Genomic DNA, 72089 nt, shown 5'->3' on the forward strand with positions numbered 1-72089 from the left:
TGGATCCAAGCCCCTAATCCCATTTCAGTAAATGCGCAAAACTTTCTAAAACACACACAACCTGGTTCCCAGTTGAACTCCATACTTTATCTCGTGGAGATCCTTGGATGTAAAATCAGACAAAGTGCAAATAGGGTTAAAAAGAAGAGATGGGCATCAAACAGGGAGTGAGAAGGGAAGAGTGGTGCAAGTGGGGGTTGGTCGGATGGGGGAAAACATCAGGAAAGGATGAAAAGACATGGAACAGCTATGGGAGGGGAGAGGAAAGGATTCAAATGGAGGAAGGTACCTTTCTATTCTGCACATACAGCTTTAAGCTTTTTGTAGTAGGGTCATAAAAATGTATATGGAGAAACGGAAATAGATGGAATTGAAAGAAATGGGCTTGTGTGGGCATTGACAGCAAGTGATAGGAATAAAACATCAACAGAAGGTTAAGGAAAGGCAGTCAGTAAAAATGAGAATCAGAAAAGGTGCTGGCAACCAGACATAAATCAAACACTGGGAAAAATGAAGAGAAAGGACCTGCCATACTGGTGTTAAGGAAAATGGGAAAAAAATTGGAAAAGGTGAAGTGTAAAAGATAGGTAAGAAGAATAACAGAAACAGGATTAAATGAAGTAGCCATAGAATATGATAACAAAAGATGACGAAAACAAAAGAGGATTGACTGATATAAAAGATATAAGAAAAATAAGCATGCTTTTTTTAAAAGGACAAAAATTCAGCCAATAGAAGTGAAGATAAAGTGATAAAAGTCACAGTGGCTTAAATTGATTGATTTTCAAGAGAAGTAATTTGCCATTCCTTACTCAAAATTCTCTGTTTACAATGACCTGCAATGATTTGGTGTTGGGGACATGGCATTCATGGGCTCTGAAGAACTGGAAGGAGTAATAACCTCTCTTGATGAACTTTTGTTCAAAATGCTCAAATGTTATTAGGCTGCCACTCTTTACAAACTCTACCTTCAAGGTTAGCACTATGTAATTTGTTGTTCAATTATCTACTTCCATTAGCTTTAACCCAGAAAATTATTAGCATCTCCAGGCTCTATCTCCCATAGAATGTTCCCTATAAGGTGCTGCTTCGAGAATGTTGTCAAGGAGGGAGCTCTGGCAGCTGCTGCCCACACCTAGAATAAGGTAAGGTTTCCATTTAAAACCAAGAGTGGGTTTTATACTATTATCTAAAAACAAATTCGATATTATCTTTGCACTGGTGTTGGGATTCTCTCTGATTCTCAGTCACGGCACATTAGAATTGCCTTAGGAGAATTTATTTCTTTTTTGTTGGTTTTTGTTTGTTTGTCCCAGACTAACTAAATCAGAAACCTTGGAGATGGACCCAGGCATCTGTATTTTTTATAAGCCCCAAGTGATTCTTATATGTAACTAGGGCTGTTGAACTCTGCTCTTCAGTATCCATTTAAAGACAGCCAATGGGCACCATCTCTCAGAGCAAGATATTTATGTTGTGGCTATACAAAGCAGATGACCCTCCCCATTTTGGTATTAAGACATCTTTACAGTGGACTTTACTTTCTACCCACTGAGCCAACGAATTTGTTTTAGGATGAAAATGTATGTGTTCTTATAGTACAAGACCACAAATAGTCATGGTTTAATTTGCTGTTTCCTGAAGAGAAAGGAAAATGAAGAAAGAAAACAAGAAAGGCTGTTTGCTGTCTACAGCTGTAAGTTATTCGTTTGATTGGTCTTTACTCAGATTTGTTACATGGAAGAGTCTTGAGTAATGGCATATTTTCTGATATTTAAAAAATAAATAAATTATAGATCTGCACAGTGGGGTATGGAATTCAAAACAATTTGGTCTTAGTATCTGGAAATAATAAAATGCCAAAAGGTCTTAGTTCAGAACTTGCCAAGTTAATGTCAGAGTTACCTTTACAAGAATGTTATCATGCAACAAATATACAAAGTGAAAACATGACTATTCCTCCACATGGTAACCTTACAGCTTAAGTAATCAAATCAATTATCATTAAAATATCTAAGCAGCTACCTGAACCATCATCTCTGTTTTATTTTTCTCTTAATGTTAACACATGTAAATAAAATGCTTCTTTGCCCTTGTTCAAATTATTTTGAGTATAAAGAGTATTCTTTGCATCAGCAACTGTATCTCATGGGGCCAATATTGTAATTAATGAGATTTGAAACACATATTCAGAGCCAAATTTGAGATCCCAGACACAGAATTGAAGATCCATGTTTTGTTTGTTTTCATTTTTAAAAAGGGGGAAGAAATAGGAGCTTTAAAGCTTCCTAGTGTAAAGAATCACAATATAATTTTTTTATAAGTTTTGGGGCTTTTTAAACCTCAAATAGGCTGATTAATTTGGGGGGGCTAGATTTGGGGTAGGGGAATACTGACCACCTGAGAATATTTGCATTTGAGGTCGATTTTTTCTAAACTTTATTCTGTCAGATATAGAACACCACAATTACTCGACCATTAGGTCTTTTTTCCCTCCCATTTTGTTTGGGCACATATGCACAATTTTCTCTTTCTGGAACCTGCATCTTATTCTTGGAAGTCCTTATCATTTTAAAACAGGCAGTTTATTATACCACCCTGCTCAAGCTCTAGATTGACTATACATTCCTTTGATTCTAATTTTTTCTCTAAAACATTAAGGTTAATAATGTCTGTATTCTTACAGTGCATGGAACATTAGAAAAGATTTCCCTTTGCTATGTAGAACAAAGAGACTACCTCTTTATGTTTAAATGGAAGCTAATCATGAATTTAATTATTTGCATCACATAAAATACTTAGCATGTTAACTTAGAAAAGAAAAACATTTAGAGTAGAAAATATTTATTTAGAAAAATTAAAATAAACTATTTACACATAAAAATGAATTTTCTTGTTTGGGGTAATTTTTCCAAAGGACAAAATTATACTATTATTTATTTGTTTTATAGAACTATTTAGTTTAAGAAAATAACGTCTCCCTACTTACATTCATATCACTTTTCATTTGAAGTCATTTAGCAGAATATACCCCAGTTAATTAGATTTTCCTGACCAGCTTTTTAAATTGGGTAAACTGAGTCCTAGAAAAATTCATTAGCATGATCTGATCCATAAAGAAAATAGAACTAGTTCCAAGATGAGAACTCTGTGTTCCTGGCTGATGGTCCTGTTCCCAGACCACGAAGCCGCACCTCTTTCTCTTAGAAGTGACTATTCCACAGAGGAATGTGAGCAAGCTCTGAGATGTTTGTCACTCAAACTACCGTATGAAACTTCACTCCCAGGACTTCCCTGGTGGAGCAGTGGTTGAGAATCCACCTGCCAACGCAGGGGACACGGGTTCGAGCCCTGGTCGGGAAGATCCTACATGCCATGGAGAAATGAAGCCCGTGTACCACAACTACTGAGCCTGCGCTCTAGAGCCCACGAGCCACAACTACTGAGCCCGCATGCCACAACTAGTGAAGCCTGCGTGCCTGGAGCCCGAGCTCCGCAACAAGAGAAGCCACTGCAATGAGAAGCCTGCGCACTGCAACAAAGAGTAGCCCCTGCTCGCTGCAACTAGAGAAAGCCCACATGCAGCAACGAACACCCAAGTCAGTCATAAATAAATAATAAAAATAAAAAATTTAGAAAAAGAAACTTCACTCCCAAGCAGAACAGACCAACGTGCTCATATTCGCAAATATGTTCACACGCCACGTTCCAAAGTAATGAAATGAACAGAGTCATCAGAATTATAATACGATGCAACATGGTCTCTCATACCAGAATAATAAATGAAACGGGGCCTCAAATTAACATTATTTGACACACTGCTATTGGTTTAACATCAGTTAATCTGAGGCAATGACTGTTTTCTTAACCTATTGCCCTGGATTTTTAAAATCCCAATTTAGATATTCATAAACACTTACCAGTGGGTTAGGAGAGACAGTGTGCAAATCTACTGGTTCTAAATAGTTCCATCTCTAGAGTGCCTAGTTTTTTTAACACTATCAAGAATTGGAAATTTAGGAACTTGGAATAATTCTGATCCAAAGAATTGTGCATAAGCTGAAGACGAATAAAAATTTAAGAAAAAAAAAAAACTGGGCTACCATGTATGGCAATTTCTCACACTTTAGCACATTTTGCAAAACAAATTCCAAGTGTTGCAGTGTTCACTGGCTGGATTTTTATCATTAAATGTTGAAAGTTATGTAATAGGTAGCATGCCAAAGAGTGTTCTTTATTCAAAAGTATTACTATATATTTTTAGTGCATTCCGAAATCTTCACAATGGTTTTTCACCTGCTAAGGTATGGCAATATGATGTCTTTGCACTCTTGGAGTTGACAAAAGCCCCAGTCTCAAGAGGCAGGCTGTGCAACATTCCAGGTGGTATCATTTCCTTCTGTTGGGAGTGGAAATGCAGGGAAAAAAATAGCACTACATTTGCTTTTCATAATTTTCCAACATAACTGGGTCTTCTAACCAAGTGTGGCAGAAAAGGAAGATAAAATATATCACAATTGTATTTTATTTACCTTTAAATAGTTTCAGAACAGTATTGAAAATCTGTTTAAGACAAGTGCTGAATATTGTCATTGCCAATAGTCAGCCATAAGGAATTAAACAATCCTATCAGGGTCATGTATACTTCCCAAAGATATAGAGGGCACTTTAAATATTTTATTTTGGGGTGTTCAAAAAGTCTTTGAAACCAGTTGGATTCCATCCTATATATTGCAGTAAGTTCCCGAAGATTTTTAAGTACTCTGCGGACTTCTCTGGTGGTCCAGTGGTAAAGAATCTGCCTTACCATGCAGGGGACGTGGATTCGATCCCTGGTTAGGGAACTAAGATCCCACATGCCACGGAGCAACTAAGCCCGTGTACCACAACTACTGAGCTCGTGTGCCTCAGCTAGAGCCCGCGTGCCGCAAACTACAGAGCCCACGTGTTCTGGAACCCATGTGCCACAACTACAGTGCCCATATGCGCCCTGGAGCCTGTGCGCCACAAGTAGAGAACAGAAAACCCGCACGCCACAACTAGAGAGAAGCCCGCGCACCACGACGAAGAACCTGCGCACCGCAACTAAGACCCGACGCAGCCAAAAATAAAAGTAGATAAATATAAGTACTCTGTGGTGGTAATTACTACCTGCTACCATCATCATCATTAGATTATACATGTACAAACCACATTTCTCATCAGATGAATAATGTTATAATCCAATTATCATCAGCTTTCTAAACTCCTCAGGTCTTTTTCCTTGGAACTAAATTTTTGAGGCAGAGGAGAGAAGGATCTCCCTGCCACATGTTGCTGAGCTATTGACTACTACAAGGCAAATCCCCATTAGCCTCACTCAGCTTCTAAGACAAGTTGTCTGTAGTATTGGGGGCCAGTGCTAAGAAAGTTAAGGAAGAATACATTTTTGACTTATGGTCTGCTACTCTGAGCTTACCTCCTACCCTGTAACACTCATGGGATTTTAATTCTTTGAGGAGAAACTTAATGTGTCCAACCCTGTGGACACTACTTAGGGCTAAAGTTGTTGCTATGGTAAGGAGGGGTGTTTTTTATTTTTTTTAAGTTTTAAATTTTATTTATTTTTTTATACAGCAGGTTCTTATTAGTTATCCATTTTATACATATTAGTGTATGTATGTCAATCCCAATCTCCCAGTTCATCCCACCACCACCCCCCGACCTTGGTGTCCATACGTTTGTTCTCTACATCTGTCTCTATTTCTGCCCTGCAAACCAGTTCATCTGTACCATTTTTCTAGGTTCCACATATATGCGTTAATATACAATATTTGTTTTTCTCTTTCTGACTTACTTCACTCTGTATGACAGTCTCTAGATCCATCCATGTCTCTACAAATGACCCAATTTCGTTCCTTTTTATGGCTGAGTAATATTCCATTGTATACATGTACCACATCTTCTTTATCCATTTGTCTGTCGATGGGCATTTAGGTTGCTTCCATGACCTGGCTATTGTAAATAGTGCTGCAGTGAACATTGGGGTGCATGTGTCTTTCTGAATTATGGTTTTCTCTGGGTGTATGCCCAGTAGTGGGATTGCTGGGTCACATGGTAATTCTATTTTTAGTTTTTTAAGGAACCTCCATACTGTTCTTTAAGGAGAGTTTTGACCAAGGATACTGACCTCTGGAAAAATCTAATTAGATTCTGTGTTTGATGCAGAGGTGCCCAGAAATTAGAGGCTTCAGGAGCACTATATCCATTTGCCCTAGCTTTTCAGCCTGGTCCAGTTTCTAGGAGGGTGGCAGACAAAGAGCTCACTCTTGTGATGGATATGGGTCGTCTGTGGAGAAGGGTAGTCATGGAAGAACCCAGCTCTGGGCACTTTCTCCCACCCCTCTGGAAGAGTTACCCCTGTACCCCAACGTTCCTGTACTGCTTCCTTTGTTTTTGCCTCGGCACTGTGTCCTTTTAGGAGCTGTCAGTTCTATTCTATGGTTTGGGCATTTTCTTTATTTTAAAGGAGCATTTATCATGTGTGGCACAAGGAGACCCATCCATGTCTCAGGAATTTTCTAAAGACCTGGAGAGTTCACTAAAGGGTTGTGAGAGTGGTTGAGGGGAACAGGACTGCATCTCATCACCTCGGCTTCCAGCCTGTGAAGGTTCTTCAAAGGACTTTACCATGCAAACTCCTACCTTCCCATATTCCTTCTTTTCCCTGTTGTTCCTCTCTCTCTTCCCTCTTTCTTTTATTTTCCCTTAACCCCTGACAAAAGGACAAAAGGTGAGAGAAATAGGGAAGTTTTGTGGGGACATATTAGATTGAAATACACGAAACTGCTATTTTTGCAAGTCAAATATGGTTGACTGTTGGCAATATTATATGGTTCAACCATCCAAGAATTTCAGTGCTTGCAAAGCATGCCACAGTCTTCTTATGTATTAACAACACTAATATTTATCAAGCCCTTGCAGTGTGCCAGGTACTATCTAAGTGCTTTACATAGAGTATCTCACGCAATGCTCTTCACAAGCATTTGAGGTAGGTGTTACTATTCGCAAAATTTTCTAGTTTATACCACTACTGAATAAGAAGAGTGTATTTCTCATCCAGACAGCCTATGTCTTCAGGCCCTCTTAGGAATCTGATACATGCATCCTTCCAACCACCCCTTCCCCTTAACACTTCCTCTTTCATGTACCGTGATTCTGGAAGGGCAACTTCTCTATGAATTCAGGTTGGATTAAATATAGGTGGGACCATTTGAGCAGGGCTTATGGGATCTTGCTTCAGCATGGTAAGCAGCAATGAATTCTGTTCTTAAAGCCAACCCTCTGATTAGATAAAATCAGAAACACCAAGCCACATCCTGCTTTATTACAGCCTTGTCCATTATCAAGTACATCATTTCTCCCCATTTTGACTACTGCAAAGTGAATCCCTTGGCTCACTATAGGTTATTAAAAAGAGAAATGATGTAGCATGAATCTATTTCTTTTCTGATTTTTAAAAGAGGTGAGGATTCTCCTTACTCCGACTAAATTGGTCAGTTCGTGTCTTCTCTCCATTCTTGGCCTTGTTCATTCCTCTGGGAAATGTCAATCACATTTCCCAGATCTAGGTGGCTGTGTGATCTATGGAAGATAAAACCCCAAAACCAAGGTCTTTGTTTTTTTAATTCACATTCTGCTTAGGAAGAGGGAGACCTGGATCACTGGATCCCATCACCATCCATTCATTGATCACTGTAAATAAGTGCCCTACCTCTGCAAATGGTCAAAAATTCATCCGCGGCATCTAAATCAGCAGACTGCAATTCCCTTTGTGTTTTTTTTTTTTTCCTGTGTGGTTTTCCTTTCCTGGTGAATTGTTGTAGTTCACTGCTACTTTTCCTTCTTCTCTTGTTTTTTTGGCTTCACTTCCTCCTTCTATTGTTGTAGCTGTCTTTTCCTCTCATCACTTTTCCTGTTGCCTTTCCAACTGGGTGGGGCCCCCATCCAGCTCACTCACTGTCTGGCTCTAGACTCTCTTGGTCCCAGGGGAGAACAGTCTTGTGCCAAATAGTCCCAATCTCTGGGGCATCAGAAGAAAGATCCTAGAGACTTAAGTACCTCTAAAATTTTCTTTTATTGATTTATATTAAAATGAAATCCAAAGATGCCTAATTAGGTAAGAAAAAATACTCATCCTCTTGGCCTCCCAGCCCCAGACCATTCTGAACTCTGACAGCACCAACATCCTTCAAATCAAACAATGAAATCAACTTTGGTTACTTAGCATAATAGAAATAAACTTGTAATATTCTATTAGTGAAGGATCAATGTCTCCTGTCTTGAAAATAAACATCAGAGCTTGGCCTCAACATTTATGTAGCAGCAGGAGACCGTTATTTTGTGGCAACATTCGATTACATTGACATCAAGACAGATTTATTAAATTAATAAATACTACATGATTTTCAGCCTTTCATTTCCAACCCTCACCACCACCCTTCTCAAGGTGATTCTCTGAAACCCTTCATCCTAGTTTGGATTCCTCATTATCTATCATCTTTATTTCTTTTTTGTCATTTGTCAGTTTATACTCAAATTAATTTTTTTAAATATCTACTTTTTTCAGATGGAACATTTTAAATGGTTATTAAGAACAAAGTTAATAATGAGAATCATTGAATTGTTAATTGTTAAAATATTTCACTGACACAGTATTTGAAGAAGTATTTCACATATGCTTTTCAAAGCTCTGAATGTGGCTAATAGCAAAAGGCCCCGGTTCTTGCTGCCTCTTCTTCTAACTTCCAACCTCAGGGCCTTTGTCCTGGCTGTTTCCTCTGCCTGGAATTCTCTTTCCTCTGCTCTTTGTATGGCTGGCTTTTCCTTATTACTCAAGTCTGTTGGAACATCAGAGAGGTTTTCTCTGAGAGTCCTCTTTAAAGTGCTTACTCTTCTATCCTGTCATTCTTCATCCTGTTGCTCTGTTTTATTTTCTTCAGAGTCATATGTTTATGGTCTGAATAACCCTATTGGCTTGCATACTCCATGAGGGCAGCTGTCTTATACTTCTTCTCATACTAGACCCCTATGTCCCAAGACCTAGAACAGTACCAAGTACCCAGTGGCACTCAATAAACAAATACAGTTGACCCTTGAACAACAAGGGGGTTAGGGGTACTGGCTCCGCAGGCAGTCAAAGATTTGCATATAACCTCCATATACATGGTTCCTCCATATCTGCAGTTCTACAACCAACCTTGGACTGTGTAGTACTGTAATATTTACTCTTGAAAGATATCTGTGTATAAGTGGACCTACACAGTTCAAATCCATGTTGTTCAAGGGTCAACTATAGTCGTTGAATGACAGACCCACTGAATGAATGGATAACTCTAAAAGGATCATACATGAATGAACTTATGTCCTAATTCTCTCAGACGTTTGCAACAAACAATCTTTCCAGGCCTCTACCCAACCCCTACACCCTGGGGGTTCCTTATATTCTTAAGAACAATAGTGACTGAACAGAAAGCATCAGCATGTCTTCAGATTTTAGGCTTCAGCTCTTACTCCAATTTGTTATTCCAGCATCTAGGCCAATTTAGCAGAACTTTGGTGAGCAGGACGAGAGAGACAGAAATATTTCCTCCTCTTTTCTATACCACAGATCTAACTTACTTGGAGTTCCAAGTGGCTTAATGTTGCTGACAATAAGGAAACAAGTAGCACAAGTCAGCAGATTAAGTTTTCAGTAATAAGCTTTCATCATGTCACTCCTACTCAAAAACCTCAATTCCTCCACACTGCTTATAGGATAACTTTCTCTCCCCTCAGATTTTATTCAATCTGATCCTTCAGTACCTATAGCCTTCAGTACATTGTAGTTATTTATATGTGTCTGTCTTCCCTACCAGAGTATATACTCCTTGAAAATAGCTTTTTCATTCACAGACATTTACAGTATACCTACATGTTGAGCTTGATATGGGGGAATATACTTTTGAAGACATTTTCCTACTCTCAAACCCTACAATTCCTACCTCAGTTTGTGCTTTGTCTCTGGGAAGTGATACCAATGTTTCTGGAATTAAGGTTTAGCCCCAGTAGCTGAAGTCTGACAACCTGAGTTTGAATTCCCTGCTCCATCAATTGCTAGCTGTGTGATCTTAGGCAAGTCATTTAACCACTCTGTGCCTCCATTTTATCAACTGCAAACAGAGATAATGTTTCTAACTGTACGTTAGAGTTATCGTGAGGACTGAATGAGAAAACGCGGGTACTGGGCTTAGCATAGAGCTTGGTGCTTAGTGAATGTTTACGGGTGTTTCTTCTTCAGTAGAGCTGGTCTATGCCCAACATGGTCTGAAACCATACACAAACCTACCTGACACATCTGTCAATAACACTGTTTCGCGTTGTGCATGCTGTTCCCCTTGCCTTGAATGACCTTCCTTACTCTGGCCCCTAACTCCTCTGAAATCCACTCTCTGCTCTTGTAATCTGTAACACACATAAGAAAAAGCTGCCTTTGACTAGAACTTAACTTTTCCTGTGTCTTGCCTCCCCAGTGAGATATAAGCACAAGGAGAATGCTGTGATTCTTCAGCAGAGCCTAAGACAGTCCTACATTCATAGCATGTACCCTCTAACTCTTATCTGAAGGCAGTGACTGAAGAATGTAATGCCGAATTCAACAGCCTCTTTTTTTTTGCAGGCTCAGCGGCCATGGCTCACGGGCCCAGCCACTCTGCAGCATGTGGGATCTTCCCGGACCGGGGCACGAACCCGTGTCCCCTGCATCGGCAGGCGGACTCTCAACCACTGCGCCACCAGGGAAGCCCCAACAGCCTCTTTATTGGTGGCAGTTGGTCACTGCGATGACATCATTTCAAATTTCACAGATTCAAGGGTGAAAATGAGGATTTTGATGTCATCTAGTCACGTCTGCAAAGTAGGAGTTACCACAGTATCCCTTAATTCCAGTGAAGAAATTCTTTCTTTACTGATACAATGTAAGTACTTTTCCTCACTGAATCAGCAACAACAATGGGGAAAAAATTAGTCATCCTCCTCCTCATGATAAGCCTACATATACTTCAAGACAGTCATCAAATGATCCTCTTCTCCCAAAGGAACATTCAAAACATTTATTTGCACAGCTAATATCACAAATGGTCTAGCAAACAGACAAAATCACTCTCCTGTTAAGAAGTCAGGCCCAATGTAGGCCTGATTATGCCTCAGCCAATCTGGCAGAGATCTCTGGAGCAAATATTATCCATCAGAATGTCCTGTGTCCTGTGAAAGGGCCTGATTGTTATACTCCAGTCTCACTCATCAGATGCACGCTGCCTCAGAGAGGGCATAATCTGTGGAGACGTTGTTCTTAGCAGCTGCAGCAGCCCCTGAGATGCTGACACTCCCCACGGCTGGGTAGCGTGTCCTCTGAAAGGGTGTCTCTGTGTCTCCCATACCTGTACACCAACATTTGAATGGAGCTCAAAGGCAGAGCCAGGTTATCTTCCTGGCCTTAGCAGAACTAAATCTACACCACTCCAGCCACACAACTATATCTTCTACCCTTAGAAGTGCTATCTATATTCAGAATTATAGAAATACCAAAATGGTGTTGAGAAAAGAAGAATTCAAAACTGAGTTTAAAATCATTTTTAAATAATAAAATACCACTGGGAATTAAAAGAAGAAAAGCAGGGAAAAAAATATTGATTGTTCTTTTCCTTTTCGTGTGTATGGTGGAAACCACAGAAATAATACAACATACAAGGCAATCATGTAGCCTTCATAGACCTAGTGGAATATTAGAAAGCAACATAGAGCACTCTGGAACATAGGAGAAAACTGTGGTTTCCTTCCTCCATCCTGTCAGCTATAGCCTCATCTGAGGGACCTCTACCAAAACATTTAAACTCTCTTGGCCTGAATCACTGATAATTGAATAGTACTTGTAACAGGAATACTATCATGTAGAAATCATGGCACAAGGTACAGGATGGAAGGGGAGACAATTTTAAAAACCAACAGAATGACTAAAGAAAGAATGGCTCATCAAAGTTCAGAATATCAGTCTTTTTCAACATCATGGCAAGAACAAGGCATAGAAAATAGTGAAGATCTTTAATTGTCATTCCTGTAACTTAGTACTATGTACTGAGTTCATAAATTCCTCATCCCTTGGAATTTGTCTCTGTGGCTAAAACTCATTGATTAAAATTCCATAAATTTGTAATGTTACAGTAATACAGTTGTAGTGTGTCCTTATGGCTAAGAAAACATGGTTTATTTCTCTGAAAATAAGGGGCCTACTAATATTCTCCAGGCATGTCTTCAAATTCTGGGTCCAGCTATTATTTGCATAAAGTCAAGGGTGGTAATGATCCACTACCATGGGCCAATAATGATTTGTAATTTTTAAACAAGTTCACCTATTCTTAACAAATAGTATTTTTCTTATATTATGCAAATTACTTGTAAAATAATAAATAGCATTTACTTCAAAAAAATTATTTTTCACTGATTTGGATGAGGTGTTCTGCTCCACTTTTACCCTAGGTTTATTGTAGTCCCATTGTAACCCCTCTCTCCAAGCCAACTAATGCGGTGCTGTGTTCCCACCTAGATGCCATGTGTGTATCAGAGAACCTTTTTCTACCCCCCAAAAATCGGATTAGTGCAATAATACAGATGTGAGGAGAGAGTGGAGGAAGAGGGAGAAGTTAGCTTACAAATGGGTAAATGATAATATCCAAAGTAAATATAAACTCACATGTACCCCCAAAATATCTGAATATCTGAAGGGCAACCTTGCCACACCAGTTTCCCACAAACACTTTGGTCTTTGAGTTTATTTATCACAAGTGTATTATTGCCTATGGAAAATAATGCACTTTAAAGTTATCTTATGAATGGATAAAGAAGATGTGATATATACATATGTATATTATGAATGGATAAAGAAGATGTGATATATATATATATATATATGTATAACTGAATCACTTTGCTGTACAGCAGAAATTAACACAACATTGTAAATCAACTATACTTCAACAAAATTTTTTAAAAAGTAATCATCTTAACTTTTTAAAAATTTCAACAAATCAAGTTAAACATTTTGATGCTTTGATTTTCAGAGTGTATGCATCTTATGAACAATTACATCAGATGCCTGTAATTTTTTCTTTTATTATTGCAGAGAGGATCTTGGTCTTAGGCACTGCATCCATCACAACTGCTACAGGAAGACCCCTGTGGCCCCAACCCCTTCATCTCAGTGAATACTGTTAGGACTGGACACCACATGCTGGAACTTCCACACTGTCCCCCTCCAAAGCCAGAAGGCTCCACTGCCACCATTGCCAGAAAACGGATTCTGTGAAGCACCTACTTCCTCTCTCATTGCTCTCTTCCAAAACAATCTCTCGTACAAGCAAGGAGGACCGCCGGCTGAGCCTAGGTCCCAAATTTATGCTCTTGCTATAAGAGAAGATGGGAAAGTACATTTGGGGCTTATACAATGGGAGGCTAAGACTCAGGCTGTGGGGAATTCCTCAGAGGTAGAAAGGGTGTTCAAAAAGTGGTAAGTGGCCACAAAAACCTCAGCGTGAAAGGCAACAAAATACAGAGCTCAGAACATCTCCATCAAGTGACTGAGAGTGCCTATGAAGTTTCCCCAGTCACAGACCTGGGGGAAATACTGGTCTTCCCCGGGGGAGCTGGAGAGGAGACGTGAGTGCTTCTTGCTGACATCTTTCCTTGTGCTCCAGACTGTTCCAGATGGCAGGAAGTCCCTGCTCAGGCCTCTGGCTGGGCCTTTCTCCAAGAGCTGACCCTCAACTACTGCACAGAGGCAAGCTGCCAGAGCAGCAGGGAGACTCACCTACACAGGCACAGCCCGTTCTCCATAACAATTTGGAAATTTAACTGACACACAGTGGGGAAAAGAACAGGTTTTAAAGTCTTGTTACTATGCATATGCTAATTATTAGACAGAGGGGAACATTATAATTGAGTTATGAAACAACTAAATAAAAACAGAATACCTGACAGAGAGCTGCTTTACGTGACGTTTTTACACAAGAATAAACAATGTGTTCTTTGTTGCGCTTAAAAAAAAAAAGATACAGGGTTAGTTTTATTCTGTAAACTACAGTCTCTTGTTGTAACTAGACTAGTGCTTGTGTTTGTTGACATCTTGATTTATAAAAACCTGAACAAGTTCAATTTCAATAATTCTTTTTGTTCAAGCAACACCAGAGGAGGGGGGAAAAGATGGATGTTCCCCCCTCCCTCCTAAAAATGGCATATGCAAAAGATTTAGAATTCTCTTTGTTCAACTCTGGGTTAGATTTCATGAAAAAGTCATTGAAATTCTTTTTGCTCCCCATTCTTCCATGAATGTATGGAAGCTTTTGTTCTTAATGAGCACCGAGAAGCTTCCTTCCACAGAACTTGTTTTTGAAAGATGAAATCACCTGTACCCTCAACTCTTCTCAATGTTGTTTCTCTGTTTTATTAACACCCCCTTCCTCAACCACAACAAAGAACATGTGCTAATTAATCCACTGTTGAAAATGTCAATCTAATGCCTAGAATTGGTGCCATGTGCTAATGGTCAAAGTAGAACCAAAAGCAGAGAAATAAAGGGTACTAGGTTCTGTTATTTTTAAACACCGAATCACTTTGGGTAAAACCAAGAGTAATTGTACCTATGAAATGGCAAACAAGTGGTTCACCATGTATACAATTAATGAATTTGTTTGTGTAACATGTTTTGAGATCTTTTGTTAAAAAAGAAAGATAACAAATAAAGATAATAATATATAAATAAAACAATTTGGAAAAAGTCCTGTGTAAGCCATATTTATTCATAAGATGTTACTCTCTTCACATAATATGATAAAAGCAACAAAAGAAAGGAATATTCAAAGTACAGTTGCTGGTAAGAGAAAGCAACCAGATGATTTAAAGAAAATGTCTCTAAATTAGATGATAATATGTGATATCCACAGAGAAATTCCCCTTCTCCAAGAGCCACTAAACCCAAATACATATATGACTATAAGGTAGTGCCCCTCCTTATTCATCCTTATCTGTATAATTCACCTTCCTAGAATCATCCCTGACTTCTACCATTAAAAAAATAAACAATGGAGATTGCTTTAAAAATATACTTGTCAGTATGACACATCTACTTTTGCTACAGGTTCCATTTTCAAACAAATAGAGCAAGGAATTAAATTGAATTGCTGATCCAGGCTCAACATACCAGGATCTACCAGACAAATGATACTTTATAACAGGTTATCTAGAGTCTCCCTCTTCTAAGTCAGTTCCTGAACCAAAGAGGTTGAATATTGCACAAGAATACCCAGAATGCTGTGATGTAACTTAATAGATAGCTACAATCCTGGAGCTGAAAGGGCCAAGGTACAGACCCTGTTGCTGCTGCCCATGACCCACTGGCATGTTCTCATGTGTCCATCACATAAGATGGACAATGGAGAAGTGTGATAACTGATACTTTCTGCTCTTTTGTGAAATGAAACTTATTCCTGGTGTCACAGATGACATTTTAGGCTTTTTCTTTTTTTTTTTCTGCGATACGCGGGCCTCTCACTGTTGTGGCCTCTCCCGTTGTGGAGCACAGGCTCCGGACACGCAGGCTCAGCGGCCATGGCTCACAGGCCCAGCCGCTCCGTGGCATGTGGGATCTTCCCGGACCGGGGCACGAACCCGTGTCCCCTGCATCAGCAGGCGGACTCTCAACCACTGCGCCACCAGGGAAGCCCGACATTTTAGGCTTTGTCAATCAGAGTCAGACTCTCAGGTTTTGCCAACGGGAATATTAACTGTCAGCTAATAACTGGATCCAAAGTTACCTGAAAATCTGAGGATGGAATTTGCCCCCAGTAGCATTGTTTCCAAATCAATCAGACCCCACTTGAAGCTCAAATGTGACAATGACCTGCCTTATCCGGTTTATCCAGTTTACTAAATGTCCAGCTTCTATTCCTTTCCCTTGACTGCATCTTTGTCTTGGCCACTGCACTATTCCTCCACCAGCCAGAGGAGCTAGAAAGAGAAAAGAAGTAAAATTGTAATTTGTGAATTATTCTTTATTACCCGTTTGGCGAAAATAATTTGAATTGAAATGTTTTACAATCAATCAATCAATCAATAAGGTTTAGAGGTTATCTATGGGCTTGAATCATTGATCCTAGTACAAAACCAAGTTAATTAAGAAATAATATAGTATTTTTCCATACACTTACTAAGAAAAGCCTTACTCTTTTTTAAAATTTAATTTATTTATTTTTTATGCAGCAGGTTCTTATTAGTTATCTATTTTATACATGTCAATCCCAATCTCCCAGTTCATCCCACCACCACCCACCCCTCGCTTTCCCCCCTTGGTGTCGCTTGTTCTCTACGTCTGTGTCTCTATTTCTGCCTTGCAAACCGGTTCATCTGTACCATTAAAAAAGCCTTACTCTTTTTAAAGTGCTTTCATGTCATCATCTCATTAGAAACTCCTGAAATTCCTGTGAAATATTTTAAGCAGTTATTATTTATTTTTATTTTAATATTACCATTAAGCCCTCCATTTTATAGATGAAGAAACTGAGGCAAAATATTGAAGGTTGCTCAGGAGTACCCACCTAATAGTGGTAAAATTGAGATTAGATACCAGCTCTTCTAACCTATGATCCCAGATGCTTTCTACTTGGTCATCTGCCTCTGCTTTCTGGGCAATCACCCAGTCCTTAGCTGGAAGGGTCTTGCATGCAGTTTTCCACTCCACAAACTACTGGGTTCCAAAAAATGCAGTTGAAGAAGTTAGAAAGCATTGTCCCACCAGGACAATAATGACTATATCCCTGTGTCAATTCACAAGAACCTATGCCTGACCCACAAGAGGGTTACTTTAAGACAAAAGTTATGCTACTTTAAGACAAAATACGTTTCACAGAAGAATATTCTCTCAAGAAAGCTTCAAGGAAAAAAGGAAAAAATTTTTTCAAGGAAAAAATTCCAAGGTCAAATAAGTTTGGGAAACACTGCATGTCATATATCCCACTCAGAGATTCATAATATACATTTGCATATTAAAAGCTTTAAGAAGTTCCGCAGGAAAGAAAACTGCTTAAAATTGTTCCATTGAGAATTCATCAACCTTCTTTGCCTTTGAAACCCTTTTATTGAGTAACAGATATTAACACCCAAAACTAGAGCTCCCCAAAACACGTTCTGAAAATTGCTGCTGTAGGAAAATATGTTGAGTTGCCATCTGAGATGTTAGGAGCATCTCTGCTGCTCTGAGATTGGGGGTAACCCAGAATGTAAGACAGATACTGGTGATCACTCCTGTGAAATCAGTCTGGGCCTAAAATCAGTGATGGATGTTGGGACACAAAGCAGGGTCAGACATTGAAGGATAAGGAACAGAACAATAAAGGATGGGAATGATGCCTGGGAACACTGAGACGAGAACAGGATGACAGGGCTGGGGGCACATGAATGGTGAGCGTGATAAGAGAGCAGCTAACTTGGGGATTTCTTCTGTCTTCCTCAAATTCTGCTACTGCAGATGCTCCCCTAAAACAAACCAACGATAGGAAGCAGTGAGGCTGAGAGAAGGAGGGGTAGACCCAAGCCTTAGTGGCTGCCATGGAAGGAAGAGACAGAGAGGAGAGGCATGCCAAACAGTGAGCTAACATCAGAGTGCCCTCTCCCACATTCCTCCCTAGACTCTTGAGGGCAGAGTCCGTCTCCTTGTCTTTTCCAGCTTCCAGAGGCCACCCACTCACATTCCTTGGCTCATGGCCCCTTTCCTCTATCATCAAAGGTATTAGTGGTAGATGGAGTCCTTCTCATATTGCATCTCTCTGACCCCCTCTTCTGCCTCTTTCTTCCATTTTTAAGGACACTTGTGATTATATTGGGCCCACCTGAATAATCCAGGTGACTCTCCTTATCTATTGATTAGTAACCTTAATTCTCTTTGCCATGTTGATTAACACATTCACAGGTTCCTGGGATTAGGATACGGACATCTTTGGGGGGCTATTATTCTGCTTACCACAGCAACCTAGCAGTCAGGTACTTCCACGATTTTGTTCCTCTCCCCACTCCCCTTTGTCCCAGGTACCTCTCTGACCCTCATTGTTATGTATAGTGAACTTTTACTGAGGATTTGTGAATCGTGATGGGTGATCACAGTACAGTATAGAAAAGCACTTAAAATCAAATATAAGACGTCTTTGTTTCTAAAGTTTTGGGCCACCCGGAGTTTCTTTTTAGCCATTTTCCCCTCTGGTCTGCCCACTCTGTCCATCTACAGGGATCTTTTTTCCCCATTATTCTCTCTTTTCCAAGTTCTTAGCCTGTAAAAACACCTTCCTCTCAATTCTCACTGGAAATGGAAAATTCTTCTTACTTTATTATTTAAAGCAAATTAGTTTGTTTTGTCTCAGCCTTTTCCATCCAGGATATGTCCTGGGCCTTCCCTTTCATTACCAAAAATATCCATCAGCATTTTCAGAGACAAATTCTGGGTCTGCAGTTCATTTTACTTCTTTATAATAGTAATAATTTTCTTCTCCCTACATGCTATCAAAGAAGGCTTTAATACCAATTTTAGAAAGAACATTCCCTTTCCATTACATGTGGATGACCTTCTGCAGTTCAGGGACTAAGTGGACAGTGGTTTACAAAGTAATGAAACCAACTGGCATGCTGTCACCTGGGATGTTGAAATCAGCCTGGCTCTAGGGATCAGGAGACCTGGCTACTAATTCTGGTTGTGCTTCAAATGGCCTGGTGACTTTGGGCAAAGCCACAGCCTCTCTGAGTCACCATTTTGTCATGCGTAAAACAGAAAAGTTGAATTAGATGTTCCCTGGGTTCCAAAATTCTAGTTCTCTAGAATTCATACTTTGCACTTTTTTGGTGTAGACAGAGTGTGGCTCTTGGAGAAATTAGCTCTAAATGATCTGGGTGATGTGCAGCCAGTGGGTCACTCCTCAAAATTTAGAAGACTTTGATGACATGATGAAGCTGGAATTGTATATTAAAGACATCCTTTCTAGTGCCTCGGGGATCTCTGATCATAGTGTAAATACCTCATTGAATAAGTAGAGTTTATGTCTGTAGCCTAGGGATTTTATATGACATAATAAGCAGAAGCAAACCAGTGTCACAGGAGCTCTGGGGACTCCCAGAAACTCTACTACTGTGCTATCTGGCTTCATCTTCTGGGATTACATTCAGTCTGGGGACCCTGAGCTTTTCCTTTTCTTTTTGAAAGGGCTGTTGGGATGGTAGCCAACCTGCAAAAGCCACAGTGATGGACTGAAAAGAAAAATATGACAAGACCAGTGTCTTTTGAGAAAGATTAATCTAGCTGTTAGGTATGGGATGAAATGAAATAGTGGGCCATAGGCAGCAGGAAAACCAATTACGAGACCGTTGTAAAAGTTCAGGCATAATAAAAATGTAACAGGATGCTGGATGGGACTTTTCCTGTTGTCTCAGAGTTTCCGCCAAAGCGCCCCAGCTGAGGACAATAGGCAGTAGAAGTCCACACATTGTAAAGACAGTTGCTAAACACATCCAGCTAGCACTTGCTAATTGGTTCTTTGACTGTCCATTCAATTATGCTCCTATCCTACATAACGGAAGTTAGTGAATCATTATGGGAAGAATCTGGGGTGCAAGTGGAAAGCGCTACAGTCTGTGTCTCTTCTCAAATCACATATTCCCTGGAGTTTGGGAAACAGAGAATCTGATGCCTGCCTCTCACCTGGAGGTGGACAGGGACAGAGAGAACAGCAGTGGGAGAGCCTGGCTTCCAGAAGGTGATAGAAAAAGTGGGTAAATTTCCCATAAGCCAAATAGCATGGGAGGTAGCTGGGTTCCAGGGCTGCTTGCTGGGCGCAAGTGTCACTTTCTTGGGAGAATAGAGCAGTGTTTGACATTCTTGACAGCAGGGAAGTGGAGGGATGAGAGTCCCAAAGAACTGGCAAAAATGCTCCTTCAAGGAAAGGGCCAGCTTTGGACATTTGCTGGGACTGAGGCCATTTGAGAGAATCTGTCAAGAGAGAATCAAGAAAGAAGTACAGGGAGCAGCAGCTACCACCTCCTCTGGTCCCCTCCACCCCTTTCACCCTACCCCCCACCCCCACCCTCCAGCCTGAAGGAGCCAGAAGCAGGTGACAGAAGAAAAGAGGGCCAAGCAACAGACTCTGTGTTGCTGCCTCCACCGATCTGTGGGCCCCATGGCTGGGCCTGAGCTGGGGGGAGGGGAGAAGATTTAAACTAGTTGGGAAATGGATGTTTTACTTTAGATTGGACTAGACTTTTTAAATTTTGAAAACAGGACTGTTGTCCAATATCTTAAAGTAACAGGAAAGTACACAGAATCTGGCAGAGGTATCATACAGGGGCAGGAAAGGGAGATAAGACAGAACATGTTTAAAGGCAATGAAATTTAAAAATAAAGCTATTTCCTGTTTGTACCTCATAGAGCCCAGCTCCTATAATATATTGGTATGACAACAATAATAAACAACAATGATCGCAGCAGCAACAATAACAACCATTTGTTAAATGTTGGCCACAATGTGCCTGACTCTGTGTTAGATGCTAAAGGTGCATTATCTCATTGCATCTTTACAACCTACCTCAAGAGGTAGATACTGTCAAATTTAACCCCACTTAACAGATGTTAAAAGAGAAACTTTGAGAGGTTAAGTAATTTGCTGCAAAATACAGTTAATAAGTAGCTGATTTTAGACTCCACAACAAAATTAGGGCTAGAGGGCTTCCCTGGTGGCGCAGTGGTTGAGAGTCCCCCTGCCGATGCAGGGGACGCGGGTTCGTGCCCCGGTCCGGGAGGATCCCGCATGCCGCGGAGCGGCTGCGCCCGTGAGCCGTGGCCGCTGAGCCTGCATGTCCAGAGCCTGTGCTCCGCAACGGGAGAGGCCGCAACAGTGAGAGGCCCGTGTACTGCAAAAAAAAAAACAAAACAAACAAACAAAAAAAAAAACAAACAAAAAAAACAAAATTAGGGCTAGAATAGCGTGGCAATTATAAAAGATGATAGAAGCAAGGAATGAATGAATGAAATAATCTGTGTTTATCATTCTAACCCAAAAATCAATGACATAATTGATAAAAAGCAATGACACAATTTATGTACATTGATAGTATGTCAGTTATCATACAACCCACAAATAGCATTTGTTGTTAAGCATAAAACTAGTAAAGGTATACCTTAAATAACTTGCTTTTGGTGGGTTGTTTCGGTTTTTTTTTTTTTTTTTTTTAAGAAATGTTGCCTGGTCATTTTGAAGTTAGTTCTCTGGAATACAACCAATGCAGTAATCAGTCATTTATGCCATGGAGATGTTTTACTAATCTTAAGATATTTTATGGATATAACCGAGTGCATCTTCATTGTTTCAGTGATGATGTAGCTGCTTAAAACAGTCACCTACGGCTTCCCTGGTGGTGCAGTGGTTAAGAATCCGTCTGCCAATGCAGGGGACACGGGTTCGAGCGCTGGTCTGAGAAGATCCCACGTGCTGCAGAGCAACTAAGCCCGTGTGCCACAACTACTGAGCCTGCACTCAGGAGCCCGGGAGCCACAACTGCTGAGCCCACGTGCCGCAACTACCGAAGCCCACGCACCTAGAGCCCGTGCTCCGCAATGGGAGAAGCCACTGCAATGAGAAGCCCGCGCACTGCAACGAAGAGTAGCTCTGGCTTGCTGCAACCAGAGAAAAGCCCGTGCGCATCAACGAAGACCCAGCGCAGCCAAAAATAAAATAAATAAATAAATTTATTTTTTAAAAAAACCCCAAAACAGTCACTTAAATTCAAGCATATCTTCTACACTGTGTAGTCCTTGAAGCAGGGGTCTTATCTTACTAATTTTTGTGCTCTAAAACCCACAATCACAAGATAAGTATGTGGGCAATTGTAGATACTCCTTAATCGAGAACATTTTTATTAAGCACCTACTAGGTTCCAGGCACTAAGGTGAGTGTTACAATGTGTAAGACAGAGCAAAACTTTTCATAGTGTGTGTCCACAGCCCTAGCTACACCTCTGCTGCCCTCTGAAGAGAATGCTGACTTTTGCTCCACAGCGTGTATTCTCTGCCCTCTGAGGGGAATTAGACTTTTGCCAGATTCCAGGACATTTGTGACACAGAACTGAGAGACTGGGAGCCAGAGAAACAGAACTAATGAGGAGGAAGGGGGAGAGAAAGAAAGGATAGCTCTATGAAAATAGGACTTTGAGAAGAAGACTAGGGGAGAGGTTATTCTAGGGAGCGCTATTGTAGATTACAAACAGGACCTCCTTCATCGTGCTCTGAGAAATCCAGGTAAAGGATATCATTTGCTTCTAACTGCTCCTAGCTGCTGTTTCTTCTCCAAGGTAGGAACATGGGGACCCAGAAAACATATATATTATTTCTAGTCCTTAAAACACCCTGCCAATGGAGACGTTAGTGTCTTTAATTTCCAGGTGAAGAAAGAGCCTTGAGGCAGCTAAGTCATTCTCTCAGGGCTGTACAACTAAGGCCAGGACTTGAATCCACCTCCGGTGGGCCTGAAGCCTGCTCTCTTTCTATATTGCCACACTACGTCCCCATAACCGTCTGTTGAGCTAAGCCGAATCCAAAAGCTTCCCCTGTGTGGGACCTCTGTTTATTTTGGTATCACAGATAAATGGGAAAGGCTTATATCTGATATTTGAATCAGAGGAGAAAAGTTTAACTCTTAGCCTGGAAAGCAGGCCTGCTTGCTGTACTAAGCTTGCCTGTGGGCCTGATGGCTCATTTTGAAGTCCAATCACTCGGCACCCAGGAAATTGCCTTGTTTACCGCAAAGGTTCAACTAAAACTGTTACTAAAATTGCTCTGTGGCCATTCATGCTTCTGGAAATCAATTTTCTGACCAGGTAGCTGCCTGATGCAAAGAATGAGGAGTAAAAAGTTTCTTCAAGCTGCCAACCAAGTTACCCTAGACCTTTCAATGACCAGGTAGTAAACAAAATTGTATACACTTGTTTTGGCGAATCATCATTTTAAATGGCTTGAAGTAATGTTCTCATTCTCTATCACCATAGAAACTGTTATACAATTTCTTATAAATACCTCAGAAACTGGACTACCTACCCTCATGGAAATGGATAGTGAATACAATGGACCTCCAAGGAAATAAGTGACTGCTTGGCAGAAAATAATACAGCCCATTAAAAGAAATCTCTTTATGATTCAAGTTCCAATGGACAAGCTGGAGAGGGTCTGAAAGTAGTATGAGATGGTTTTGGAATAGTTTGCCGATACCACTTTCCAAAGTTGAATAAACTTTCTCACTTGTTGAGGGAACATCCCACTGAGCTGTTAACAGTGGAGTGATTTCATCTGTATTCAGAGAATACATGCCACAGAGCCATTATGGACCAGATAGGAGTTGTCTAAAAATGACTTGACAAGAAGACATAGCCAGTCTGCTATGCCAAAATCCAGAGTGCTCTTCTTCAAGGTGAATCATATTCCCTTCCAAAATGTCAAGTAGATTTAGTCATTTTAATCTTTCTATTGGATTAAAACTTGATACCTTTACAACAGCTAAAGGAAATGACTGGAATATAGGCTCCACCTCTGATAAATTGTGTGATCTTGGGCAAGTTGCTTGGCCTCTCTAAGCCTCAGTTTCCCCATCTCTAAATTGAAGGTGGTGCTTAGTTTATGGCAGGATTAAATAAAATAACCCATGAAAAGCACTCAACACTGTCTTTAGCACTTTAGTGAGCAGCCAATGATAAATGCTAGAAATTATTATTTATCAAAAGGAATAATAAAAGTAATGACTGATAATAAGTTTGCTGAAGTCATCAACATATATTGTTAATTTTTACATTTTCTCCTTCCCTTGGACCCATAGACAATATGTAATCTTAAATAATTGAAAAGAGTGTGCCAAGGGGTAAATAAAGAAAACAGATCTTAAAGGCAGAGTCGATGCAATCTTGGCATAGTTCTGACCATTCCAGTACCGATGGATCAGGAAGTTTCCAAGTGCCACGGGTGTCCTTCACGAAGTATTTCCTCCTGATGCTTGAAAAGAAAGCCTGTTTTCATAAGACCTTGGGCGTGATTTCCAGTGGGAAAAGGGCTGAAGAAATTTGGCTTCATTTCCAAGTATCTTTGCACTTTTCCCAATTGCACAGAACCTCCAAGCTTCCCCAGATTACCTCGTTTCGATGACATCCAATCTTTCAAAGGGAATGTAATAATTCCACAGAGAACTTAGCATTTCTGACAGCCTACCTCCCACTGTCCTCAGTGCTTCATAAATTATGCTGCTTCTGAATGTGAGCTGGGCATCAACGTTTTCCCGGTCCCTCATGATTCATGGCTTCTCTTAACTATGTCAGTGCCTCATCAGCAGAGCTGTTCCTTTTGGACAGAAGGTGATGTGCTCTGCTTCTTAGAGGGCAGCTTGCTAATTACGCACTGATTTTATATACTGATGATTTTTTTTTTTTTTTTTTTTACAATTTCAAGGTAGCTAATAACTATTAACTTTAGGAATTACTTCCAAACTCAGAAAACGTTACCATTTAATTAAAAATCTGCTCTCTGCAATACACTGTGACCTGAGAAGTCACTCTGATGGTAATATGGTGTTATCATTAAAATGAACTAACAAGCCAGAAGAATGGTGCTGTTCAGGTCAGGTATGGAGAGACCATAATTAAAAGAAAGTGAAACTAAAAACAAGTATCAGACCAAAAGATCAACACAGCATGGACAGCCACCCTGCCAGCTTCCCTGTTTTGCACTGCCCAGGAATACCCTCCTGACCTGCGGCTCCCCAGGAATCCCAAACCTGGGTCCCCCTCAAGCACAAGACTGAGCCAATTTCTTGGGCAGTTTAATAATGGAGGCGCAAAGGAAATAGGAAGAAAAGTTCCTGAAAATGACTTGCTTCTAGAGCACCTTCTCATGTATCTACTATCTTTACATGTAAGAATCAAAATCCATTCTTTTGGCTGTCTCATCTTTCCCTAGCCTCCAGGAACTCCCAGAAGTCTTTCCAGTTAAACAGGTTCTTCCTAACTTAGGAAACAGATGCTCAGGGAGAAATGATGGAAGTTGGTATGTGGAGCCCTTCCCAGCATTTCCCTTACCCCACCCGCCTAGCCCCTCAAACCCCCATCTACTCAGAAAGGGTTCTGCCATTGCCAGGGTGCTTCTCTGGGCTTAGGGAATGCAGAATTAGGAGAAAGGGGGTGGGAGAAGAAGAAAAAAAAAGTGCATGGGATGTGGCTAGGGAGAAAGCTTTACAGGTTTAGAGAAGGATATTCTAGAAAAGCTATAGGTTGAAGCCAACAAGAGAGCAAAAGGAGATTTAAACCAAATAATTTTGTGGACTATGTATTGACAGCACTGTGTTTGAGAGAGGCAAGTATTTAAATTATTTTGAGATCATCTTTTAGTTGCTGGGCCATGTTTCTTGGATAGCGTGGTGACCCTGAGATTGGATCTCTTGAATTTCAGCTTCAGCAGAATTTCTTTGAGAATGTAATGCAGACGTTAATGAATGTTAATACAGGTAAACTGCTGCTACTACTCTGTCCTCCTATGGCCAGAGCCCACCTGACTTCTGAAGCTCACATACAAGAACCCCAGAGTCAACACTGGTACAGACTCCCTTCAGGACTCCAGCCTCCTGCTTTTTCTAAGCCTTTTCCATCCTCATGTACCAGCTCCATCCTGTGTCTCTCTCCTTACAGGGTTTTAAGAGATCCAAAGCTTATGTAGGGAATGAATGTGTGGGGATTGTGTTCCCTTAAAGGAGTTGCAGGTCAGAGGGCTAAAAGCCATAATGGGCTAAGTAGGTTTTGTTTTGTGGGCCTGAATTGATAACCTGTCATTTGAACATTGTCTCTATGGGGAAACTGTGTTCTGATTTCCAAACAATGAGTGTTTATAGGGATTTTAGAAAGACAATTCAATGTAAGGCTCCCTTTTAATGCTTCTTGGGTTATACTGGTGTTAGTTAGATTGAATTTTTAAAGAACAGACTCCCCATTTATATTTTAAAAATATGTGTATGTAGGTAAGCATATAAATAAGACTATTGGGTATTCACCAAGGTGCTAATAATAATTATCTTTAGATGGTAGTATTATAATTGATACTTTCTTCTCTATATATTTTCCAAAGTGAGAAAACTGAGGACTTTTCATTTCTTAATAAAGCAAATAGGATTAAAAAGTGAAATTTATAATAACATTCAAAAACTTTGTTAATATTTAGGGATAATTTCTGTGCTGAAAAAATATACAGTACTACTGAGAAATTTGAAAAGAAAAAAAACAAAACACCTAAACAGAGCTAAACATTATCATGGATTGATATGCTCAATATTGTCAAAATGTCAATTCTCTCCAAAGTGATTTATAAATTCAATGCTATCCAAATCAAAATCCCAAGAAGTGTTTTTGTAGAAACTAATTCAAAAAATACATATGAAAAAACAAGGAACTTGGAATAGCAAAAGTAATTTTAGAAAAAAAAAAAGAACAAAGTTGGAAGACTTAATCTACCTGATTTCAAAACATATTATAAATGTTTATAAATTTATAAATATTATAAATTATAATAAGCAAAATGAAGTAGTATTGACAAAAGGATAGGCAGATAAATCAATGGAACACAATAGAGAAGTCTGGAAGCAGACCCTCATTTATAGGATGAAAAGACTTTCAACAAAGGTGACAAAGAAATTCAGTGGGGTTGAAAGGACGGTTTTATTCAGTAAATGGTTCTGGGTCAGCTGGACAACAATATGTGCAAAAAAAGTGAAACTTTTTTTTTTGTCATCATACACAAAAAATTAGTTTGAGATATACCATATACTTAAACACAAAAGCTAAAACTATAAGAGCATTTAGAGGAACTATAAGGGAAAATCTTCATGAAGAAGGATAGGCAAAGATTTCTTAGACTGGACAGAGAAAGTCCTAATCATAAAAGGGAAATATTGGTAAATTGGACTTTATCAAAGTCAAAACATCTCTGCTAATCAAGAGACCTATTAAGAAAATAAGTAGGCAGTCCCAGCAGAGTGGGAGAAAATATTCATAACACATAGATTTGGCAAAACATTTATATCCAAAATACATAAAGTACAACTATAACTTAATGATAAAAAGACACACACTTTAAAAGTGGGCAAAAGACTTGGAAATGTCACAAAGAATGACTTATAGATAGCCAATAAGTACATTAAAATATGCTCAGCATCACTGATCATCAGGGAAATGCCAGTTAAAATCACTGATATGCCACCATGCATCCACTAATTTGATTTAAAGTCTAAAAGATTGACAACATCCAGTACTGGCAAGGGTGTGGAATAGCAGAAATTCTCATAATTGTTGGTGAGTATATAGAATGGTTCAACCACTTAAAAAAAAACTTGTGTTATTTCTTATAAAGTTAAATATATATCTACTCTACGATCCAGCAATTCCACTCCTAAGTGTCTATCCAAGAAAAAAATTTTTTTAAATTGTGTTCACAGGGGCTTTCCTGGCGGCGCAGTGGTTGAGAGTCCACCTGCCGATGCAGGGGACACGGGTTCGTGCCCCGGCCCGGGAAGATCGCACATTCCGAGGAGCAGCTGGGCCCGTGAGCCATGGCCGCTGAGCTTGCGCGTCCGGAGCCTGTGCTCCGCAACGGGAGAGGCCCACGTACCGAAAAAAAAAAAATGTGTTCACAAAAGACTTGTACTATGTTCATAGCAGCTTTATTCATTATAGCCAAAAAGCTAGAGACAATGCAGTTAGGAGGCTCTTCCTTGTCAGACCCCTAGCTACCTGTCTATTGTCGTCTTACATAAATCACCTTGTCCTTCCCACCCTTTCACTTACACTCTCAAAACACAACACTCTCTCTCTCACGTTCATGCCTCTAAAAAGTACAGTTCCATCTTCCCAGAATTCCCCCTCCCTCTACTGTTCTCCAAGTCCATCCTCCCAGGACCAGCCTGCATTCTCTGAGTTGCCTTCCCTCATTCTTTTCAATCTTGCTTGCTTTCCCTTAGGAACCTTGAATGATCATGCTGCATTACAATCTTTTATGTGCATGTTCATCTTCCCCACTAGCTCATAAACTTCTATCTTCATATATCTCTTGCACCTAGCATTACGTCTATCACACAGTACATATTAAAAGAAAACTTAAGGGCTTCCCTGGTGGCGCAGTGGTTGAGGGTCCGCCGGCCGATGCGGGGGACGCGGGTTCGTGCCCCGGTCTGGGAAGATCCCACATGCCGCGGAGCGACTGGGCCCGTGAGCCGTGGCCGCTGAGCCTGCGCGTCCGGAGCCTGTGCTCCGCAACGGGAGAGGCCACAACAGTGAGAGGCCCGCGTACCGCAAAAAAAAAAGAAAAGATTTAAGTACGTGCCAGAATCTAACTTATGTTGCATTTAATACTGAAATATATAATTCTCATTTACCTTTATTTCCAAATGCAGGTAAGTTTCATAATAATGCTGCCAATTCAATATTTTCCCTGGCACGAGCCTCTACACCCTAAGCAGTGCCTGTAGGAAAGTTGAATAAACACTACTGCGATGCTATTAGTACTGTGCCAATTACTACAAGTTCTCATTGAATTTTACCTGTTGCTCTTAGCCATTTCAATTCTTTAACGATTTACATGCTAGTGGAAGATTCTTAAGTAGATGATCCTCTGAAAAGTGTGTTTTTGCTTTTTACAGTGGCCTTGGCATGTAGGTTCTTAGTCAGTTAGAACCTACACGTGTCCAAAGGAAATATCACCTTTTAATAGCAGATACTGTTCAAAAGACGGTTTCTTTGTTATAGAGGGCTGTGCTGTGTACTGTATGAAATTCAGTAGCATCCCTCGCTTCTACTCATTAGAAGCTAGAAGCACCCCCAAATTATGGCTACCAAAAATGTCTCCAGGCATTGCCAAATATCACTTGAGACACACCATCACCCCCAGTTGAGAACTACTGCCCTTTAGTTTAAGAGAAGTGTCCCTGGAATTAAACAGACCTTGGTTCCCATTTAAGCTCTATCACCAAGGGATCCAGGTTAGGCTATTACCTCTCTAAATTGAGATTCTTCATCTGTAAAATGTGAACTGCAGGTAAAATTCTGAAAGAATTTTAATGGACCAAAAGGTTGCTGGGTGTCTTCATTTGAAAACAAGGCATGTGGTCTTACACATCCTTCTGGGTTATCTGATTCTATGGGATCTCTTACTTTTCATTGCCTTTGAGCTACTGTAAACTGTAACTTGTAGGAAATTGATAAAAATGTAATTCTTGACGGTAAAAGCCCAAACTGTATCTGGCAGAATGCAATCAATTATTTACCTGTGGCTATTAGCCCATTTTTCCTGTTTTTGCATCTCTTTTAAAATTCATTTCAACATACATTATTAGACCACAGATGTGTGGTACTGTGAATTCTCCTTTGAATCTATTGTAACATCTTAGTGGTTCCTTTATTAATGAATTAAATGAAATCTTTGACATGTGTTAAAAAAAAAAAGAGATGGCTGCTTCTACAGTGATCCACTTGTTCTTTAGGAGATGAAAACATGAGACACTTGCCTAAAGACCTTCAGGAGGAGAGGTTTTCAATGTGCAAACTACTCCAGCCAAATCACTCCTCTCCTGATTCCTTACAATGCCTATAATTTTTGTATGCATTAATCAAATAAATGAGGGGAATAAAGTGAGTGCTTTGGAAGCAATGGCACTGTCTACAATGCTACCTAAAGTCTCTAAATTCCTTTTTTTTGCTGTAGAGATCTACTAGTTCAGATGTCAATCTATGCTATATAACACCTAACCCAGCTGGTGACAATATCTGGAAAATTATCCCAGACATCCAATAAGGGCACAACTGCCTCATTATTTGCAAAACCAAAATATTTCATAGGTTGATAGAAGTCATATTTCCTATAGAAGTTATTATTTATAAAAACCGGTTTTATTATTAACCATACCATAGTGTTTCATTTTAGTCTACTTATTGAAGTGAAGTGTTCCAACACGAGCCCACAACTAACAGGGCTTCAGAAGTGTAGAAAATTTACTAGAACACCAAAGGCACTGTCTTGAGACCCAGGAGAAATTGACTTTGGTTCTTTCTAGCTCTCTGCCCCTAGTTTGTATGTGACCTTGGGGAAGCTCTTGGATCTTCCTGAATCTCACATTCCTTGTCTCTGGTTGGACTAGAAAGGCTTAGGTTATTTTTAGCTTCAAGATTCTATGACATCATGGTTCCTTCTCTTTGAGTGTTCTCTTGAGAACCAAGCAGAATCAATATTTTTCAGGGGAACACAAGTACAGTAAAAGTATGTTGTATTGTCAAGTCCTCCCCCTCCCAGGTTATGACTCCTTCTGTTATTTTTGGCTGGGCTCTACCTTCCTTCTTTGGTCCAGTACCAGGGCTACCATTTGGGAACTGATACTCAGGCTCCAGTTCCTCTCCAGGAACAGCCTCAGCAAGTCATTTTACCCTTTGCTGCTCACTCTACATGGGTGAGTCTCTTTGAGAACATCTTAATGAAATATTTCCTCATCACTGTGGACAAAGGGGTTTTTATTGTTGGTGTGTCCCATTATTTTCAAGCTCAGGGATTCCTCCTTTATTGTTTCCCTTTCCTCTAATTCCTTGTCCACCATCTGCTTCTCTTTCATGGCTGCATGTTTCTTCTATTGGTGTTGCAGGCTAGGTCAGCAGCTGCAGGAGAACTTGATTAGTGCCTTGCCTCTGTGCAGACGCATTTCCCTGACAGCATCGATCCTGGGTGCTTTCGCTTGGCAGGCAGCTCCACAGAGGAGGAGCTTGGACTGCAAAGGAGGTGGACTGTTGTCTGTTCAAGGTGAGTTTGGGGCAGGCTACTAATTCATTCCTCTTTGCTCAGCTGTAACTTTGCTTAAATAGGAACTGCTTGCAAATTTTTATTTAAAATCCACTGCCTGACCGAGACCTTGTGATGTCAAGATTCAGACAATTTTTATTGCTAAGTTATTAGTCCTTTGAAAGAAGGAAAATTTGATGTTTAATATTTAAGCAGTTTCTATTTTGCTGAATTCTTTGATATCTGAATGTTAACTGTGTAACTGTTTAAGGTCCATTTCTAGAGACCCTTCCAGACATTTAAAGCACTACAGGAATTTACGTGTAATGCTCTTGCATGAAAAATTTCCATTCATTTCTTGCCATGGTGGTCATTGCCAGAAGATATGTTCATTAGGGATGAAATAAAGAAGTATTTTATATTTTGATGCATTTCAATTTGTCCACTATACTAGACTTCTCTTGAGGACAGGAATAAATTCCTTTCATCTTTAAAATGTTATCACTTCTTTAGATTTTGGAAAAATTAACAGCATTTAGCACAGGGAAATTGCATTATCTCTGGGCAAAGAGGATAACTCCAAGCATTTTTATTCAATTTTTTTTCTTGATTTTTGGTTTGAGGTTCAGGAGTCATTAAAAAAAACTGGCTCAAATGTGCCTGGGTATAGACGTGACTAAGGGTTCATTTCTCCATGCATTTTAAGGACATCCCCACCTTTAGGGAGTCTATGACTCCCTTAACCAAAATTCTAGCTCCACAAAACTGTCACGTGACATTTCAAAGGCATATTCTATTACTTGTGCAAAATTGAACTACAATTACTCAATAACCCAAAACAATCTATTCAACTTATTCTTTTCATGGTATCCATAATTCCTATAAGTATGTACCATACCAGTATAAGAAAATGTATTCACAAGCTTCCAGCGGAGTGCAGTACTAACCATGAGGTACAACACAAAAATGTGGTATTGTGAAAGGAAGCTAAAACCCGCTGTGGTTTTAGCAAATTTATTCATGGGTGCTAATTGTGAATTAAACTGTAGATGTAAAACTGCCACAACGGCAACTTTCTTCCACAAGCTGTGTCCATTTCCATGGACAAAGAGGCAGCCTAATATGGTGGAAAGAACTGGGGCTTTGGTATCTAGTCTTGGGTCCTCCATTTACTTTGCCAGATGACCTTCCCAAATCATTCAGCCAGTTGGCCATAGTTTCCTTAAGTGTAAGGTGGTGATAGATAATTCCAGATCAAAGGAGACTGTATGAAAATATTCCCCAAACTATAAAGTCATATTCACATACTTTTTATTTATGGTTGGAGGTATATGTGGAATGCCTGCTTCACTGAGAGCCCTATTTTCTAGGAATCGCCCATGCTCCTAACCTTTCCTAAGGAGGTGGGCATAACAATCACATTTGTGCCTCCCTCCCTGGTGACTCTGGTGGACATGTGATCAAGGACACAAATGGTGGTGAGGAATCAGATCTCTCAAAATGAAAGAGAATCAAGAGTGCCCTTAGATAGCAACCTGGTGATCATGAGGAATTGGGATCTATGGTGGCCATTTTCGACCATGAGCGCACTGATGAGTAGGCAGGGAATGCTGGAGAATGGAGGAAGCAAAATAGTGCATCATGTGGTCACAGAGGAGACAGAGGAAGTACCTTGGTTCTAGGTCTCATTCTTAATCCAGTGTATGGGCTGAACACTGATTTTTTTTTCCCTAGGATGACCAGAAGATGGCCCGTTTTTACCCCACAATAGACTCCCCTTGAGTGGCTTTCTCTTCCTGGCAGTAAGTAGAACTTTGGCTAAAACATTAATACCTCAATTGAAAGGTCGTTACCAAGAACACCATAGATTTTATTGTACCAAAAGCAGAAATTTCCAACCGTAGCTACCAAGATGAACTTTGTAGCTACCAAGATGAAATCTTTCTAGATATGTTTTTCCAACTGTAAAATGCAGACTGAGACATAGAAGATGCAAGAACAAGTTCAATTTGCAGCACATAGATTTACTAACTAGATGTGAAAATGTAACTCAAACAATATGATGTGTTACCCTCCAAATGAATTTTATCCTTTGGTCCTCCCTTTATGAAGCTTCACAATCCATAGAAGGTACCCCAGTATAATAAAAACAACATAAATTTTAGAGTTAGACTCAGATGGAAGTTCTGGCTCCTCTAAATATGAGCTCTGTAAATTTGGTCAAGTCATTTAACCTCTCAGCCTCAGTTTCCACATCTATACATTAAGAGTAACAACAGTTCCCTTTCAGTTTGTTGTAAGGAATAAATGAGATAATTTATGGGAAGAGCTTAGCACATGTCAGATACTCAGCAAATGTTCATCTCCTCCTTCCCCATACTCACCATGTAAGTCCTTTTTTTTTTTTTTTACAACAAACCACATATTATAACTCCAAATTAATAAGCAGGGTGTGGAAACTAGAAGGAAGACAAGCTCTTTTTGATTTCTTGGCCTAGTCAGTCAGAAAGTTTCTTACATTATTGTCAAAAAGAGGAAATACATAGGGCTTAAAATCAGACTTTAGGCAGAAGGGACTTTATTTAATTCAGATATGCATATTTCGGTCAGCAAATTACTCTTTCGGTGCAGTAACATGTGATGCCAGTACATGTCCAAGCCAGTGCGTGCGTATGTCTACATGCACTAGCAGGGCCCAGCCAACAGAGTGGCTTTGTTTATCCCATAAACTCAAGCTTGATTTGTTAAGCATATCTGCTCATTTGCATGAAGAAAGCTAGAAAGCTTCACAAACCGGGCACACTGCTTCAATATTCAGTAATAAAATCTATTAAGCCCATAAGTTATTATTTAGCTTAAAAGAGGAATATTCTTGACAAGGAAGTCCTATGAGAAATGTAGTACATGATATCACAGGAAATGATTTCTGGAGGACGACGATGAGTCTAACCAAATCTTTTTAGATTACTCCAGGCCTGTCAGTCCATGTAATGCTATAGAAAACCAGGTGCATTCATTAAAATGTCTGATTCCCTATGTGATAGATATAGCAAATAATCTCCTAGAAACCAAACCTCAGTGACTATGATCAGTTTGCAGCCTAAGGTTTAAATTGCATGTTTTCAAAGGAGGTGCACAAAAAAGAGAGCAGGAGGACCATGCACTACTAGCTTTATACATGAATAATTATTCCTTAAGCAACCTAACAGAAAACATGGAAGAATCGCAAATACTTTTCTATTTTTTTTTTTGCGGTACGCGGGCCTCTCACTGTCGTGGCCTCTCCCGTTGCGGAGCACAGGCTCCGGACGCACAGGCTCAGCAGCCATGGCTCACGGGCCTAGCCACTCCGCGGCATGTGGGATCTTCCCGGACTGGGGCGCGAACCCGTGTCCCCTGCATCGGCAGGTGGACTCCCAACCACTGGGCCACCAGGGAAGCCCCACAAATACTTTTCTAAAGGTACTCTCTCTAGCCTCTCTCCATCCATCTGTGTCTAGTCTCGGTGCTAGGCCCAAATAACCTGAAAGTGGACAGAAAATATAGAAAAATATTTATATTCTAAAAGAAGAGCTTTATTAAAAATGAGTTACAAATCAACTATATTCTAATACTCTAATTATTCTTATGTTAATGTTCTTTTGTGGTTGTGGAAACCATAATTTCATAAAGAATAAGAACAAAGCACTTCTATTTATATTATTATTCTTATGCTGTGTACATTACATGCTAATTCAAAACCCAAAGGAGAGGTATCACCAATGACAAATCAAGTTTAAACAGGTTATTTAAATTGGGAAATTTGATAGCATACCAAAATTAATAAAGTATAATCCACTAGTCCATAGTTTTATAACAGCCTCTATTTAAAGCCAATTTAGAAAAGTTTTCAAGCAACTACTCTAAACCTAACTCCCTTTTCCATTTTGGTATCTGATTAGTGTTTAAATAAGTTTATGATATAAGCATTATTACTCTCTAAAAGAGCACTCCTCCTCCAACCCCCCCCCCAACCCCGCACTAATTTAGGTTAAAAACAAAGTAATGGCAGCAAAAGTGTCTTTAAGTTTTGCAATAATCCTTCCAGTACTTTTGCATCCCAAAAGGCTCCAGATGTGACCAGCCACTGCAAAATGGTAAGTTGTTTATCAGCATTCTACACTGGGAACTGGCACCTGTAATTTTACTCTTATTTTGCATCAGCATTATTAAAACACCTAAAAAATGACCAAGTGAAGGTTTTGTGTAATCACACATACACCTTCAGGGTGAGATGCCCTGTGGGCTGCCTGCCATCCTGAAGGTGCTGGCTACAGCAAGCAGCTTCTTTCTCTGTTGTCTGCAAGCAGCTTCCTTCTCTGTTGTCTGGTTAGCCGCTATGAGCCTCCTTGGACAGAGAGTTTCTGCTGGTAGCTGGAGCTGGAAAAGTATGGTGAAATGGTGTTCTGGCAGTCTTTAAGGAATCGATTGTTGATCACTTTTGATAATACAAATACAATACTTTTCTTTCATTCAGTTTTCTCTTTTTCTTTCTTTCCCCCTATTTGTTGTTAATAGTCATCTATAGCTAAAAAAGGAGGCCCCTTGCCCACCTCAGTCTAGGGTGAAGGTTTAAGAAATAAACATATCTGAATCACGTGATGACAGTTAACCACTTTGTTCAGCCATAGATCCCACTTCCCCCTTACCTCTTCTTTTTAACCCCGGGGCTCTGTTACATCCTGCCTATGGTTTTCCCAGCTGCCTGCTTCAGCCTGCTCCCATCTTCCCAGTGGTTTAGAAACAGGACAAGCTACCTTTCCCTTGCTGGCACTTTAACAATGCAGATTCTGGGAACTTAACTTTCGCCAGACTGCTGATTTCTAACCCTGTATGGCAGCAGATTGTAATTTGGTACTGATGTAAAGTCAACCCGGGCTAGAAGTTTGCTTTTCAAAAAAAGTTTCTTTTCTTTGAGCCTATAAAAGGATTTCCCACTCAGATGCTTGAAAATGGGTGATTTTTAAAAAGTCTTCTTCTGCATGGTCTTTACATACATGTTCAAGGGAGACGAGCGGGGACTGAAGAGTAGAGGGTTTAAGGGACTCAGGGGATTGCAGAGTGAGTCATCACTAAGCTGAAGTTGGGACTCAGAGTTCCTGACAGTTGATGGTCAACACAATATATTTGATTGTGGTACTTTGAGAGTTAAAGCTCCATAAAATTCTCCTTTCTGGTTTAACTTGGGCTTTGACTAGTTTTGTTTCAGCTCCTTATTCATGGAAATTAAACATGTATTGATACATTAAAATAACCCCAAGACCAAGGACAGTCTAGATAAGGTCATGCAGGAACTTCTAACTGCTGTTCCCTGAAGCTTAGAGTACCTAAGAGTAGCCAGCAAAACCTAGTGCTATTTTTATTTCCCTGAGTTAATTGTTTAATTATCTTTAGTGCCAGTGATGGTCAAAATGTTTATATCCATCCAAATAACTTACTGCCAAACAAATCTTATACCCAGCAGTTCACCCATTGATCAATGTTAGGAAAGTCTCTTATCAAATATGTAAGACTGTGAAATGTGTAGGTGTATGGGAGGACAAAGAGATGTGGATTGGTTATACTCCTGCTCTAATGGAAGTAAGATCTCATGCATGACCACCACAGTGACCATGGTGCCCCAGTGAGGGCTAAATCAGGACCCATTAATGTTTCATAACTTATGATATCCATCATTAAGCATGCCTCTCCTCAGTAGAGTTTGGGGGTTTGACCCTGGTCATCTGCATGTCACTTCATTTTAAAAAGCTATTTTTCAAAATAGGGGAAAACTTCCATCATCAGAGGTCTCAAAGTAATTTATTTAATGAATGATAGAGTATTTTCTAGTAATGTTAGTTATTTTAAAGTAATAAGGTGAGACTCTTAAGAGCTGGAGCCAAAAGATCCTTCTGATTTGGGTGCAGATGCAAAGACCCTTACCTTCCCCATCATAAGCCCTCTGTGTAGGAGAGTCCTTTGGGGGCAAACAGCTGTCTAGGGAACACCAGGATCTCCCCCTGAAATCAATCAGAAGCCCTTGGAGGAGTCCTAGAACCACCTGTCTCTAATTAATCTCCTCTACTGTATTCCCTCAGCACTTACACACTCATAGTTATATTTATGATTATAATTGTATTATATTACAGTCTAGATCCCCTTACAATATATACCATCATAATGAAAAATTCACTATTATAAAAAAAATTCTCAGCCTTAGCCAGCAACTTACTTATTCAAGCATATTCAATACCATAAAATTCTAGTGAAATAAAATAATTGGGATGTCACTTCAATTCTGTTATAATGGAATTTGACCTTGTAACAATAACTTTGTCATATGAAAGCGTGAGGGCTCTTCTACTTGATCACAAGATCCAGTAGAACAAAATATACCCTAACACAAAGTTTCATACATAGTAGATGCTTAAGAAACACTATAACGAGTGAACAATTTACAACAGAATGTGAAAGCCATTATTGGTTATGAAATGGAAACTAGTTTCCTTGGTATACAGCAATGGCACTACTAGAATTGTTGAACTGCAATTAGCATGGCCTTCATTCTTCATCACTATTTTTATCACTATTTTAAGGAATTAAGTGTGAAACTGCAGCCTGTCACATGAAACCTTCTAGACTCTTTTGTTCGTCCCCGATGCTTCCTTCAAAAAGTAACCAGCTTATTATCATCCAATAACAGAAGGGCTATTTGTGCTACCATAACGCTGTCTGGAATGACATTAACTGGCTGGTACTCATCTGCCCTGGGATATTTATGTTTCCATAAATCTGTAATTGTACCATTGACATACATCCTTCTTTACTAGTAGAAAACAATTCTACATGGATACGGTTGGCCCATAGTATTATTTTCATATAAAAACCATAGCATAGGGCTTCCCTGGTGGCGCAGTGGTTGAGAGTCCACCTGCCGATGCAGCGGACACGGGTTCGAGCCCCGGTCCGGGAAGATCCCACATGCCGCGGAGCGGCTGGGCCCGTGAGCCATGGCCACTGAGCCTGCGCGTCCGGAGCCTGTGCTCCACAACGGGAGAGGCCACAACAGTGAGAGGCCCGCGTACCGCAAAAAAAAACAAAAAAAAAGCATATTTTGTCTATTTTTAAAAAAATCTACATCTTAAAAAGATAGTGCCATAGTGCCTCCACTGAAAATAAAACACTTTAAATGTGAAAAGATTAATAAGAGAAGCAAAAAAATAATTAGATTTTACCAAATGTGAGTGGGATCACTAAAACAAGGAAGCAACATGAGTACCTACACTTCTACCTCTACCTGACAAGAAAAGACAATGTTAGAAGGTAATGGAATTGTGGGGGGCTTGAGTGTTACCCTCTGGAAGGATATTTTTCTAGGTATATGCTATACATACTCACGAAGGAAAGAATTAAACATGTAGGCTCTATGTATTTCACAATCATTTCTTTCATCATTGGAAGTGGAGAAAACATGTAAATAGAAAGGAATATGCTTACAAGTCATATTAATGAACTCACGTTAATATGCAAACTAAAGTGACCTGAAGAGTAGAGCATTGCACACAGAATTCTGGATTTTTTTTGCACCAGCAACTTATTTAAAGGTAAATAGATATTAAGGAAAAGTTTTGGTTTTCCCTCAGGTATATGTATTTGGACAACTCGGAATCACTGGGTCTAGTGGTGATGGTTGTACAACCTTGAGAATATATTAATAACCATGAAATTGTACACTTGAAATGATTAATTTTTTGGAATGTGAACTGTATCTGAAAAAAGAGGGAATCACCAAGTCTTTTAGGTGATCTGGGTCCTACTGTGCCTGGGCAGGAGTAATCACCAGTTCCACAGATTTCCAGGGAGGTCTGGCTGATCCTGAGAGAAGCCTTGTGTCATAAAAATCATAAACCAACAAACAAAGGGATAAACTTGTCATTTGTCTGAGCTCAAATGTGTGTTATATTCAGATCCTTGGCATTGTGCCTAAAAACCAACCAGCTTCCTGATCTGTAAAGGCAGCTATCACTGTTAAGCATGGGTTCAAGCAACAGTGAACTGACTGAGGCCTCCAGGATTCTAGCAAATGACATCCTACTAAAAAACCACCCAGTTCTGAACGTGAAACAGAGCCAAGTGGGCATCTGATTCTGATAGACACATTTTATAGGTGGCAGTTGGAGCCAGTAAACCCTACCCTCTAATCATCACTACCAGAATCACTTGTCATCCTTTTAATCAAACCTTTTCAGAAAGGTTTCATATATAATACTATGTAAGAAAGAAGAAATATTTGTGAACAAACTCTGCCAGAGCTGAGAAACCTATTGCAATAGTTTAACCTGTGGTAGCATTAGAGAAAGCAGGTTTTACTATAAGTAAAGCTGTTCTTGGCAAATGCTTGACAGGTGCCTGCAGATGTTAAGGAATCAAATCCTTAAGAACATTGCAAGGTAGGTCTTATGGTCCCCATTTTACAGATGAAGCAACTGGAGCTCTGGGAAGTTTAATTTATCTAGGCATATACAGCTAGTAAATGACAGAGCTAGAATTCAAAGTCAGAGCCACTTTTCACCATGTCCTATACTCCTTGCACTATAGAAAACTATCTTCCCAACAAATGAAAGCAATTCATGTTGGGAGAAGTATTCAGTCCTGCTTAATTAATAATGGCCCACAGGTTGATGAGAATAGAAAAGAACTCAATAGGATAGAATTGTAAATCTAGGACAAATAAGTAATTTGGGGCCATACCCCCCAGGTTTCGATAAAGGTGATGGTGATCTTGAGAGAATGGAAGGCTCTGGAAGTTAACATTAAAATTAAATTACTGGATCGCTGATGGAATTATAGGCTTATTAAATACAATTTATCCTTTCTGTACTAGTCTTCTTCTACACATATGCTTATACTCTAGCCTTTTGCCAAGCTGGGTATCCAATATCTAGCCCAAAGGGAGGAGCTAAGATCTCCAAGATCTCTAAGCAGAGGGACTGTGGTAACAAGAAATAAAACAGAAACTCTGGAGAGAGACCTAGGTCAAATCCCAGCTCTCCTGCTTAATAACTATATGGCTTTAGGCAAGCTGCTTCCTTGTTAGTGAAATGGGGATGATGGTACTACTAGTATGTAGTTCATAGGACTATTCTGAGTATTAAATCACAAAACGCAAAAATCACATTTGGCACATAGCAAGTGTTCAACATTATTTAGCTATTATTTTCCACAGTTCTTTTGTTGACAAATTAAAATCTGACATCTATTTCTATCAAATTATTTTCCTTTTCTACATGCTCAAATCTCTCTTACTAGATTCATGTTTTTTATTATATTGCTCTCATTAGAGAAGAGAAGCTATTTTCTTTTGAAAAAAGAAATTAGTGATCACACAAACTCATTCTTCGACCTTTTTGTAGGATTTGAGGATTTTGTAGATCAGTCAGGAAATAACACTAAAATTAGATTAAGACTCCTAACATTATGATTGTAGTTGGTGATTTTCCTCGAAGTTGAAAATGTTATAATAATTTATTCAAGGAAGTTATCTTCTGGGCTCTAATATTCCTTCAGATTCATATCCCTGACAAGAAAGAAAGCCACCAGGAGCTTCAGATAAATAATAAATGGGACTGGGACCTTAGAAGATATTTGAGTAATACTGTCTTCAAAGTTCTCAAGAATTAAAGGATGTGCATTGGAATAAAACCAATACATTTAGGAGGCAGGGTATTTGCACTGCTGAAGTGTCTCCTCACTCCCCAGACCACCTGTTCTAGAAGGACTTCCTGAGCCCACCTCAGCCATGGGAGTTACCCAGCCCCTCACAGCACTTTCAAAGCACTTTGTACACAATTCAAACAGCAATGATCACACACATACTTTGTTTTGTCTTGCTTTGGTTTGGTTTAGCTTATATTTCATCCAATGAGTTTTTTTTTTCTAAAGAACTGAAATCTAAATATGCAGACTGCCTGCTCAAAATCTCTCCCATGAACTTCAGGCAAACAAACAAATGAACAAACCCAAACTCCTCAGTGTGGCATTACAGGCCATGTATGATCAGCCATGCTTCCTTCTCCAGCTTCATCTTTTCCTCACTTCCCCTCCTCACTCTTTGTGCACTGCAGCCACAGTGCACACTCCCAGCCTGGGGCAGGCTGTGTTCCTTCTCCCCTCGGGGTCTTGGACTAGTTGTTTCTTAACTGGAATGCTGTCTCCACCCTCCTTCTCCTCCCCAACACTTTCTCTGCAAAGCCTTCCTAGACTTTCCTTCCTCAGGATACAGTAGGGTGGCTCTTGAAAGTGTTCCCCTAACAACCAATATATCCCCCAATATCATTCTAAGTCAAAAGGTGTGTTTTCTTGTCCTTCTTCCCTGCTAGACTGTAAGCTCATTGAGGGCAGGTACTGGGTCTTGCTCACTGCTGTAGCCCCAGCTTCTCACCCATTGCCTGGCAGATAAAAAACGCTTAGTAATTATCTGTTGAAGAGATGAAACTGAACCTATGTGCTGAAATTCAATAAACCTTTCAAATAATAAAGGATACCTAACACATGGAGAAAACACTACCTTCTTGCCTGATGGTGTGAGAATTTCTTCGTAGGAAGAGGCTTGCTTTGCTATAAACACTCTGATAAGTCTGGTATGGGGTAGGAGCAAGGCTTCTGCTGGGGTCCAGGCTTTCTGCAGATGAAGAAGACTCTGCCTAATAAAGGAAGGAGGGCAGGCAGGTGCAAGGCCAAGGGCTTCTTGGAGGAAGAGGTCAAAGAAAAGAAGATTCCAAATGTTTGCCCACCTATAAAGGGACTTGGGAGAGAATACACGATGGGGGCTTTATAAATTGTTTCCTGTGTGGTATGCAATTAAAACTCTTTCCTCTTTCCTCCTACTAAATATTTATTAAGTCTACTTTGATAATGCTTTGTGTAAAAAGTTTTGTGATTTGGGAAGCTCAAGGAGGACAAGGGGAACATGTTACTACATGTTATTACATATCTTTTTTTTAAACATCTTTATTGGAGTATAATCGCTTTACAGTGTTGTGTTAGTTTCTGCTGTATAACAAAGTGAATCAGCTATATGCATACGTATATCCTCATATCCCCTCCCTCTTGCATCTCCCTCCCACCCTCCCTATGCCACCCCTCTAGTCGCAAAGCACCGAGCTGATCTCTCTGTGCTATGGGGCTGCTTCCCACCAGCCAGCTATATTACATTTGGTAGTGTATGTGTCCATGCCACTCTCTCACTTCGTCCCAGCTTAACCTTCCCCCTCCCCATGTCCTCAAGTCCATTCTCTACATCTGTTTCTTTATTCCTGTCCTCTTCCTAGATTCATCAGAATCATTTTTTTTCTTTTAGATTCCATATATATGTGTTAGCATACAGTATTTTTCTCTTTCTGACTTCACTCTGTATGACAGACTCTAGGTCCATCCACCTCACTACAAATGACTCAATTTCGTTTCTTTTTATGGCTGAGTAATATTCCATTGTATATATGTGCAACAGCTTCTTTATCCATTCATCCAATGACGGACACTTAGGTTGTTTCCATGTCCTGGCTATTGTAAATAGAGCTGCAATGAACGTTGTGGTACACGACTCTTTTTGAAATGGTTTTCTCAGGGTATATGCCCAGTAGTGGGATTGCTGGGTCATATGGTAGTTCTATTTTTAGTTTTTTAAGGAACCTCCATAATGTTCTCCATAGTGGCTGTATCAATTTACATTCCTACCAACAGTGCAAGAGTGTTCCCTTTTCTCCACACCCTCTCCAGCATTTATTGTTTGTAGATATTTTGGTGATGGCCATTCTGACTGCTGTGAGGTGATACCTCATTGTAGTTTTGATTTGCATTTCTCTAATCATTAATGATGTTGAGCATCTTTTCATGTGTTTGTTGGCAATCTGTATATCTTCTTTGGAGAAATCTCTATTTATGTCTTCTGCCCACTTTTGGATTGGGTTTATTTTTTTGATATTGAGCTGCATGAGCTGCTTTTATATTTTGGAGATTAATCCTTTGTCAGCTGCCTTGTTTGCAAATATTTTCTCCCATTCTGAGGATTGTCTTTTCATCTTGTTTATGGTTTCCTTTGCTGTGCAAAAGCTTTTAAGTTTCATTAGATCCCATTTATTTTTGTTTTTATTTCCATTTCTCTAGGAGGTGTGTCAAAAAGGATCTTGCTGTGATTTATGTCATAGAGTGTTCTGCCTATGTTTTCCTCTAAGAGTTTTATAGTGTCTGGACTTAGATTTAGGTCTTTTATCCATTTTGAGTTTATTTTTGTGTATGGTGTTAGGAAGTGTTCTAATTTCATCCTTTTACCTGTAGCTGTCCAGTTTTCCCAGCACCAGTTATTGAAGAGACTGTCTTTTCTCCATTGTATACTCTTGCCTCCTTTAACAAAAATAAGCCCACACACATATGGTCACCTTATCTCTGGGCTTTCTATCCTGTTCCATTGATCTATATTTATGTTTTTGTGCCAGTACCATACTGTCTTGATTACTGTAGCTTTGTAGTATAGTCTGAAGTCATGAAGCCTGATTCCTCCAGCTCCGTTTTTCTTTCTCAATATTGCTTTGGCTATTTGGGGTCTTTTGTGTTTCCATACAAATTGTGAAATTTTTTGTTCTAGTTCTGTGAAAAATGCCATTAGTAGTTTGATAGGGATTGCATTGAATCTGTAGATTGCTTTGGATAGTACAGGCATTTTCACAATGTATTCTTCCAATCCAAGAACATGGTATATCTCTCCATCTGTTTGTATCATCTTTAATTTCTTTCATCAGTGTCTTATAGTTTTTTGCAGACAGGTCTTTTGTCTCCTTAGGCAGGTATATACCTAGGCATTTTATTCTTTTTGTTGCAGTGGTAAATGGGAGTGTTTCCTTAATTTCTCTTTCAGATTTTTCATCATTAGTGTATAGGAATGCAAGAGATTTCTGTGCACTAATTTTGTATCCTGCTACTCTACCAAATTCATTGATTAGCTCTAGTAGTTTTCTGGTAGCATCTTTAGGATTCTCTGTGTATAATATCATGTCATCTGCAAACAGTGACAGTTTTACTTCTTCTTTTCTGATTTGGATTCCTTTCATTTATTTTTCTTCTCTGATTGCTGTGGCTAAAGCTTCCAAAACTATGCTGAATAACAGTGATGAGAGTGGGTAACCTTGTCTTGTTCCTGATCTTAAAGGAAATGGTTTCAGTTTTCTACCATTGAGAACAATGTTGGCCGTGGGTTTGTCATATATGGCCTTTATTATGTTGAGGTAGGTTCCCTCTATGCCTACTTTCTGGAGAGTTTTTATCATAAATAGGTGTTGAATTTTGTCAAAAGCTTTTTCTGCATCTATTGAGATTTTCATGTGATTTTTATCCTTCAGTTTGCTAATATGGTGTATCACATTGATTGATTTGCATATATTGAAGAATCTTTGCATTCCTGGGATAAACCCCACTTGATCAGGGTGTATGATCCTTTTAATGTGCTGTTGGATTATATTTGCTAGTATTTTGTTGACTATTTTTGCATCTATGCTCATCAGAGATATTGGCCTGTAGCTTTCTTTTTTTGTGACATCTTTGGTTTTGGTATCAGGGTGATAGTGGCCTCATAGAATGAGTTTGGGGGTGTTCCTCCCTCTGCTGTATTTTGGAAGAGTTTGAGACAGATAGGTGTTAGCTCTTCTCTAAATGTTTGATAGAATTCACCTGTGAAGCCATCTCGTCCTGGACTTTTGTTTGTTGGAAGATTTTTAATCACAGTTTCAATTTCAGTGCTTGTGGTTGGTCTGTTTATATTTTCTATTTGTTCCTGGTTCAGTGTTGGAAGATTGTACTTTTCTAAGAATTTGTCCATATCTTCCAGGTTGTTCATTTTATTGACATATAGTTGCTTGTAGTAATCTCTCATGATCCTTTGTATTTCTTCAGCGTCAGTTGTTACTTCTCCTTTTTCATTTCTAATACTGTTGATTTGAGTCTTTTCCCTTTTTTCTTGATGAGTCTGGCTAATGGTTTATCAATTTTGTTTATCTTCTCAAAGCTTTTAGTTATATTGATCTTTGCTATTGTTTCTTTCATTCCTTTTTCATTTATTTCTGATCTGATCTTTTTTTTTTTTTTTTTTAGAGGTGATACCTCATTGTAGTTTTGATTTGCATTTCTCTAATCATTAATGATGTTGAGCATCTTTTCATGTGTTTGTTGGCAATCTGTATATCTTCTTTGGAGAAATCTCTATTTATGTCTTCTGCCCACTTTTGGATTGGGTTTATTTTTTTGATATTGAGCTGCATGAGCTGCTTTTATATTTTGGAGATTAATCCTTTGTCAGCTGCCTTGTTTGCAAATATTTTCTCCCATTCTGAGGATTGTCTTTTCATCTTGTTTATGGTTTCCTTTGCTGTGCAAAAGCTTTTAAGTTTCATTAGATCCCATTTATTTTTGTTTTTATTTCCATTTCTCTAGGAGGTGTGTCAAAAAGGATCTTGCTGTGATGTATGTCATAGAGTGTTCTGCCTACGATTTCCTCTAAGAGTTTTATAGTGTCTGGACTTAGATTTAGGTCTTTTATCCATTTTGAGTTTATTTTTGTGTATGGTGTTAGGAAGTGTTCTAATTTCATCCTTTTACCTGTAGCTGTCCAGTTTTCCCAGCACCAGTTATTGAAGAGACTGTCTTTTCTCCATTGTATACTCTTGCCTCCTTTAACAAAAATAAGCCCACACACATATGGTCACCTTATCTCTGGGCTTTCTATCCTGTTCCATTGATCTATATTTATGTTTTTGTGCCAGTACCATACTGTCTTGATTACTGTAGCTTTGTAGTATAGTCTGCAGTCATGAAGCCTGATTCCTCCAGCTCCGTTTTTCTTTCTCAATATTGCTTTGGCTATTTGGGGTCTTTTGTGTTTCCATACAAATTGGGAAATTTTTTGTTCTAGTTCTGTGAAAAATGCCATTAGTAGTTTGATAGGGATTGCATTGAATCTGTAGATTGCTTTGGATAGTACAGGCATTTTCACAATGTATTCTTCCAATCCAAGAACATGGTATATCTCTCCATCTGTTTGTATCATCTTTAATTTCTTTCATCAGTGTCTTATAGTTTTTTGCAGACAGGTCTTTTGTCTCCTTAGGCAGGTATATACCTAGGCATTTTATTCTTTTTGTTGCAGTGGTAAATGGAGATTGATTTGCATATATTGAAGAATCTTTGCATTCCTGGGATAAACCCCACTTGATCAGGGTGTATGATCCTTTTAATGTGCTGTTGGATTATATTTGCTAGTATTTTGTTGACTATTTTTGCATCTATGCTCATCAGAGATATTGGCCTGTAGCTTTCTTTTTTTGTGACATCTTTGGTTTTGGTATCAGGGTGATAGTGGCCTCATAGAATGAGTTTGGGGGTGTTCCTCCCTCTGCTGTATTTTGGAAGAGTTTGAGACAGATAGGTGTTAGCTCTTCAGAGATATGGTCTATCCTGGAGCATGTTCCATGAGCACTCGAGAAGAAAGTGTATTCTGTTGTTTTTGGATGGAATGTCCTATAAATATCAATTAAGTCCATCTTGTTTAATGTATCATTTAAAGCTTGTGTTTCCTTATTTATTTTCATTTTGGATGATCTGTCCATTGATCAAAGTGGGGTCTTAAAGTTCCCTACTACAATTGTGTTACTGTTGATTTCCTGTTTTATGGTTGTTAGCATTTGCCTTATGTATCGAGGTGCTCCTATGTTGGGTGCATGAATATTTACAATTGTTATATCTTCTTCTTGGATTGATCCCTTGATCATTATGTAGTGTCCTTCTTTGTCTCTTCTAATAGTCTTTATTTTAAAGTTTATTTTGTCTGATATGAGAATTGCTACTCCAGCTTTCTTTTGACTTCCATTTTCTGGAATATCTTTTTCCATCCCTTCACTTTCAGTCTGTATGCATCTCTAGGTCTGAAGTGGGTCTCTTGTAGACAGACAAGAGCATATGTATATGGGTCTTGTTTTTGTTTCCATTCAGCCAGTCTATATCTTTTCATTGTAGCATTTAATCCATTTACATTTAAGGTAGTTGTTTTTTGGTTTTTTTTTGCGGTACGCGGGCCTCTCACTGCTGTGGCCTCTCCCATTGTGGAGCACAGGCTCCAGACGTGCAGGACCAGCGGCCATGGTCCATGGGCCCAGCCGCTCCGCAGCATGTGGGATCCTCCCAGACTGGGGCATGAATCCGCATCCCCTGCATCAGTAGGCGGACCCTCAACCACTGCGCCACCAGGGAAGCCGTAAGGTGGTTATTGATATGTATGTTCCTATTACCATTTTCTTCATTGTTTTGGGTTTGTTATTGTAGGTCTTTTCCTTCTCTTGTGTTTCCTGCCTAGAGAAGTTCCTTTAGCATTTTTTGTTGAGCTGGTTTGGTGGTTCTGAATTCTCTTAACTTTTGCTTATCTGTAAAGGTTTTAATTTCTCCATTGAATCTGAATGAGATCCTTGCTGGGTAGTATAATCTTGGTTGTAGGTTTTTCCCTTTCATCACTTTAAATATGTCCTGCCACTCCCTTCTGGCTTGCAGATTTTCTGCTGAAAAATCAGCTGTTAACCTTATGAGGATTCCCTTGTATGTTATTTGTTGCTTTTCCCTTGCTGTTTTTAATATTTTTTCTTTGTATTTATTTTTGATAGTTTGTTTAATATGTGTCTTGGCGTGTTTCTCTTTGGGTTTATCCTGTACGGTACTCTCTGTGCTTCCTGGACTTGATTGAGTGTTTCCTTTCCCGTGTTAGGGAAGTTTTCAACTATAAACTGTTCAAATATTTTCTCAGACCCTTTCTTTTTCTCTTCTTCTTCTGGGACCCCTATAATTCGAATGTTGGTGCGTTTAATGTTGTCCCAGGGGTCTCTGAGACTGTCCTCAATTTTTTTCATTCTTTTTTCTTTATTCTGCTCCCTGGCAGTTATTTCCACCATTTTATCTTCCAGGTCACTTATCCGTTCTTCTGGCTCAGTTATTCTGTTATTGGTTCCTTCTAGAGTATTTTTAATTTCAGTAGTTGTGTTGTTCATCACTGTTTGTTTTCTCTTTAGTTCTTCATGATTCTTCTTAAAAGTTTCTTGTATTTTCTACATTCTGTTTCCAAGATTTTGGATCATCTTTACTATCATTACTCTGAATTCTTTTTCAGGTAGACTGCCTATTTCCTCTTCATTTGTTTGGTGTTGTAGGTTTTTACCTTGCTCCTTCATCCTTAACAAATTTTTTTGTTTCTTTTCTTTTTTTTTGACGGGTGGTCCTGTATTCCTGTCTTACTGGTGGTTTGTCCTGAGACGTCCAGCACTGGAATTTGCAGGCAGTTGGATAGAGCTGGGTCTTTGTGCTGAGATGAGGATATCTGGGAGGCCTCACTCCAACTGATATTCCCTGGGGTCTGAGGTTCTGTGTTAGTCCATCCATTTGGACTCGGAGCACCCACCACAGGAGCCTGGGCCTGACCTCTGGCCTGGGAACCAAGATCCTGCAAGCTGGTCGCTGGGGGTTCTTCCCATCCCCCTAGGTGTCTGTGGTCCTCCTCCAGTGCCTGGTAGGTGCCCTGGCACCAAGCTCCAAGGGTGGACTGGGCTTCAGCTGGTGGGGTCCAGCCCGAGTGTGGCAGCAGTGTGACTGTGTGTGAGGTTGAAGGTCGCACCACCCTCCCCTCAGGCTCTGGGGCGGCTCAGCAGTGGTGGAGAGAAGAGACACCAAGCCAGGAGTTTGGGCTCCGTGGGGACCTGGGCTCCACTCCAGGTGTCGGCGGGGGGTCTGCTCGGCCCTAAGTCTCTAGGGGAGGGGGGTGGGAGCAGCGGAGAGTGTGGGGAGTCAGAGGGAGGAAGCGGGGCCCAAGCGGGTGGCGGGGCTCCACGCCTACGTTAAGAGTTTCCACCTTCTGAAGATGCGCTGGCTACATATCTTTTTAAAGTATACACCTTCCTGTATCTTTCTTTGGACTTCTAAACAAATTAGACTCCTAAGAGCCTATTATGTGAAGGTACCAGTAACCCATATTGTCTGTAGATCTATCTTCCTTCCTTGGGAGACAGGATTCAGCAAGGATCAGCGGGCTCAACTGGTCACATCTTGAGGAGATAAACCAGCCCCAGCCTATCATACAAGAGTACATAACTCAGGGTTACTTTGAAAGAGTTATTTTCCTGCATGTGACTAGGCAAGTTTGGAGAAAGTGGAGAATTTTGGAGAAATGGCGATGCATAAAACAGTTTTAAGAGATTGGGGGAGAAAGGGTGGAGTTTGGAAGGCTGAGTGTTACATTAGAGTAATATGTTATTGTGGGGGAGAGGCAGAAAAGAAATGATGGTCTGCTGTAGTGTGGGTCTAAGTGGCATGCCAGAGAGACGTGGGCAGAGAGGCACTGCTGAGCAGAAAGAGGGTTTACAAGAGTGTATCATATGCAGGGTACGGTGTAAAACATTCCTTGATCTCCCTTCCAAAAACTTTAGTAAATTTTACAAGACTGGCTAATGTTTTTGGTTTGAATGGATTATAGCTCATACCATAAGTGACTTGAGGGTGACTGTCAGCACTATACAGAGAGCTTTGTGAGGGGGCAATTGAAACAATTTACATATTCCTTTTAGTTCTCAGATGGCTTACTGCTCAAAATTCCCCACTTTTTTTTTTTTTTTTTTTTTTTTTTGCGGTACGCGGGCCTCTCACTGTTGTGGCCTCTCCCATTGCAGAGCACAGGCTCCAGACGCGCAGGCTCAGCGACATGGCTCACGGGCCCAGCCGCTCCGCAGCATGTGGGATCCTCCCGGACCGGGGCACGAACCCGTGTCCCCTGCATCGGCCGGCGGACTCTCAACCACTGCGCCACCAGGGAATCCCCCAAATTCCCCACTTTTCAACTTCTTTTTAAGACTTTTTTGGGAAGAGCTCTGATCATCATCACCCCAGACTTTGCACTGGGGCAGTTTCAGAATCAGTACTGCTCTTCCTCCCATATCTAATACAGCATGGCTGGGTAGCAGCTAGCAGAGCTTTGATACTGGAGTCCCTTTAGTCACAAGAGATGTATGTGCTAGGACTCGTCTGCTCTTGAAGAAGAAAATGGTGCTGAATATTATGGCCTGACTTGGAGTCTATTGGCCATGACCTTTCTCATACTCCAAATGCCCTTGAGAAGGAAGAAAGTAGACACTAACATGTTGAACATTTACAAGCCAGCTATCAGGCTAAACACTTCATACGAGTTATCCTCAGCACCACGTATTTCCAAAGGTATCCACCAAGGAGACAAGGGGCTAAGGAACTTTACCTGATTATGGGCCATTCAGAGTATTGCCTGATTCTACAGCATTCCAGACATAAAGATTTGTAGGCAGATTATTTGAGGCATGAAGACTGATTTTGTTTAGGGTGTTTAAACAACCATATTGATTTAGAGATATCCTAGAGGACCCAGTTCAAGTTTGCACCAGTCCCAGAAATTCAAGGAACAGGGGTTTTCTTATTAAGAACTTCCTAATTGACAGTTATAGACTAAGTACCCTAACAATCATCTTGAAACCCACCCCCAGGATTTTAGTCTATTTAGCTTGGTATCTGGGGAACAGGAAGTGTTTCACAGAATAGCACTTCTCCCTGAATTATTTGGAACCCCTGGTTTTAGGACGGGGGAAGGATAATCTAGAATTTTTTTTTTGTCTTCTCGAGTCAGAAGAAATCAGCTTGGGTGTTTCCAACTGCAATAAATTGTCTAGAACCGACACCAAATGGGTTCAAATTCAAAACATCCCCAAATCACCAAGTTAGTAAACAGGTCACAGGAGGTCAGGACATACTCTGCCCTCTGTGGCTGCTAACTGTATTGGTACCACTTAGGGACAAACTGATACTCCAATTTATAGAATATCACGTATATGACTTCAGTGGCAAATGCCGTTTAGAAACCAACTGAGATTTAGATTCAAGGCATATCCAGGAATGTTGAAAAAATCTTTTATCTTTCAAGAAAAAAAAAAGATTATACAAGGGTTAAAAGGCTTATAAGTCGGGAAATAGCATTAAAACATAGGTCAACGTTAGAACCAGGTGGACATTTACTGACGAGAAACCTAAAAGTATAAATGGTTTTGTTGCTCATTACCATTTGGGGTGAGTAGTGTTCAAAATAATTTTAATTCTTAAAGACAAGGAACATTATGCATCCAGGGTAAAAATAAAATATGATCTACTGGGCTTCCCTGGTGGCGCAGTGGTTGAGAGTCCGCCTGCCGATGCAGGGGACGCGGGTTCGTGCCCCGGTCCGGGAAGATCCCACATGCCGCGGAGCGGCTGGGCCCGTGAGCCATGGCCACTGAGCCTGCGCATCCGGAGCCTGTGCTCCGCAATGGGAAAGGCCACAACAGTGAGAGGCCCGCGTACCGGAAAAAAAAAAATCTACTAAAATAATGGTTTAATGAAAGGTTGTTTGTTTTTATTTTAACATCTTAAAGCACATAGTAACCTTACCTTGAATAAACATTGTTAATACCCTTCAGCTATAAAGTGATTTTCAATCATCAGAAGAGGCATAATATCAAAGAAAATTTTCTAATACAAATAATAATGTTTAGAGAGACTACATACAAGGTGAAAATTCTTCATTGAAACAGGCCAAAGGAAGCTGCAAATTAAGAATTTACCAAAAGTAGAGTAGGAACCCATTTTATTAGAAGTAAAGCAAAATGAAGGCTTCAGCCACCCGAAAGTCTCACACCAGTGATTAAATTGGAGAGATCATTCCTTATAAACAGGATTAATTCCAGTTAATGGAAAATTCAAATTATGTTTATAAACACTAACAAAACACTATCATTCCATAGCATATTACTCACATGGCACCTAGCCTATAAGACATTTTATAAAAGACAAAGCTTTGTTAATTTTGCTAATTCTCCATTTTATAATGAAGAAACTGAAGCATAAAGCATTTAGAAGACAAGCCACTGCAAGTTTCCAGAAAAGCTGAAAAACTTCCTTTTCTTCATGGTATTCCCCCAAGGAAAAAAAAAGAAAAGCCAGCCCCAAGTAGCACAAAAATTGAAAAAGGGAAAATTTTATAAGGGTCTATAGCAGCAATTCAGAAGAGAGGCGGACCTGAAAGTAAGAAGTAATGATTTACAAATTGCGAAGACTTAAATTCCCTTTTCTCTGGCCCTTCTAATAAGATAGGAACCCAAGGTACTGCCTTTGTATCAAGGAAAAGCTTCTAGATAAAAAGCTCTTAGCTTTGTAGCTCCTGACACCCTCTTTTTTTAGCACTTGGCAGACATTTAGCATCCTTGAGCAAGCACAGTTCGTGCCATTGTTGACACCACCAGCCACAATATGACCTGGCAAAGTGGGGTTCCTCTATGGAGTTTTCCCTCGAGTCATAGGGCCAGCTCAGCCCCTGGCCTGCTGCACTAGGACTGAGATCTCAATTAGAAAAAGCCCACAGCCCAGCAGGTAGGGGCAAAACCTGTCTGACCAACCAGCAGAGAAATACACCTGCTGAGATTGTCTATAAGAACCCAGAAGCCATTGTTGTAAGTGATTGACCCAGGCTGTGTGTGTGTGTATGTGTGTGTGTGTGAGAGAGAGAGAACAGAAAAAGCAAACCCAAGGGACCTTTGTTGTTACTACCTGCCTGCCCTCCAGAGGACCCTCTGTTGTTAGTTACCCAGCAGAGCCTAGGGCAGGAGACGAGCACCAAAAGATGTGGCTGCAGAACAAGGAGGAGCCAGGTCACAGGGGGCACGCACTGCTCTCCATACTGAAGAGCTCAGATTTCATCCAGAAGGCATTGGAAACTGATGAAGAGTCTTAGCAGAGAAATGCACTTGAGAATGATCCTTCTGGCCAGCTGCAACATGGAGTGAAGTGAGCAAGAACTGCCTTGTTCATCACTGGAGCACAGTGTCTGGTGCAGAATAACTCTGTGGATGCTCAATATATATCTGTTGACTGGATGAGTGAATGAATGAATGAATGAATGAATGAATACTTTTAGTTGGGGAGAAAGAAGAGCCTGGCAAAGATCTTACTTTGCTGAAGGTTGCCAACAATATCTTAATCATAAGACAAATGAGATTTCTTAATGTACAAGGCGGCGGGGGGATACACTGTCTACTTTATAGGATTGATTTTGCCTTTTGGATGCTTTCATTATGGTAGAGGAAGCAGAAACAAAGACAATTAAGTGAACTATTAACAAATTGTGGTTGGTATCATGAGAGAAGCCAAGGGCCAAGATAGAGAAGAACAAAGGAGACCTACTTTAGAGGATATGATTGAAGAAAATCTCCTTAAGAATGTGGTCTCTAAGCTGAGCCCCTTAATTCTTCTTCTACGGGAAGAATCAAGGGAAGGGCTGTACAGGAAGAGGAATGGTTTACATAATGGCTCAGAGGCAGGAAAGAACTCGTTTTGTTCCCAAAACAGCAAGAAGACCAGAGTGACTGGAGCTGAGAGCCTGAATGGGGAAATAACGGGGGCAGGGACCAGATCCTTCAGGGCTGGGAGATCGGCTGGGACAGCTCTGTCCTGCCAACCCCCTTCCCTGGCTCAGCAGGAGAAATGAAAGGGATCTAAGAGAGGCAGCCGAGCAGATGAGCAAATGGAAGCTTGAGGGGAATTTCAGACCACTTTTATTCTAGGCCTTCCCCAAAGGAATCACCACATTTTAGAAACACTCTGAAAGGAAAGGAGTGCATGTATAAAAGGAAAGGAGTGCATGTATGAAAGATAAAGACTTCAACTCGGTCAAAGGAGATGCTTGAGAAGTCCAATTCCTGGGCACCAGTCTTTCTCCAAAGGAAAAGTATCACTCACCTGCCTGGTGGAAAGAGAGGGCTTTTTTGGTTTTTGGTTTTCCTTTGATATTTTAAATAACCCCAAAGTAAAATTGACAAGAGGAAAAATGTGAAAGAAAGAAACAAGGAGGAGAAAAAACTTCCAAGGAGTTGCAAAGCGAGGGGCGGTACAGAAGCAAGTCAGCAAAGGGAGAGTTGCCCTTTGCGCCCCTGACTCAGTGCGCCCCGTCATCCTCATCCTGATGGAGTCTGGCCTGGCTGGGTGTAGGATTAGGTGGCCCTAGGGAAGAGAAGTTTTTACCTCCTTTTCTCCCTGAACTTGGTGTATGTTGTATTTTTCTCCTGGACAAGGTACACCTGCATAGGGAGTTCCCCTTACCGTGGGGAGAATGGCCTTTTCTTTTATTCTTTCTGGTAATTGCTGATTAAAGTTCTTCAGATTTTGCCTGCAGCCCCATAGTTCCATAACTTGTCTAGGAAGAAACATTTTGTAGCTGAAAGCAGATGGGATCCCAGTAGTAGGTGGAGAAAGTGCATATCCCATATGAACTGGGAAAGTTTGTGAGATGAAGACTGGTTGTATCTTGGGTACCTCTGACTGATGGATGGGGCTTTTCCTTCCCGGGGCTCCTTCATGCTCAGCATAATAAGTGTGGGGTAAAACCCAGATCCACCATTTACACTACATGACCTTGTGCAAATTACTTAGGTGGGTCAAAAAATAACTTTTCTATATGTCTGTGTTTTTCCAAGATTGGTGATCATTAATGGGTCATGAAATCAATTTATAGGCTCAATAAACAATTTTTAAAAAGAATAGAAAATAATAGCATTCTTTGCAAATGGTAAGGGTTAAGTATTTTCCATGAAGGTTGTTTCAGATGTTTGTGATGTGTGTGTGTGTGTGTGTGTGTGTGTGTGTGGTGTACGTGTATATGTGTGTGTGGAGGGGTGTATACACACACTCATGTGTTTACTGGTTGTAATGTCAGATGTATTGCTTATAGAGGGTAGTGATTAACTTAATTTCTATCTCCCATTCCTACTCAGAATTAGGAACAAAGGTTAAAATTCTACATTCAACACTACTCAGCATCTTTCAGCTTCCAATCGTCTATTTGGGGAGTTTTTATGTCCATTCTCCCGTCCCTTTTTACTTCCTTCTTCTCTCACTTGTGTCCCTCCCCGCTTCCTTAGGCTGGTCGGTCTCCGTCTTGGTTTCAATGGAATTAGAGCTTCAAGGAGACAAACTGACCAACAATAAACCTCTAACTTACCAATAGGGGGAAAGAGAGCAGAAAATGCTTTTAAAATAACATTCCACACTACATATAGAACCTATCCAAGACTCAGTTCCTTTATCTGTTAAGTGTGGTGAAGATCAGATAAGTTTAATATTTAACTGCCTGTCACATTTTAGGTTCTGGATAAACATGAAGTTGTTCCCTCTTTGGACACTTATTTGCTCAGAGAATTTCTCTAAGTTTCTCCAGGAACTTAGGCTGGGATATGGATGTGTATGGTACATAGGGACAGCAAAATGAAACAAAGCAATACATCAATAGAGTGGAAGGTATTTATATCATACGCAGGTCAAGTGCATTTTATGGCCCATGGCCAAGGGTCTAAGATGCCTCAACTGATGAATCCCCCAGAAAACTAGTTCAAACGTATTTAGATTTAAAGACAAATACTGAATTACAACTGCATGGACACAGGCAGAGCTAACCAATCCTAAGCAAAAATGAGAGTGGTGAAATATGTGGTCCTGAGCCCCCTGCCTGCCTGCCCTGCGCCCTCATTCAGAGCCTAGGGACAGTCTTCTCGCTGAGCATGTGATTGTCCTTATGCTCCTTTCACAAGCCAACCCTCAAGCAGCCTGAGAAGGTTCTGACAGCATGTAAAGTAACTGACACTCTAACAAACCCCAGTCTCACTGAAGTGTTCCTATGGAATTGTATATATATACACACACACATTTTTTTTCCCTAAGGAAATTTCCAACAGAATCAAGGGACCTAAGGAACCTTAATTTAGCCCCTTAGTGTGGCACAGCAGGTGAGGAAGTGGAACAGAGCCCACAGTCTGGACTGCCCATAGAGCACGCTCTCCCCAGCTAAAGACCCTCTGACCTGGCCCTGAAGCAATTGAGACAGAGTAAGATACCTCCACCCTCCAAAGACTGAAGTCTTGCCCACCTAATAGAACTAAAAGGCCTCAGCCACCGCCCGCCGCCCGCCGCCCCCCGCCAGGTCTGTCCTCAACTTTACTGCTGTGTTGGTCAGGGTTCTCCAGAGGAAAAATAGAACCAAACAGAACCAAAGAAGGAGGGAGAGACAGAGAGAGATTGAATTGAGATTTATTTTAAACAATTGGCTCACATGCTTATGAAAGCTGGCAAGTCCAAAATCTGTACAGTTTGATTTATTTTAAACAATTGGCTCACATGCTTATGAAAGCTGGCAAGTCCAAAATCTGTACAGTGGGCCAGCAAGCTGGAGACCCAGAAAACAGCTGATGTTACAAATGAAGGCTGTCTGCTGGCAGAAATCCTTCTCGTTCAGGGGAGGTCAGGCTTTTGTTCCATTTAGTCCTTCAACTGATTGGATGAGGCCCACCCACATTATGGAGGGCAATCTGCTTTACTCAAAGTCCAGCAATTTAAATATAAATTTCACCCAGAAATTTACACCCTCACAAAAATATCCAGGATAATGTTTGAACAATTATCTGGGCACCTGATGGCCCAGCCAAGTTGATAAAATTAACCATCACAACTGCTAAAGCCAGAGTGGGCCTTGTCCAACACACCAACTTTAATCCAACTGTTTTTCAACTCAGGCACTCTTTCAAAATTCCCAGATTCAAAATGCTCTATTCTAGCATATTTTAAGTTATTAAAGAGTCTAAAGATTGTTCATGGTTGTAATTCTTTCCTCGTATTTGATGTATAGAAGCATTGTAAAGTATTGGAGGGCAGGGTGTTTTCATATATACATACACTTGTTCTCAAATTTTTTGGTTTCAGAGTGTTTTTACACTCTTAAAAATTAAGAATGTAAAAGAGGTCTTGTTTTCATGGGTCATATCTCTAGATACTATGCTTTAGAGAAATATATATATTAGAAATAAAAAGTGAGACATTTAAATATATATTTATGAATTTCATTCAAAATAAGCTAACAAAAAATATGTTACCCTAACATATTTTTATAAAAAATAGCTGTTTTCCAAAATAAAAATAATTGGTGAGAAGTGTGTCACTCACTTACATTTTTGTACATCTCCTTAATGCCTGGCTTAATAGAATATGGTAGGATTCTCACATCTGCATCTGCATTTAACCTGTTGTGCTATGTTGTTTTGGTTAAAATGTATGAAGAAAACCTAGCCTCATACAAAGATGTAGCTGAAAAAGGGAAGACTTGCCCAGGACTCCTTGGGCCACATGTTGAGAACCACTGGTTTTACAGAGCTACACTTACTGTGAGTTCTGACTGTGGTCCCAGGTCCTGCTCTACCAGTAACCAGCTGTGCATCCTTAAGCAAGTTCTGAACTGAAGCTTCCTTACATAAACAAGGAAAGGAATTAACATATTGTTGAACACCTACTATGTGCCAGGCACCTTTCATTTAACTAAATCTTCATAACAACCTACAATGTAAGCAGTTGTGTGGTGGCGAATGCTTAACTCTGGGGGAGGAATTAGTTCAAAATGCTCCCATGGATGTGACTTATGTTGTCGAATGGGACATTGAGCCCCATTTACCAGTTTAATCTACTGCCTGGGTGGACCAATGCCCACTCTGATTACTTCTTTCCCACAAAGGATGGTGGGGTGGTGGGGGAAGAGATGCAGTGCAAGAGAAGAACTAAAATTAAATTTGAATAATGATGTAGGGTGTGCCAGAAGGGAAGGGGAGGGGCTAGGGTTAGCCACACCATGAAGGCCAGGGGGTTAGGGTTAGCATGCTGGCCTAGGGGAGCCTTGATTTGCAGTATTTGCCAATTTCCACGGTATAAATACATACACCATGGCCAATTTAAGCTACCAACCTGACATTTGAACAAAGAGTTAGAAAGACAGGTACACCACTGGCTTTCAAGAGCCAGTCCAGCAGAAATGAGAAACTGAGGCTTAAGTGATTAAAGGACTTGACTGAGAACCTGCAAGCATCCCTGGTACAAAAAAAAAAAGTAAATTTCAGATTATATTTAGTATGAACTCAGTCACATAAAAAAATTTTAAAAATAAGTCTGTGTATAAATTATCTGGTTGTAAATGATAGAAAAAGTCCAGGCAGCTATACACCAAACTATACATACTGATTTATTTGGGGGAAAGAAATGAAACAGGAATGAAGATGATAAAGAATTTTTAATTCTTTACTCTCTATATTTCTGTAGGTTTTAGGGTTTTTTTGTTTATTTTTTTTACAGTGAGCCTATAATTATGTGTTCCTTGTATAATCTAAAATAAAATATTTTTCAAAGAGACTTAGGGATATGATTAGATATTTAATTATATAGCCTTAACAAGAATGATTCAAAATATTCAATAGGCGATTTCAGAGGGGACTGGTAAGAATCAGAGAAAGAAAAAGAGATTGAGAGAGAGAGAGAGAGAGTATATATATTGATGCAGTGCCTCCTCTGTCAGGTCCCTTAGCAATTCTCTTTTCAAATAGTTTCTCTCCAGTGGCTAAACTTGAAGTATTGAACATAAAATGTCTTATATTCTCTGGCTAATTGGAAAGCCCAGTAGCTTTTTGTGTAGACAAATATTAAAATGAACCTTGAATCCCATATATAAGCCAGGGCTCAGGTCTCAGTTTGTCAATACTTAGTGAACCACTTAGCTCAATTGGCTTAATCTGGGGTCAGCACAAGCAAGCTTCAAATTGTTAACCTCTTATTCTCCAGGGGTGTGTGTGTGTGTGTGTGTGTGTGTGTGTGTGTGTGTGTGTGTGTGTGTGTGTGTGTTGTATGCATGAATAGTAGCATGTGTTGGTGGGAGTGCTTTTGGTGACTTGAGCTAAGGAAGAATAGAAAAGCACCCTGCCAAGATTGTTTTCTCACATGTTCCACAAATTAATGATTATCTTGACCTGACAAATTCTTCTTCTAAGGGAAAGGGTCATCAATATCATAGCATAAATTAATTTAGTTAGGCAATTGTCTTGCTTTTTCCTTTACAACAAAAACTTAAAGAATAGGAAAATTAATTAGAGAGGAGGAAAAAAGTTTTTTTGTAGTATGGGGCACTAAATTTGGGTGGAGGGAAGGGCCCCCAGAGTGGTTTGGTAGAAAAGGCAGCCTTGATATGAATCTGGGCTTTGTCATTTGCTGGTATTACTTCCTAGGGCAAATTTCTTAACCTCTCAGATGCCAAATTTCCTCTACCATAAAATAGGGATTATATAAATTTCAGGATTATTGTAAAGACATATATGGATGTATATCTGTATATAAAGCACTTGCACAGAGCCTGGAACATAGGGACTAGGCAAATGAATAGTAGTTATAATTTGGACAGCAAGAAAGGATAATCAAAAAGACTTGCGGGTAAGCTCTCTGAACTTCAACTCTATAAATAACTTTTAATTTAAGCACCTACCATTTAGACTGTCATTCAGGCATCAAAAGTTGGAACCAGCCACTTTCTGAAAATGGGGTACTTAGTAATAGGCATACCAGGAGCTGAGAGGTACAGAAAGGGCTGTAGAAAGAAGCCAAAGGAAACCACTATTCTGGGGTGATGGAAGAAACGTACAATACCTGTTTCTCAACTGTATGCCTATGGACAAGAGGATGTAGGAGATCATGGGTGATGGCTCATCACCATTCTCCTTTAACTCAGAAAACAACTCCTGTGGGCAGCCTAAGAGGGTTGGTCTCCAATGCCATCTTTCTAGAGCAAGAACATGGCATTAATGTCTACTGTGCCTCACCTGTAAATTGCAGTGATGGTACTGATACAGTTAGATGAGGGAGGCTAGTCTTTAGGAACTCTCGATTTAAAGAGAGGGCATTTATGCTGAGAAGAATGGAATATATGAAAGGCAGAAGCCAACAGACAGTAGGGAGAGAGATTAGCTTCTGTCATCAGTCATCGCTGACACTGGACATTTCTGAGATTGTTGATGGTTAAGGAAAAAGCCTTAGAGGAGAAAATGAATCTTTTGGAAGAGGTGAGTTTGCTTAATCTGGAAGACAGAGGAGAGGTTTGAAGGAGAAGAATAAGATGGGAGTGATGGGAGAGAAAGATTACTCAGAGAGGATTTTGAACTGACTGGATCAAAGAGAGAAAGGAAAATGAGTTTGCAGTAGTTGAGGTACCATGACACTGGGGAAGGCGGCGTGGTGATGGCGATGACAATGATTTCAGAGATTATAAGAGTATAACATTAAACGATCCTTACAGCTTCCAAGTTACTTTCACATTCATCCTTTCACTTTTTTCTCCCCATAATGCCCTGGGGGTAAATAGAGGTGGTAAACAAGTCAGAATTCATCCAAAGAGCTCTCAATATCAGAACTGGGGCAGAGAGGATGTAAAATACCAAGTTTCTAACTACAGGTTTCCCTTCTATGTGAAAGAAGAGCGTTCCTATGAAATCTTTCATAAGCTGGAACAACATGAAGCGAAGAAACAATTAATTGCCTTTTTTAATAAAAGTGAAAATCCTTTCTCGGTTCGTGAAAACAGGTACTAAAATAGGTCTTTCCTAAAAGAGAAGTGGTGTAAATCGAACTTTTAAAAGAAAAATGGGGGATACCTGTCTTTAGGATTCATCACAACTTTAAATGTGCTCTTCAGTGTCTGAGGAAATAAAGATTTTGCTCTTTTTTTTTTTTTTTTTTTTTTTTTGGGTAATCCTCCCTGACCAGGGCACGAACCCGCGTCCCCAGCATCAGCAGGCGGACTCTCAACCACTGCGCCATCAGGGAAGCCCCCAAAGATTTTGCTCTTAAAGAGAAGAGTTAATTATATTCTTTTCCTAGGACTATGAATTAGTGTCACAAAAAGTGTCCCTTAATATCAGTCCCTTAGTATTAGTATCACAAGAAGCGGCCCTTAATATCAGTCAGGTAGAAGCTCCACATTCCAGACAGTGATGGTGAAAATCCAACCCACTCAACAATGTTCATCCAAACTAGGAAAACTGTCTCTGTACACTGGGCATTTCCCCCTCTACTAAACATTATTGTAAAATACTTGAAAATCTAACTTAAAATAGTTACTGTAAAAGCAGACATAAAGGATTCAAATAAAAATGGCAAGGACGACGACTAGCAAAAGCATTGTATGGATGGCAAATATTACATTTAACTCCACGTGAATTCTCTGAAGGAATTTAACACCATTTTTCCCATTATAAATCAAAAATTAATTTCTGTATATTGTCCTTGAGATTTGGATTGGGAATGAAAAGGAGAAAACTGTTGAAAGTGTGAAGATTTTATATGAATTAATCAACCAAGGGTTCCGACACTGGGGAGTGAAGATTAAACTTTACAGTTTAGAAACCCAAGGACAGTACTTTTGCTTACGAGTGTACCTCACATCAAAAAAATCTCAACTGATATATATGTCTCATTTACAACATTCAAGTGAAGAGGTAATTTTTATGACATCCCAATGAGAAGATACAAAGAGGTTAAACATTTTATAGAAAAGTCAAGGGAGAGTCAAAATTAGAACAAAATGGCCTCAGTCCTGGCACTGTCTGTATTCCAGATGAAAAGATAATTTTGTCCCTCTGTCCCTTCACATTAAAGCCTAAGCAAGTGAGACAATTCAGCTTTAATGAATCAGAGAAAGAAAGTTATTATCGTCCATGGGGTATTGGTATTCAGAAAGAAGCTGCTATGTTATTTCAGGAGTAATGGTGGTTTCACAGCCACTGACCATCTCTGTCCATTGCTGACAGCTTGTTGAAGCTGTCAGTCACTGCTTGAAAGAATTCAGTCTGCAAGATAAGATAGGGGCAGGTGCAAGGTTTGCGCATAGGTTCATCTGGCCTGGTCTTCCCCAGGCCTATTCAGAAGTACTCTATGGGACTAAGATATGGGTGAGCCTACATGCCTTACTGTGTGGTGAAGAGCTTACTTTTAAGAGTTGCCTATTCCAGATATCATAGACTATTTGAGCCTTTTCTAGAAAAAAATTCTAAAAAGAAATGTATGAGCAAATGAACCTATAGGATCGGCCAGCTTTCATTGCTTTCCAGCTCCAGCTGGCTTACGAAACAGTCCAGAATACCACATGCTAAAATGAGGAGTTAGGTTCTGTGTCCCATAGAGTGAGCAACCTTTTCATTTGTTTCATACAAAATCAAGTTGGTGAACTTGACATAAAAGGTATGCCAGGGTAATTCATTCTATGCTAGACTTTAAGGCCGCTAAGAACATTGTGATTTTTTTTCCCTGCACACTTCTCTAAAATTCCCATATAGCCTGGTCTGTGGTAGATCTTCTTTCGATGTATTCAATCAACAATTATTAGACCCCTTCTCTGTGGTTAACCAGTTTGAAAAAAAAGTATAAGATGTGGTCTTTACCGAAGACTTCACAGTGGAACTGAGCTTACAAGAAAGAGCTAAAAATATGTGCAAAGTATAATGTATACAAGGAAACTAGGCATCTAAGGATTAAGACAGGGTCAGAATTACTTTAGAACTGGAAACCTTAAAGAAAAGTAGCTTCCTCTGCTTTTTAGAGCTTTCCAAATAGTCTATTCCTTCATTCTTCTTATAGGTAGAAAACCCCAAACAAAACAGAATTTGTTCACACTTGAAGATACTGAGAAATTTCCACTTCTGGGAAGATGGAGCAGACATACTTTTCCCTATTCCTCCCAATAAATACAATTAAAAACCCTGGACATTGTATGTAAAACAAACATAAGAAGACTCTGAAAGGCTGAGAGAATAGGCAAACTTAATAGGGACCACAGGATCCGAGGAACGTTGCAGGGGTGATTGCCCTGGGTTTCCTTTTGGTTCATTTATCCCACACTTAGAACTGAAGAAGCCAGCAACCCAGAAATGCCAATGGGCACAGGTGAAGAAAGCTCCAAAAAAGTCTGCTCTCTCTAGCAAAAGGGCAAGGAGTGGGGCAGCCAGGAAAGAAAGAAAACTTGTGGACAGTAACTGCTCTCCTCCAGTGAAACACCAAAGAAGAACTGTGGCCCCAGCGACACTCACACAGGCAAAAGCCAAGTGGGACCCTAGATTTCCACCCTCAGGAGGCTGTGATAAGCAAAACCCTTGCCAGGTGGGATCAGAGAAGGCAAATAGGGAGCCAAGACTTTCATCAGGGCAGATGTTCCCCTGTATCCTGGGTAAGAGATACATGGGATTTCTGTATTTTTTCTCACTGCTGCATGTGAAGCTACATGTTTTTCAAAAAGTTTAATTAAAAAAATTAAAGGAATCAAGTCATTTTTGACACTTGAGGTGTCTCTATTGGGAAAGAAAATTTCATTCATAGGGTAATCCAAAATTGTAATCTAAAAGTTAGGAATGTGTATGTTTCCTGTGGCTGCTCTAACAAGTCACCACAAACTTGGGAGCTCAAAGCAACAGAAATCTATTCTCTCACAGTTCTGGATGCCAGGTCTGAAATCAGTATCCCTGGGTCGGCAGCTTCTGGTGGCTGCTGGCACTCCTTGGCTTGTGGCCACATCATTCTAACCTTCAAATCTCTTTCTGCTTCATCTTCATGTTATCTTCTCCTCCACGTGTATGTTAATTCTCACTCTGCCTCTCTCTTGTAAAGATACTTTGAGTGACCCACATACCTATAGTCAATTAATCTTCCACAAAGGAGGCAAGAATATACATTGGAGAAAAGACAGTCTCTTAGGCAAGTGGTGTTGTGAAAGTTGGACAGCTACATGTAAATCAATGACGTTAGAACAGTCCCTCACACCACACACAAAAATAAACTCAAAATGGCTTAAAGATTTAAATATAAGACATGATACCATAAAACTCCTAGAAGAGAACATAGGCAAAACATTCTCTGACATGAATCTTACTAATATTTTCTTAGGTCAATCTCCCAAGGCAACAGAAATAAAAACAAGAATAAACAAATGTGGCCTAACCACACGTATAAGCTTTTGCACAGCAAAGGGAATTATAAACAAAATAAAAAGACAACCTATGGACTGGGAGAAAATATTTGCAGATGTGACAGACAAGGGGTTAATTTCCAAAATATACAAACAGCCCATACAACTCAACAACAACAACAAAACAACCTAATCAAAAAATGTGCAGAAGACCTAAATAGGCATTTCTCCAAAGAAGACACAGAGGTGGCCAATACAAACACATGAAAAGATGCTCAACATCACTAATTATCGGAGAAATGCAAATCAAAACTACAATGAGGTATCACCTGACACCAGTCAGAATGGCCATCACAAAAAAATCTACAAATAGTAAGTGCTGGAGAGGGTGTGGAGAAAAGGGAACCCTCCTACACTGCGGATGGGAATGCAAATTGGTGCAGCCACTATGGAAAACAGTATAGAGGTTCCTTTAAAAGCTGTAAGATAGAGTTACCATATGATCCTGCAGTCCCACTCCTAAACATATATCCAAAGAAAACTCTAATTCGAAAAGATACATGCACCCCAATGCTCATAGCAGCACTATTTCCAATAGCCAAGACACGGAAACAACCTAAATATTCATCGACAGATGAATGGATAAAGAAGATGTGGTACGTATATACAATGGAATACTACTCAGCCATAAAAAAGAATGAAATAATGCCATTTGCAGCAACATGGATGAACCTAGAGGTTATCATACTAAGTGAAGTAAGTCAGACATAGAAAGACAAATATATGATACCCCTTATATGTGGAATCTAAAATATGATACAAATGAACTTATTTACAAAACAGAAACAGACTCACAGACATAGAAAACAAACATGATTACCTAAGGGAAAAGGGGGAGGAGGGATAAATTAGGAGTTTGGGATAAGCAGATAAACAATAAAGTCCTACTGCATAGCACAGGGAACTATATTCAATATCTTTAATAAACTATAATGGAAAAGAATATATATTATCGTACCCGAATCACTTTGCTATACACCAGAAGCTAATACAACATTGTAAATTAACTATACTTCAGTAAAAAATAAAATAAAATAAACTGCAAAAAAATAAAAGATATTTTGTGTGATAGCATTTAGGGCTTACCTACTAATCTTGGATAATCTCTCCTCACATTCTTTAATTTAACTATACGTGTAAGATCCTTTTTCCATATAAGGTTACATTTACAGGTCTGGGATTTAGGACCTGATTTTGTATTATCAGAATAAAATATTATTGTGCCTACCATAGTATGCTAAGCAATCCATCATGTAAATGTGGTGTAATTTAACAAATCTACAATTTACAGAATACTCAGGGTGTTTTGTTTTCCTTTACTATAAAGATCACAAAGGTATTTTTGCATTAACAAATTTTTTTTGAGCATTTATGTGTCAGCTTCTCTTCTAAGTACTGGGGATAAAGCAGTGAACAAAACAGGCAAAAATCCTTCCCTCATGAAGCTTGTAATCTAGTGGGGGAGGAGGAACATGGGCAATGAACGAATGAGGAATAAGAGTAGAATGTTAATTGATGAGAAGTGCCATGGAGAAAAATAAAGCCGGGAAGAGGATAGGAAGTATTAAGGAGCTGCATGTTGCAATTTTAAATAGGATGCCCAGGGAAGATCTCACTGAGAGGGTGACGTCTCAGCAAAGACTTGAATGGGACAGGAGATAAAGCCCTATTTGTTTATTTTGAATTGCAGCATGACCAGAGCAACAGCAAGGGCAAAAGCCTGGGGAACAGCAAGAAATCAGGGTGGCCAGAGTGGAGTGAGGGGGAGGTTAATAGGGGCTGAGATGTATCTCTTAGAACCCTTTTCTATTTATTTTTAGATAAGATGAAAAGAGGATTATTAATTTATGAATGTTCCCATTCTTTACCTCCCCGATAATTTCAGTCTCCCTGGGTCCTCTGCCCTTAGGAAGCATACATTCTTGGTCTTCTTGGTCCAAAAGGAGAGAGGAGAGTCGCTTGAGGCTGGGGCAGAAGGAGTACTTTGGGCAGAATATTTGTGGGTCACAGCTTCAAAGTACAGGGGCAATGAATTAGGGGAGAGGGTGAAAAGGGATCTAATATATAATTCTGGGAGCTCATCCTTTCCACAATGTTTGACACAAACAAGTAAAGGGTGTGAGTTATTTTGAAACAGCTTTGAACTGTGAGTTTACTTTTCATTGCATGAACTCTATATTCTACGACACCATTCATGGGTCATAGCCTTTTTTCAGGATAAATAAATTCTTATAAGCAAAATTTCTGGGCCAAAAGGAACACCTTAAATTTTGATACGCAATATCAGATCCCCCCACTAGAAAGGGTATGTCATTTTAGATGCCCAATAACAGCTAGTTCCCCACAAGCTCACCACACTGAGTATTAGCATTCTTAATCTTTATCAGTATGATATGGGAATAATGATTTCTCAACAATATATGAGAATTTTGCATCTTGGAAATGTGAGGGCAAAGTCTTTCTCTATGTTTATTGACCAAAATATCTCTTCCTAAGTTTATTTCCTTGTTGGTGAATTGTCTGTTCACGCCCTTTGCCCTCTTTTCTATTGGACTATGCATCTTTCCTTATTGAATTTGTTAGAACCATTTGTATTTTCAGGATATTTTGCTTCTGCCTGTAAAATGCCGTAAGTAGGTTTCCCAGTGTATTGTCAGGGGTTCTTGGGTGCATGCAACAGAAAGTTGACTGGCTCATTCCAGCAGAAAATCAATGTTTTGAAAGGATATTTGCTAGATCACAGAATCATTTGAAAAGCTAAGAAACTGGACTCTGAAAATAGAGCAGCACTAAGGGAGGCCGGGCAGAGGGCAGCCCAAGCTAAACTTAGGAATGACTGGTGAGGACCCTGCCAATACTGACACTAGATGCTGAAAGCCACTCCAGCACTGGCCCTGGAGTGGTCTGTTCTCTGTCCTGGATTCAGAGTGCCTTATTGGGGAGCCCCTGTCATGGCCTGCATCCTAGTTGCCAGGGGGCTGAAAGAGTGAATATGGGGAGTTTTCATCTCTTGAGTTAGAAAGTAGACCCTGTGTTTCACCTAGAGTCATACAGTGGAGAATTCCGCAAACAAAAATAGGAAGTCAGAGGCTAGGCAAAGAGATAGGGAGAGACAGAGATAGAAAGAGTGAGAGCCCTATAACCAGCTTGTTGTTTAACTTTTAATTTTGTTTATTGTGCTCTTAGCTTTACAGAGAATTTAATTTTTTGGTGAATATAATCTGAAAATACCTTCCATTATGATTTCTGATCTTAACAACTCTGCTCTGACCTTCACTCTCTCCAACTTTCTACACACTCTCCCAGTTGAACCAACCAGGGCTGTGTTTTTCCTTTTAAGGACTTCCTGTGCCTGTATCCAGGGCTTTGCAGACTATACTTTGAGTCTGTAGGCAGCTCTGATGTCCCAGGTCTTCCTCTCATGTCAGGGACATCCTTGACTCTGAGATATATGTGTTCCTGCTTTGGAGGCTAATTATCTTAAGTGGTGGCCCTGTCACCTTCTACTTTGGGAATCTACCACCTCTCAAAATGTTTAACATTCTGACTTTCAGACAGGGGAATTTTTCTGACCCGTTCGTCAAATATGTGCCTTCATGGCTAAGGAGTCCCTTATTTTATTACTCAGTTCGTTTCCATTGGCCTAACAAAACGTCATGGGATACTTGACATTTCGATATCTCGGACATTAATAGAAAAGCGTCCAGCTGATCATTTTCATACCGTAAGCCTAAGTTCCTCTTTCCTACTCCAAGGAAAACGTTGCAGTCTAAGGACACACTGAATACTTTTAACCAGTCTTTGAAGGGCTCAGTCATCTTCTCTCTTCTTGTCTATACCATTAGAAGCCTGTCTACACATGTTGAACAGACCAGTAACCCTAACATGTGCTAGTCCAGAGGAACTTCTGGAAGAGTCTCTGCCCAGGCAGTGTACCTTGAGAAAGCTCAGATGCTGGCTCCCTATAAAAGCCCCTTCCAGACTCAGCTGTGGAAGGAGGGGAAAGAATTAGTGGGTATAAAAATGATGTGGTCACTTTCTTTGTCACTCTCTTCCATGGCCAGGGCACTCCTTGCAGAGAGAAGCCCCAGCAGATCACCTTCAGGAATGGAGCTCGGGCCATTGTAGTTGGAACTATTCCTGGAGTTGCTGGAGCCCAGACGTGGAATGTCCAGTGTAGGTGAGCGAGGGGCTTGGAGACCAAAGTCCCCATGGGTGAAGGAGGGAACCCAGCCAGAAAGGCAGTATCTGGAATGTTCTGAGACAGGCATTAGGTAGCATCCTGAGTAGGGATCCAGGGCAGAAAGGCCTAAAATTGGGTGGAAGGAGCAGGGCTACTGCCCTAGGACTCAGGGTCAGCACTCCAGCTCCTGGGGACACTATGGTGAGGACCTAAGACCCCAGGCAGCTCTTCACCATAGAACTCAGGCAGACAGAACAAGTTAGAGTCATGATATTTAGAATGGGAGAACAAGCTGCAGTCTGAGACAGAGGAATAAAGGAGAAGCTTATTAGGGGGCAAGTAGTTAAGTACGTGGCCTGTACAGCCAGCCAGCCTGGGCTCAAATCTCCATTCTGTCACTCACTACCTGTATGACTTTGGTCAAGTTACCTAGCCTCTGTGTGCTACAGTTTCCTCATCTGCAGAATGAGAAAAATAACAATGCCTACCTCATAGGGCTTTTGTGAGAAGCAAATGGAAAACATAAAGTGCTTAGAATAGGGCTAGCACAGAGTAGGAGTTAAAAATATTAGTTATTATTGTTCATATTATCCTTACTAGAACTGGCACAAATAAAGCCAAAGAAACCACAGGGTGGCCCTGATGTAGAATCACCAAAGTTGTTCTTATTCTTAGAACAAGATTGGTCACAGGCCTGGGATGAGGCTAAGCTGACAGAGGAGGGTCAAGAGGTGGAAAAGAGCTGCAGAGGAAAGGAGCCCGGCAAATTCTTGCCAGGGCAGTTGGGAGAGGGGCATTTTCTCCTTAGGTGGACTCTGCCACACAGCCACTGTGCCCCCCGGCCCATCCGGCACAGGCATATCGGGGCTCTCTGGGGCCTGTGCTGGAGATGTGAGTAGTGAGACAGAAGAGCCTGGAAGGTCCTCTGCTATCTCAGGGACTCTGCCATAGACTGGCTCCCCTAAACCTCCAGGGTGTGCAGTGACCATGACAGAGATCATGCACCTCTGGCCTCGCGCTGGCCCTATCTGTGGGAGTGAACCTGGAGTTGGAGGCATTAAAGTACAGACTCTCTTTCACAAATCATGCCCTTGTGGATCCTTCCCCATACATGTGTCCACAAAACAGTGCCTTAAAAAAGAGTTCCTGCAGGAGGGGGGAGGGGGAGGGATGGGGTGGGAGGTAGGGGTTAGCAGATGTAAGCAATTATATATAGAATGCATAAACAATAAGGTCCTACTGTATAGCACAGAGAACTATATTCAGTACCCTATGATAAACCATAAGGGAAAAGAATATAAAAAAAAGAATGTGTATATATACGTATAACTGAAGCACCCTGCTGTACAGCAGAAGTTAATGCAACACTGTAAATCAACTATACTTCAATTTTAAAAAAAAGGGTTACTTATAATACAGTTGACCCTTGAACAACATGGGTTGGAACTGCACAGTCTATTTATAGGCAGATTTTTTTCAACAGTAAATACTACTTTACTGCACGATCTGCGGTTGATTAAATCATCGTGGATCGGTAGGAACTATGTACTTGGAGGGCCGAGTTTGAGTTCCAGCCCTTGTGTGGTTCAAGGCTCAACTGCAATAACAATGGCTACCATTGCTGGAGACTTTAGCATGTGCCAAGGCACGGTACTTGTACCTGAGGGCCACATATCCACACCTCATTTAGTCCCCAGTATACCACTATGAGGTAAGTCCTATTATTGTTTTGCAGATGAGGAAATGGGCTCAGGAGGGTCAAGTAACCTGCTACGGTCAAACAGCCAGCAAATGGTAGAACCAGAAATCCAGCTGAAGCAGTTCAGTGCTCGAGTCTGAGCTTTTAATGAGAAGAAACAAAGAATGCTTTGGAGTTGCTATCCGAAAGGAAATATTGCATTTTTGACAGAAGTGAAATATGTGCTATTTGCTCCCTTCCTTGGTGAGCTGACACCAACTTGAACCATTTGCTCCCCGCAGCAGCATCTGTTTTGGTTCTCCAAGGACATGGATTCACTCTGTGGAGACGCTCTCTGTGGGAAGCCAAAGTTCCTTATAGCTTCTGGGATCACAAAACCCTTTTCAAGAAGATTCCCTCAGGCCCAGCCCCCTAAAAACTATGTAATAAATTTACCATCAAAACAATCTCACTTGGTCCCTCTGAGACCATTATGCTGCAAACAAAGGTAACACGATATTCCAATAAATATTTCTCCTGTGAAGTCATTAGGGTTTTTTCTCTCATACACTAAACTGTATTCTTCAAATTTAATATAATTTCATAGTTCCCCTAAATCATTCATGGATATATATGAACAACATTCAAGTGTTCCACATCCTGTCATTTGAATAAGAATGATTATTAAAGTTTAGGCTGAGTCTAAAATGCAAAAGCATTTTACTGTTTTTATTATTAAAAATGCCGTAATGAAATATTTTTAAATGTTACAGCAATTATCTTTTCATTGCACAAAACTGCATTGTCAACTATGCCACATTAAAATGTTAAATCACTATTTTAATATCAAATTACAGAAGAAGCGAGAGAGAAACTACTAAAATTCATCTTCTGTACACTGTCTTCCTCTGCAAAATCCTAGTACATGTGGTCTGTCATGGCGGAGATGTGCTTCATCATACAGCAAACGCCATGGATTCTGGAGACCTCAGAGTTGAAATAATGAGGAGGTGTAGGGAATGTGTGATTCTTCATCATTTTAAAACACTGGGATATTAGGAGCTTGGGATTAACATATACACACTACTATATATAAAATAGATAACCAACAAGGACCTACTGTATAGCACAGGGAACTCTACCTAATATTCTGTAATAACCTATATGGGAAAAGAATCTGAAAAAGAATGAATATATGTATATGTATAACTGAATCACTTTGCTGTACACCTGAAACTAACACAACATTTGTAAATCAACTATACTCCAACAAAATAAATAAATCCCACCCCCCAATAAATAAACACTGGGATAATTAGCTATTTTTCTGAATTCCCAAGCCCAAGCCTGCAGGACATACTGGAAAGTGAGCAGAACCTGAACAGCTGGACTTGCAAAAATGAGATGATTCACGGAACCCATTCTGCAGGTTGTGTGCTTTGGGCATCGATGCTGTGGTCTCATGCAGCCAGGCCAGTGTACTGGGCTCTCACCAGGGGAGGTAACGACAGAACATTAGGGTAGCTCTTGATGAGAGATGCTACACTCAGGCTCTTGCCTGCGTGGTTCTCACAATATTATCTATAAAACTGAGCTACCTGTCTGGATCACACAGAATATAGTCATTTCACGGAGGACTTTGACCTGGAACTTTGTCTCATTAGGTGATTAAAAAACAAAAAGTACGTTTTTAATAGATTTCATGAGGAGCTGGCTGTATGTGACTCTGGTTGCTTACGGGAAACTACCAGATGAGGTCCACCCTGGGTAAACAACTCACTTTTAAGTCCTTGAATTCACATGGTCTTATTTTCTATGCAGTTTAAAAAACTGGGCTTGTTATCAAAACTCAAAATCAGGGCTTCCCCAGTGGCGCAGTGGTTGAGAGTCCGCCTGCCGAAGCAGGGGACACGGGTTCGTGCACCAGTTTGGGAAGATCCCACATGCCGCGGAGCGGCTGGGCCCGTGAGCCATGGCCGCTGAGCCTGCGCATCCAGAGCCTGTGCTCCGCAACGGGAGAGGCCACAACAGTGAGAGGCCCGCGTACCGCCCGCGTACTGCAAAAAAAAAAAAAAATCTCAAAATCATCTGAATAATACCAATAGGTAATGTTATAAACAAACTGCAGTATTAATGGAGACTTTGAGTGAGAAACTAGTTATCTTATGGGTGCTTAGTAAATACTTGACTCATTGATTCATACTGGTGTTATTTACATTAATACATCAAATCAGCCTTGAGGGATACTACAGATTCAAACCACAAAACCTAAAGGAAATTTATTAAGATA

The sequence above is a fragment of the Neophocaena asiaeorientalis genome, unplaced genomic scaffold (assembly GCF_003031525.2).
Source record: "Neophocaena asiaeorientalis asiaeorientalis breed wild unplaced genomic scaffold, Neophocaena_asiaeorientalis_V1.1 scaffold37, whole genome shotgun sequence".
Taxonomy (NCBI): Eukaryota; Metazoa; Chordata; class Mammalia; order Artiodactyla; family Phocoenidae; genus Neophocaena; species Neophocaena asiaeorientalis.